At 43.3% G+C, this 72,089-nt stretch overlaps 1 protein-coding gene across 1 annotated transcript; it reads left to right on the plus strand.

Moving 5' to 3' along the window:
* The first annotated feature begins 1,579 nt into the window (after positions 1 to 1,579).
* On the plus strand, positions 1,580 to 56,049 carry LOC127573426 (probable G-protein coupled receptor 174). Its single transcript, XM_052021637.1, is given in 4 exon segments — positions 1,580 to 1,814; positions 46,012 to 46,246; positions 51,703 to 51,844; positions 51,847 to 56,049. Coding segments are annotated over 2 exon segments (960 nt in total). The 5' UTR covers positions 1,580 to 1,814; positions 46,012 to 46,246; positions 51,703 to 51,750; the 3' UTR covers positions 52,713 to 56,049.
* Positions 56,050 to 72,089: the final 16,040 nt, after the last annotated feature.

Consider the following 72,089-nt stretch of genomic DNA (forward strand, 5'->3'; position numbering starts at 1 on the left):
CACTTGAATCTCCATGGCATAATTTCCATTTCTATGGATATGTCCTTCCAATGCTTTCTGGACTTGGTTCTTACCTCTACTTAGGCTGATTCTACTATTTTTAGTTCAGATTTCAAATCTGCAGTTTTTTGTTAAAGTTTGATTCTTCATTTTGATTTTCTGACCCAATATCCTTTCTCACTGATGCTCTGTTCTCATCCTTTACTAACACTACCACCCATCCTTCTACTCCTTTATGCCTATCCTTCCTAAAAATCACATCTCCTTGGATATCAAGTTCCCAACCCAGGTCACCCCCGGCATATCCCTGCCGTGGAAACGCTGTCACGTCCATTTACATTAGGCACCACTAATACATCTGTCTCACTTCCACATTCAGATACAACCAATTCAGGTTTTGCCCTTTTCACCTTTGTACACATCCTAACACTGTTTGGTTCTCTGGCTCGATTTAATTTATTATCATTTTTCTTATCCATACCTAAAAATCAGTGCAATCAATTGTCTGTACATTCCAGCATTTCAGATGAAGAGTCTCTACCGAAACGTCGAGTGCTCGTTTCTCTCCACAGATGCTACCTGACCCGCTGGGTTCCTTCGCCAGTTTGTACTTTTCTCCAGATTCCAGCATCTGCAGTCTCTTGTGACAACGCTGAGAGATTTCCTTGACACTTTTTCGAAGAACAGTTAAATTCTTGACGATGTTTATCTCTTACGCAATGCCCCGAAACAGAGTATCTGCTTTTGAACACATGGCTGTTTGTGAAACCTTAGCTGACAATTTCCTTACAACAGTGACTGCATTTCAGAAAGTGATTCCTTGCCTGTAAATAAAAACCCTTGAGCGGTCAGGAGGTTAAGGCAGTCCTGTAAAGATTCTTTATTTTCTCTTGCAGACTTTCTCCTTGGGTCTTGCTGCTGCTGCTGCCAAAACCTAATTTTCATGACATTTATACCCTGTGCATGCATGCTTCTTACAATAAACTGGAACTAAACGTGTAACTGTGATAAAATGAATTAGTTTGCATTAGCAACATGTAAAAAATACAAAGTGAAATCTTTATATGGATAAAAGTAGAAAATGTTCAGCATGCCAGACAGCATCTGTGAAGAGTGAAAGAGTTACCTTTCGGGGTGGATTGCCTTTCATTAGAACTTAAAACCTTAATTCTGTTTTCCTCTCTCTCAATACCTCCATTCTTATGTCAGATCACCAGCATCGCTCTACGTTACTTTGAAAATAGTATAATGGTTTGCGCAATCACCAATCTTTATATTTTAGACACACAAAATAACAAGGAATTAGGTATCTTTCCCTATAAGTCTATTTTTAACGCGCTTTAAACTTCTTCATATTTGAGCAGAAGTTTGTTTTTGCTGAACGTGCAGCATTTACACCCCTCCCCAGGCCGCTGCCTTGAGATATTTGCACTGATCTCGGATGGTGCTGAATCCGAACTCTGCACCAATTCCTCCAGGCGCACAGAACAAGACGCAAGTAATTCAAAACAAAGTGCTCCCCACGTGTTGACACACGTCATTTCAGTTTGAATTTATGGCCTACTTGCACTGACAAACCGTGCCCTGTGGGTCAAACAGCTTCTCCGTTCAAAGACTTCGGTAAGTGGCAGTGATCACTGCGGGATTCAGACACCGGGACAACTGTAACGGAAACATTGTCCCGCTCCCTTCGTACATTTCTATCCATTGGAAGTCTGATGTTTTAACCTGCCACCGGCAAACGCCTGCATTCGGGAGGGTTTGCGGGAAGAAGCATAAATACCGATCAGTTTTGACATGCAACACTTTCAGCCGTGAGTACTCTGTTTTCATCAAGTTGCAATGCGTGTGCGCGAAACAGAGCGTGTCCATCTGCAATAGCGGCAATAATGTTTTAAAGTGCTTTGGGCAAAACATTTAATTGTTATGTCGGAATGTTAGCAGTTTCGTTTTAAACGCTGTTTTCGTATAAATGCAGAAGTTTCTATATAGCATGAGGTGTACGTTTGCGAATGGTTGCACATTAACTGGAGCCGAGGTAGAGTGTAGAGCGACCAGAGGTAGATGTGAAGTGGCTCCGGGGAAACTACGTGTCCTTACGCAGCTGAATAAATAGATTCATCAAAAGAAATCTTAAGAAATTTAAAGTTATATTTTCCAAAATGATATTCTAATGCATAATTTCCCCCAGTGAAAGTGGTTAGAAACTCATTGAGTATATTTAACAAACGAAAACACCGAAATATCTTTGAAGAACGGTTATAACATTGGAATAGACGTCAGTAACATGTCCATTTGTTTGCTGTTTCCAGTTTTTTTATTCACAATTTCACCACCTTTACTGACTTTACCTTCGACAGTCTCTGCGCAATTAAACATTATTGTTCATTTTATAGACACGTCCGCACATCTCTGTGACTGCGAGCAATGCAATTCTAGCAGAAGGGACTCACATCATGAGGTACCTTCCCAATTTTAATCACCAAAAGAACCCAGATTTGTCTATCCCCAGCAAAACCTTTGATATGTTCTGAAACAGACTCTTTGTGTGTACGAAAAAAAGCGTGTATGGATATCCTCAACATAACTTAAGGGCTCAAATTATTGTCACCACTCGGATGATTGGCGTTCTATTTTCTAGCATTTACTGTTTTCAGTTCGGATATCAGTCTATCAGTTTTGTTTTGCATAATTGCATTAACAGAGCTAGGAAGGGTTTGTCTCTTTGTCCTGGTCCCACTCAATGGGCCATTCTGCAAGATTCACCAAATAGTTGGTTGAAGGTAAATGATTGTTTTTGCAAAGAAAATGAGCCTATTAGCCCATCCTTCAAGATTTGTGCCCAGCTTGTATTGAAAAACCTTATCATTTCCATGCATAGAACAGTACTGAACAGGAACAGGCCCTTTGGCTCACAATGTTGTGGTGAACTAATTAAGCAAATGACAACTAATTAAACTAATCCCTTCTGCATATCTATATCCTTTCATTCTCTGCAAAGTCATGTGCCTAAGAACCTTTTAAACACCTCTATCATATCGGTCTCCACCACCACCCCTGGCAGCACATTCCAGGTACCCACCACTCTCTATGTAAAAAATTGCCCCACACATCTCCTTTGAACTTACCTCCTCCCACCTTAAGTGCATGTCCTCTAGTATTAGATACTTTGACTCTGGAAAAATGATACCAGCTGTCTACTCTTTCTGTGCTTCTCGTAATTTTACAAATTTCTATCAGGCCTCCCCTCAGCCTTTGCCGCTCCAGAGAAAACAACCCTAGTTTGTCATGATTCACATAAGTTGTCCAGGAAATAGAATCCAAGTATTGGTTAGACATTCCAGTTATATCACTATGCACAGATAATAATTACAAATAACCTGATCCTTACTTTCTTACTTCCAGACACACCTAAACTCCACAACTTGCTTTTCAAATGGAAGTCATTTTTTGCAAATTTGCTGAACAGAATTGGCGGGTGTATTATTTTATCTCTCATTTATGTGGAGTTAGATCATAGACCACAAGATATGGGAACAGAATTAGGCCATTCAGCCCATCGAGTCTGCTCTGCCATTTTTTTCAACCTCATTCTGCTGCCTTCTCGCTGTACCTCTGAACCCCTTTACCAATCAAGAACCATTCAGTTTTTGCCTTAAATATACCCAATCATTTGACCTCCAGTGCACTCTATGGCAAGGAATTCCACCGATTCACCACCCTCCAGCTGAAGAAATTCCTCCTCATGTCAGTTTTAAAAGGACATCCCTTTATTCTGAGGCTGTGCCCTCAGATCCTAGACCTTTCAGTGTTCAGTTTCAATGAGATCCTCCCTCATCCTTCTGAACCATCGAGTACAGGCCCAACCGCTCCTCATACATCAAGCCTTTCATCCCTGGAATCATTCTTGTGAACCACCTCAGGACCCTCTCCAGGACCAGCACATCCTTCCTTTGATACAGGGACCAAAACTGCTCACAATATTCCAAATGTAGTCTGACCAATGCCTTATAAAGCCTCAGCAGTACATCCTTGCTTTTATATTCTAGTCTTTTAAAAGTGAATGCTAACATGGCATTTGCTTCTTTACTACCAACTCAACCTGCAAGTTAACCTTAAGGGAATCCTAAACAAGGACTCCCAAATCCCTTTGCACATTTGATTTCTGAATTCTCTCCCCACTTAGAAAATAGTCTACACCTTTATTCTTCCTACCAAAATGCGTAACCTCACACTTCCCTATGCTGTATTCTATCTGCCACTCCTTTTCCCACTCTCCCAACCTGTCCAAATTATTCTGCAGACTCCCTGCCTCCGCAACACTACCTATCTTTGTATCATCTGCAAACTTGAGCACAGTGCCATCAATTCTTTCATTTAGGTCATTAACATGTAAAGTGAAAAGTTGCGGCCCCAACACTGACCCCTGCAAACTACACTGGTTGCTGGCAGCCTTCCTGAAAATGACCCCTTTATTCCCATTGTCTGACTTCTGTCAGTCAGCAATCTTCTGTCCATGCTTGTACCTTGCATCTAACACCATAAATTGTTATCTTGGTTTAGCAGCCTCGTGTATGGAATCTTGTCAAAAGCCTTATGAAAATCCAAATAAATAACATCCACCAACTCTCCTTTGTCCAACCTGCTTATTACCTCCTCAAAGAATTCTAACAGATGTGTCAGGCAAGATCTCCCCTTAATGAAACTGTGCTGACTTTGCCCTATTTTATCATGTACTTCCAAGTACTCCAAAATTTCATCCTTAATGATATACTCTCAAATCTTACCAGCAACTGAAGTAAGGCTAACTGGTCTATAATTTCCTGTCTTTTGCCTTGCTCCCATCTTAAACAGGGGTGTCACACTGGTGATTTTCCAGTCCTCTGGGACCCTCCCTGGCTCCAGTGATTCTAGAAAGATCACTACTAATGCCTCCACAATCTCTTCAGCTATCTCTTTCAGAACCCTGAGCTGTAGTTCATCTGGTCCACCTTCAGACTTTTCAGCTTCCCCAGCACTTCTCCTCAGTACTGGCCACTCCACTCATCTCTGCCCTTTGACTCTGTTCAGTTAAAACATTCCTGACACTACATCATAGTGTATTATTGTCTGCACTTCCACTCCTCAATATTTTAGCTGAAGTACTCATCTATTTGAAATAAACAAGTTGATTTCTTTGTGTAGCTACCAGTTTCACATAGTTCATATGTATTCATTGGCATTCATTGTTATTATATAAGAAACACGTAGTTCTTAACTGAGCACAGTTCACATCATATAGAATAACAAGTAAAACTTGCATGGCCTTTTGGTTTTCTGGATTGGATTTACTGGAGTTTTTATCTTCTCTTTGTTTCCCTTGGATTTTTCTCTTACTCTCCTGTCTCACAGTGGTGAGATAAAGTGGATGGAGTGGAGGGGTGAGGAAAGGTGAGAGTTGGGAGGAAAATTTTAGTTAATTGCTTTCTTCATAATGAAAGAATTGCAAGATTAATGGACCAAAGGGCCTTTTCTGGGCCATTATTTTTAAGCTTTATAACTACATTGAAAAATATTCAATTTGTAACTTTAATGAAATGATTACCTCAGTCATAATTTGCCTTTGCCCAATTTGGTACTTTCCCACAATGTCCAGACTTATCCTTATTCATAACACCACGGATATGATAGGGTCTTTTAAGAGACTTTTGGATAGGTACTTGGAGCTGAGAAAAATAGAGGGCTATAGGTCTCTAAGGTAGGGACATGTTCAGCACAGCTTTGTGGGCCGAAGGCCCTGAATTGTGCTGTAGGTTTTCTATGTTCTATAACTTGTGATCAATGTGCCCAAAATGCTCTCGTACTGAAAGGCCCGTTACCTGGCCTAAAACAGTTCCAGTATGGTCCCTCCTCTAATTGAACAATCCATGAACTGTTTCAAGAAACCGTCTTGAATGCACTGAAGAAATTCTGCCCCATTGAAGCCTCTTGCACAAAGGAAGTCCCAGTCAATATTGGGGAAGGTAATGTCACCACTATGACAACGCTGTTGCTTTTACATCTTTTCATAATCTGTCTACATGTCTGTTCCTCTATCTCCTGGTGACTATTAGGAGGCCTGTAGTATAACTCCAGCAGAGTGATTGCAACTTTCTTATTTTTGAGCTCTACCCCCATTGCTTCTGTGGATGAGCCCTCCAGAATTTCCTCTCTGAGTGGAGCTGTGACATTATCCCTGATTAATAATGCAACTCCTCCATCTCTTTTACCTCCCTCTCTATCTTGTCTAATACATCAAATCCCAGGAACTTTGAGCTGTCAGTCCTGTCCTCTCACAACCGAGTTTCCGTGATGGTTACAACATCATAGTTCCATGTACTGATCCAGGCTCTAAGTTCATCTGCTTTACCCATAATACTCCTTGTATTAAAATAATCTCATCAGCCCCATCAGGTTCAATTACCTGACCCTGCCTGTTCTTCCTTTCCGACTTACTTGTCATAACCTCTACCTTCCTCTCAAACCCTCCACTTGCTTCCCTGATGCTCTGGTCCCTACCCCACTGCCACAAAGGATTGATGGCTATCAATAATAATTCCCCTGCCTTCTTAAATGGACAAATATAAGGCCTGTTAGAAACTTTTTCTAGTTATTTCCCTATCATTGATGTGAGGTTTCCAGACTGCACTGATCTGGCTGATCCTTGTGACCCCTCTTAAATAATGGAGCAACAAAGGAATGACCTTTAACATTGTAGACAAAATGGCAGTCAGGGCAGTGGAATGCTCCTTCTGCAGATGTGGGAAGTTAGGGAACCTCACGGTCTCCTTGGGTGCACCCAGGAGTGCACCTAGCTGCTGCTCCTGACAGACTGGGTGAATGAACTGGATCTGGAGTTGGATGTACTCAGGATCATCCAGGGTTCTGAGGATATCAGAGATGAGAGTTTTAGTGAGGTGCAAGCTACAGATAGATGGGTGACCACCAGGAGAAGTAAGGGGCGTCGACAGATAGTGCGGGGAATGGCCACAGGGGAACTCTGCACTAACAGGTATACCTCTTTGAATACTGTTGGGGGGATGACCTTTCAGAGTCCAGTACCGGTAGCCAAATCAGTGGCACCATGCCTGGCTCGGAGGCAAAGAAAGGAAGGCTGAAGTCAGGCAGAGCAATAGTGATAGGGAACTCAATAGCAAGGGGTGCAGTCAAGTCTCCAGGATGGTGTGTTGCCTCCCTGGTGCCAGGGTCAAGGGATGTCTCGCAGCAGGTATGGGATATTCTGAGAGGAGAGGGTGAGCAGCCAGAGGTCATGGTCCATATAGGTACCAAGGACATAGACAGGAGTAGGGATGAGGTCCTGCATAATGATTTTAGGAGCTAGGTAGAAAGTTAAAAAGCAGATTTCCAGGGTGGTAATCTCAGATTACATTGGGCTCTCTCCCAAGGCAGGGGGGAGCTGTACAAACAAGATGGTTTGCATCTGAACTAGAGGGGAACCCAATATCCTTGCCAGGAGGTTTTCTAGTGCTACTCAGGAGGGTTTAAATTAGAGTGGAAAGGGGAATAGAGACCACAGCAGCAGGGCAAACGGTGGTAGGATTGAGGGCAAGAAAGATGGTATGACAAGTAAAATTGAAAAGGAAGGACAGCAAAGGACAAGCTAATAAACATGGTGGGTCTGATGGCCTAACATGTGTTTATTTCATCGCTAGGAGTATTATGGGTAAGGAGGATGAATTTAGAGCCTGAATCATTACATGAAATTATGATGCTGTTGCCATTATAGAGATCTGGATGCGTGAGGGATAAGGCTGGCTGCTCAACGTTCCTGGGTTTCATTGCTTTAGACATGATAGAGAGGGGGGTGAAAAAGGTGGAGGGGTTGCGCTACTGATAAGGGAGAATGTCACAGCAGTACTAAGAGCAGACACACAGGAGGGATCATCTACAGAGGCAATTTGAGTGGAGTTCAGAACTAGGATAGGTGCAATTATGCTGATGGGATTATACTTTAGACCTTCCAGTAGCCACCAAGAGGTGGGGGAACAGATATGTAGACAGATTATGGAAAGGTGCAGAAACAACAGGGTTGTCATAGTGAGGGACTTTAACTCCCAAGTATTGATCGGAAATTCCTTAATACAAGAAGCCTTAATGGGGCAGTATTTCTTCAGTGCATCCAAGAGGGGTTCATGACAGAGTATCTGGAGAATACTACTAGAGGAGAGAACATAGTTTTGGGAAATGAGCCAGGCCAAGTAACGGACCTGATAGTGGGTGAAAATTTTGGGAATATTGACCATAATTCATTGTGTTTTAAGATAGTTATGAGTAAGGATAAAATTGGATCTTGATGGAACGTACTAAATTGGGGGAGGGTATATTATGACAGGATAAGGCAGGAACTAAGGGACATTGATTGGAAGCAGCTGCTGTCGGAGAAGTCCACGTCTGACGTGGGAGTTGTTTAAAGATCATCTGATCAGAGTTCAGGATCAACATGTTCCGGTAAGGACAAGGATGATAAAATAGGGGAACCTTGGATGACCTGAGAGGTCCTAAACTTAGTCTGGAAGAAGAAGGGGCAGACATAAGGTTTAGGAAGCTAAGATCAGACTGGGTCCTTGTGGAATATAAAGATAGCAGGATAGTGCTCAAGCAGGCAATTAGGAAGGCCAAAAGAGGCCATGAAATGTCCTTGGTAAGCAGAGTCAAGGATAATCCAAGGCATTTCACACTTATATTAGGAAAAAGAGGATAACTAAGGAGAGGGTAGATCACTCAAGGATAAAGGAGGGAATTTGTGCTTTGAGTCAGAGCAAGTGGCTGAGGTACTAAATGAGTGCTTTCCGTCAGTATTTACCTAGGAGAAGAAATTGGAGGATTGTGAAAACAGAGTGGGGCATGGGAGACTTTGAGATTAAGGAGGAGGCAGTGCTGGGTCTTTTGGAAAGCATTAAGGTGGATGTCCCCTGGGCCTGATGGCATATATCCCAGAATATTGAAAGACACAAGTGAGGAGATTGCTGGGGCTTTGACAAGGATCTTTGCGTTCTCACTAGCAATAGGCGAGGTCCCGAATGATCGGAAAATAGCAAACGTTATGCCTTTGTTCAAAGGGAAATAGGGATAATCCAGGTTATTATAGGGCAGTGAGCCTCATATCAGTGGTAGGGAAGCTATTGAAGATGATACTAAGGGATAGGAATGCACATTTCAAAGGCATGGCCTGCTTAGGGAGAGTCAGCATGGCTTTGTGAGAGAGAGGTCATGTCTTACAAACTTGATTGAGTTTTTTGAGGGAGGTAACAAAGGTGCTTGATGAGGGTAACAAAGTGCATGTTATCTACATGGACTGTAGTAAGGCATTTGACAAGGTCCCTCATGGTAGGTTGATTCAGAAGATAAAGTTGCATCTGGGGTAAATTGCAAGATTGGATTTGAAAATGTCATGCTCAAAGAAGACAGAGAGTAGGGGTGGAAGTCTGTTATTCTGGCTAGAGTCCATGACCAGTGCTGTTTTGCAAGGATCGGTGGTGGGATCTCTTTTGTTTGTGATATGTATCAATGATTTGGATGAAAATGTAGATGGGTGGATTAGCAAGTTGCAGATGGCACCAAGATTGATGGAGTTGTGGACAGTGTAAAGGACTATCAAAGAATATCAAAGATAGATCAGTTACGGATATGGGCAGAGAGGTGGCAGATGGAGTTTAATCTGGACAAGTGTGAAGTGTTGCACTTTGGGAGGTCAAATGAAGGGTGAAAGTATACAGTTAATGGTAGGCCCCTTAATAATATTGAGGTGCAGAGGGATCTTGGGGTCCAGTCCATCATTCACTGGAAGTGGCTATGTAAGTGAATAAAATGGTAAAAGATGCAGATGGAATGCTTACCTTCATTGATAGGGTCATGCTACAGTTATATAAAACTTTAGTCAGACCACCCTTGGAGTATTGTGTGCAGTTCTGGTTGCCCCATGAAAGGAAGAATGTAAACATTGTGGAAAAGGTGCAGAAGAGGTTTACCAGGATGCTGCCTGAATTCAGGGTTATGAGCTATAAGGATGGGTTGGACAAACTTGGGTTGTTCTCCCTCAAGCATTGGAGGCTGAGGGAAACCTGATAGAGGTTTTTTTTAAATTAAGAGAGGCATAAGTAGGGTAGACAGTCAGAGTTTGTTCCCCAGGGTAGAAATATCAACCACCAAAGGACATGCTTTTAAGGTTAATGGGGGGAAATTTGAAGGTGACATAAGGAGCAATTTTTTTTCTGCAAAGAGTGGTAGGTACTTGGAATGCGTTAGCGGGGGTCATAGTGGAAGCAGGCAATTTGGTGGAGTTCAAGAGGTTTTTAGATATGACACATGAATGTGAATGAATGGAAGGATATGGATGAGAAACAGTAGGAGGACATTTAGTATAAATCAGCATCGTTCAGCAGAACATCGTGGACCAAATGGCCTATCCAGTGCTGTACTATTCTATGTTCTATTAGCCATACACCAGTCTCCTGGTACCTCATCTGTGGCTAATGAAGATGCAAAAATTTCCATCAGGGCTTAAGCTATCTGCTATCTTTCTATGGTCGACCACATCCTGCCCTGGGGATTTATCCACTCTTTTACATTCCAAGACATCTAACAATTCCACCTTCTTTACATTGACATACTCCAGACCTTCAACCTATTGTTCCCTGTGCTCAATATCATCCACCTCCTTCTCGGTGAATATGGAAGAGGTGGGAATGGAAGCATAGAAACAAAGAGAGTAGAAATAGTAGTACACCATTCAGTCTTTTGATCCTGCTTCAACATTCAATGTGATCATCGATCTCAATAAGTTATTCCCCTTTTCTACCCATTTGCAAAACATCCTCATTAATTAATCTGTCAGTTTTACCAGAGTTCTGGCTATCAAGCAGCATCCACGGAAATAATGCGTTATCCCCCATATTGTCTGCACTTGCAGGGTAAAATTGACAAATATGTCTTTTAAAATAATTACCTTCCTGTTTAAATGTTAATTGGACATGAAGCACATTTGAAAGGAGTTGTATCAATGCCCTAATATCTTGTTTGTCACATAAATGTGATAAATGGTATTTCTCAATGTCTGTCAACCACAGATTTAAAATGAATGTAAGACTTGAATTAAGCAGATCATCTTCAAGTTCTGGTTTTCAAAGTTTTTTATTCACACAGCAAATACTGACAACACCTCTCCACCAACTTACCCAGTCTTATAAGCTCATTGGACCTCGAGCTTTCTCTTCTGCTGCTTAAGGTCTCTCAATCCACCATGAAAACTAATGAATTAATACAAGTTGTTTATGTAAGCCTATGGGACCGAAGGGGCCAGATTATATGCCTGTGATTAATATCTGCTGTTGATAGTAACTGGTCCCTTTCTAAGAACTAACAAGAAAAAATGGAGACACAAGGGACTGCAGATGCTGGAACCTGGTAGATAATATCTACCACACTGCCCTCATCAATCCTCTTTGTCACCTTTTCAAAAAACTCAATCACTTCAGTCATGACTAATCTGTACCATCTGGACATTTGAATTCCATGGTTTCCTTATGATTAATTGTGTAGGAAACCCACTTGCATAGCAGTTACTTTCAGTAATGAATACTGAGAGTTAATAATCATAAGCTCAGAAGGAGGCCATTTAGGTTGTGCCATAACTAGACTTTTAAACAGTTGTCAATAATGAGTTTAGATATGTTACAGAGTAATAAATAATGCACAGCTTTAAACTGTAGAGCCATAGTGTCACACAATTGAACAGCACAGAAACAGACCCTTCAGATCACCACTTCCAGCCTGACCATTTTGCACATCTACATTAATCCCATTTGTTCACAATAGTTTTTCGCTGTGGACGAGCAGGCCCTAAAAATGGAAGAAAATGCCAGAATTGCCAAATGTATGCTAACTGCAGCTACAGTATGTCCAAATCGCTAATTATTCCTGATATATTTTACAATCCATTTTAATCCAAGTAATGAGAATAAATAGAATCCTAGCATGCATTGTTCTGCAGTGTCATCTGAATTATGCATTGACGTAAACCAAACCCAGGCGTAGGAGAGTAACTGCACAATGGTCAAGTTGGCACAAGTTTAAATAGTTGGAAGTTGAAACAGAGATGTGTATAAGACTGTGAGACCTTGCTTATAAAAAGGAGATTTCCCCTATGAATTCTATAGCATTAAATATTTCTGTGAGGAAAACCAGGAAATGATGAGCTAGCCAGAAGTCGTGGTTCATGTTGGTACCAATGACATAGGTGGGAAGAGGGATGAGGTCCTGAAAAGTGAGTTTAGTGAGCTAGGCAGAAGGCTGAAGAACAGGACTTCGAGGGTAGTGATCTCGGATTGCTGCCAGTGCCACGCGATAGTGAAGGGAGGAATAGGAGGAGATGGCAGATAAATGCATGGCTGAGAAGTTGGTGCAGGAGGGAGGGTTTTAGATTTTTGGATCATTGGGAATCTCTTCTGGGGAAGGTGGGACCTGTACAGAGAGGACGGGTTACACCCGAAGCTGATGGGGGCCAATATCCTTGTGGCCAGGTATGCTAGGGTGGTTCAGGAGGGTTTAAACTAGATTGCAAGGGGGAAGGGAACCGGAGGAGTAGGTCAGAGGAAGAAGGGGATGGGGAAAAGTCAGATTTGACCGGTAGAGAGGCTTTGAGGAAGGAGAAGCTGAGTACAGGCTATAAAAGTAGTAAGGTGGATGGGCTAAAGTGCATTTACTTAAATGCGAGAAGCATCAAGAATAAGGAAGATGAACTGAGAGCTTGGATTAGTATATGGGACTATGATATTGTGGCTATTACAGAGACATCAGGGCAGGAATGGATATTGAATAATCCTGGTTTTCAGTGTTTTAAAAGGGATAGGGAGTGGGGGAGAAGAGGAGGAGGAGTGGTGATACTGGTCAGGGACACTGTCACAGCTGCAGAAAGGGTAGATAATGTAGAAGGATCTTCTCTAGAGTCAATATGGGTGGAAGTTAGGAAGAAGAAAGGGGCAGTTACCCTCCTGGGAGTATTCTATAGGCCTCCTGGTAGGGATACTGAGGAGCAGATTGGGAGGCAGTTTTTGGAAAGATGTGAAAATAACAGGGTTATTATAATGGCAGACTTCAACTTTCCAAATATTGATTGGCACCTACTTAGTGCCAAAGGTTCAGACGGGGCGCAGTTTGTTAGGTGTGTCCAGGATGGATTCCTGACCCAGTATGTTGACAGGCCGACTAGAGGGAATGCCATATTAGATCTAGTTTTAGCTAATGAACCAGGACAGGTGACAGATCTATCGGTGGGTGAGCATTTTGGGGACAGTGACCATTGCTCCATAACCTTTAGAATTGTCATGGACAGGGATAGGAGCAAAGAGGACAGACAGATATTTAATTGGGGAAAGGCGAATTATGAGGCAAAAAGGCGAGAACTTGGGAGGGTAAATTGGGGTGACATTTTTGAAGGGAAATGTACTATGGAGATGTGGTCGATGTTCAGGGATTTTTTGCAGGATGGTAGGGATAAATTTGTCCTGGTGAGGCAGAGAAGGAATGGTAGGGTGAAGGAACCATGGGTGATGAGAGAGGTGGAACAACTAGTTAGGAAGAAGAGGGCAGCATACATAAGGTGTAAGCAGCAAGGATCGGACAGGTCTTGTGAGGAATATAGAGTAGCAAGGAAGGAACATAAGAAAGGGCTGAGGAAAGCGCGAAAGGGACATGAAAAGGCTTTGGCGAGTAGGGTTAAGGAGAATGCCGTGGCTTTTTTCTCGTACGTGAAGAGCAGAAGGATGGCTAGGGTAAAGGTAGGTCCAATTAAAGACAAAAGTGGGAGGATGTGCCTGGAAGCTGTGGAAGTGGGTGAGATTCTCAATGAGTACTTCTCTTCAGTATTCACCAAGGAGAGGGGTCTTGATGATGCTGAGGATAGCGCTGGTGAGGGTAATTTTCTAGAGTATGTAGATATTAAGAGAGAGGATGTGTTGGAGTTGTTAGAAAATATTAGGAAAGATAAGTCCTCAGGGCCTGACGGAATATTCCCAGGCTGCTTCGTGAGGTGAGGGAGGAGATTTCTGAACCGTTGGTTAGGATCTTTGAGTCCTCGTTGGCCATGGGGATGGTACCGGAGGATTGGAGGGTGGCGAATGTTGTCCCCTTATTCAAGAAAGGTAGTAGGGATAGTCCAGGGAATTACAGGTTGGTGAGCCTTACATCTGTGGTGGGTAAGCTGTTAGAAAGGATTCTAAGAGATAGGCTCTATGAGCATTTAGAGAATCATGGACTGATTAGGGACAGCCAGCATGGCTTTGTGAAGGGAAGATCTTGCCTCATAATCTGATAGGGTTCTTTGAGGAGGTGACCAGGAAGATTGATGAGGGTAGTGCAGTGGATGTGGTCTACATGGATTTTAGTAAGGCGTTTGACATGGTATAGGCTTCTTCAGAGGCCAAGGGATCCTGGGAGGCTTGGCCGTGTGGATTCAGAATTGGCTTACCTGTAGAAAGCAGAGGGTTGTGGTGGAGGGAGTGCATTCGGATTGGAGGGCTGTGACTAGTGGTGTCCCACAGGGATCGGTTCTGGGACCTCTACTTTTTGTGATATTTATTAACGACTTAGATGAGGGGGTGGAAGGCTGTGTTCACAAGTTTGCAGATGACACAAAGATTGGTGGTGTTGTGGATAGTGTGGAGGGCTGTTGAAGCTTGCAGAGGGATATTGATAGGATGCAGAGCTGGGCTGAGAAGTGGCAGATGGAGTTCAATCCAGAGAAGTGTGAGGTGGTACAGTTCGGAAGGACAAACTCCAAGGCGGAGTACAAGGTAAATGGCAGGATTCTGGGCAGTGTGGAGGAGCAGAGGAATCTGGGGTGTTCATATCCACAGATCACTGAAAGTCCCCTCACAGGTAGATAGGGTAGTTAAGATAGCCTATGGGATATTACCTTTCATAAGTCAGGGGATCGAGTTTAAGAGCCGCGAAGTAATAATGCAGCTTTACAAAACTCTAGTTAGGCCACACTTAGAGTACTGTATCCAATTCTGGTCGCCTCATTATAGGAAGGATGTGGAAGCATTGGAAAGGGTGCAGAGGAGACTCACCAGGATGCTGCCTGGACTAGAGAGTATGGATTATGAGGAAAGACTAAAGGAGCTAGGGCTGTTCTCATTGGAGAGAAGGAGGATGAGGGGAGACATGATAGAGGTATACAAGTTACTGAGAGGAATAGATAGAGTGGACAGCCAGCGCCTATTTCCCAGGGCACCAATGCTCAATACAAGAGGACATGGCTTTAAGCTAATAGGTGGGAAGTTCAAGGGAGATGTTAGAGGGAGGTTTTTCACCCAGAGAGTGGTTGGTGCATGGAATGTGCTGCCTGGGGTGGTGGTGGAGGCTGATACATTGGACAAGTTCAAGAGATTGTTAGATAAGCATATGGAGGAATTTAAGATGGAGGGATATGTAGGAGGAAGGGATTAGATAGTCTTAGGTGTGGTTTGAAGGGTGGCATAACATGGTGGGCCGAAGGGCCTGTATTGTGCTGTATTGTTCTATGGTTTTATGGCAAAGTGATGGTTCAGTGGCTTTTTTCAGGTCTTTGAGCTCTATTTTCACACACATCCCTGCAACTATATCCTTCAGCCATACCCAAGATGCAAGTTTCCTGTGGTTCATTAGTGCTACTCTGCATGAGCATGCTAACCCTAATCTTAATGCATATTGCTAATTTTTCATGGTTTACCTCTCTCGTTGAGAGTGGTGTTTGGATTATTTCAAGTGCTGGATTTATCCACTGTCACATCAGTTGACCAGAAGTAAAGTTTGGTTCCCATTTCTGCCTAATTATGAAAAATCAATTTTGCATGTAATACAATTGTATTGTCACAAGAGAGCTGATCACACACAATTAATTCATCATCTTATATTTTCCCTCAAAATAATTGTATTAAGAGTTTCCTGGAGGCATCTCATTCCCATTTATTGATACATGTCTCAGCCAAACTTGGGATATTCCAGTCATATTCCTGTCTCACAGAATCATAAATTCATAGAGTCATACAGCAGGGAAGCAGGGCCTTTGGCCCAATTCATCCATGCTGACTCTGTTGCCTAGCGAGCTAGTCCCATCTGCCTACATTTGGCCGATAGCCCTCTAAACCTCTCCTATCCATGTACTTATTTTGATGGCTTTCAAATGTTGCTAATGTGGCTGCCTCAGCCACTATTTCTGGGAGCCCTTTCCAAATATGCACCATCCTTTTCTAGTTCTAGTGGATCCTATTGGATCTCGTGGAACACAATATGAAAAGCCAGTTGAGAGTCTCTTATTTTTCTTATGTTGTTTCAAAGCACTGTAGGATGCATTATGCAGTCTGCCATTCTTAAACATATTAGGGAAATGACATCTGCAAATTTTGAAAGCACCCTTGCCATCATAAAGACATCTGTGGACAGGACACAAAATCTTCACCAACAACCTGGGCTATTGTAAATTGAAAAATTTGAATTTAGAATGCCAATGAATAATGTGGTTTTATGAAGGAAATAGTTACAAGTAATATTCATGTGATATCCAACTACAGAAATATTATGATCAATGACCATTAGTCCAAAGACCTAATGGTCCTAACCAGATCCTTGTATCTGGTTCACTGCCATTGACCACAGTTTAAATCCATATCTTTCCTCACACCATACAACGGTAGATGTTCAGAGCCCTGAATTTCTGTCCATGGATGGCGAGAAGCAAAGGGGCAGAAGTTGCAATTTCCTGCAGATGCAACGAGAAAGGAAGTGGGCATTGGTGGAGACAGAAGAGTGAATGGGGGGGGGGTCACAAAGGGAATGGTCCCTTCGGAATGCTGCAAAGGGAGGGGAAGGGAAGGTGTGTTTGGTGGTGGCATCTCATTGTAAGTGGAACAGGATAATCCAGAATCTGTTGCACTATGAAACATCTGGTGAAAGTGGATACTGGTGAGTGTAAGGTGATGATAAAGGAAACACAACCCTTAGGGCTGTTGTCACCATCCAGCATAGTTTCCAGTCATCTGTGGCACAATAGAAGTATTGACAGAAGACAAGTATTCTATCTCCAGTGCTCAAGAGGCAGGAAGATTGATGAGTTTAAGAGAAATATTTTCGTGACTGAGGAGCCCACGTGTGACGTCACTTCTTCACCACTTCCTCCGAGAAACAATTTGCCGAAATCCAACCACCCCCACATCCCCAACCCCCACCCCCATCTTCACAACCCGCACACTACCCATCCAACCTTATGCACAGATATCTGTACTTTCATTAGCCTTTTATGCAAAACAGGATCACAGTTTTGCAACTGGCAAATGGAAGATAAGTTTGTAAGTTGTTTTATACTACAACTACGGTTTATTTTTCGGAGTCAGCCTTGGCTGTTGTGTTTTGAGAAGAGGAGAACTGAGAGAGAGAGAAAAACAAGAAAAGACATTCTGGAACCTTGAGAAGCAGATCAGTGCCATTGCTGTGAATCTGGAAGAAATGGAATGTTGGGAAGTCTCAGCAAGTCAAGCAGAACCCTGGCCAGGAAATGAAAAGCAAAAGCTCTGCAGAGTTGGGAAACTGAAACAAAAGCAGAAATGTTGAAAGCACAGAGCATGCCAAGCACCATGTGTGGTGAGAGGCACAGAGCCTGTGGTGCAGGTCAGCACATCCCCACCTTGATCTCTGAAACTTCAACCATGCCCCATTCCCCTAAGATATCCTTAATCCATTATACTTCTGTACCAGAACAACCGGTTTTGACACAAACTGATATTGTTAACTTCAGTTTGAGTCTCAGGGACTGAAGCATTTCAAAGTGAAAGATGGGGATGTTTTTTCAGCTTATGTTAGCTTCATTGGAACAGTATTAGAGGCCAAAGTCAGAGAGGTTAGAGTGGAGAATTAATCTCGGATGGAAAATTGAGGTGAAGAGATGTACTGCAAGGTGGCCAACCAATCAGCACTTGGTTTTTACACAGTTGAGGAGTCCACATCATGGGTACTGAATGCGACATACTCTTTTAGTAGAGAGATGCACGAGAATTACTGCTTCACCAGGAAGTGCTTCTGTCCATGGATGGTGAGAAACAAAGGCGCAGAAGTTGCAATTTCCTGCAGATGCAATGAGAAAGGAAGTGGGCATTGGTGGAGACAGAAGAGTGAATGGGGGGGGAGGGTCACAAAGGGAATGGTCCCTTTGGAATGCTGCAAAGGGAGAGGAAGGGAAGGTGTGTTTGGTGGTGGCATCTCATTGTAAGTGGAACAAGATAATCCAGAATCTGTTGCACTATGAAACATCTGGTGAAAGTGGATACTGGTGAGTGTAAGGTGATGATAAAGGAAACATAACCCTTAGGCTGGGTCAACAGAGAGGTGTTAAGAGCAGGTCCAGAAAATAGAAAGGATCCTGTGATGTTTTACTCTCTGATCACTCATCATTTTGGGATATTGTTCTGAACAAACAGCTGCCACCTTTCCACCTATTACTACAGTATTTGACATGTCCATAGAACCATAGAACAATATGGCACAATACAGGCCCTTCGGCCCACCACGTTATGCCGCCCTTCAAACCACACCTAAGACTATCTAATCCCTTCCTCCCACATATCCCTCGAACTTAAATTCCTCCATATGCTTATCTAACAATCTCTTGAACTTGTCCAATGTATCAGCCTCCACCACCACCCCAGGCAGCGCATTCCACACACCAACCACTCTCTGGGTGAAAAACCTCCTTCTGACATCTCCCTTGAACTTCCCACCCATTAGCTTAAAGCCATGTCCACTTGTATTGAGCATTGGTGCCCTGGGAAAGAGGCGCTGGTTGTCCACTCTATCTATTCCTCTCAGTACCTTGTATACCTCTATCATGTCTCCCCTCATCCTCCTTCTCTCCAATGAGAGCAGCCCTAGCTCCTTAGTCTCTCCTCATAATCCATACTCTCTAGTCCAGGCAGCATCCTGCTGAGTCTCCTCTGCACCCTTTCCAACGCTTCCACATCCTTCCTATAATGAGGCGACCAGAATTGGACACAGTACTCTAAGTGTGGCCTAACTAGAGTTTTGTAAAGCTGCATCATCACTTCGCGGCTCTTAAACTCGATCCCCCGACTTATGAAAGGTAACATCCCATAGGCTTCCTTAACTACCCTATCGACTAGTGGTGTCCCACAGGGATCGGTTCTGGGACCTCTACTTGTTGTGATATTTATTAACGACTTAGATGAGGGGGTGGAAGGCTGGGTTCGCAAGTTTGCAGATGACACAAAGTTTGGTTGTGTTGTGGATAGTGTGGAGGGCTGTCGAAGCTTGCAGAGGGATATTGATAGGATGCAGAGCTGGGCTGAGAAGTGGCAGATGGAGTTCAATCCAGAGAAGTGTGAGGTGGTACACTTTGGAAGGACTAACTCCAAGGCGGAGTACAAGGTAAATGGCAGGATTCTGGGCAGTGTGGAGGAGCAGAGGGATCTGGGGGTTCATATCCACAGATCACTGAAAGTCGCTCAAGTCACAGCCCTCCAATCCGAATGCACTCCCTCCACCACAACCCTCTGCTTTCTACAGGCAAGCCAATTCTGAATCCACACGGCCAAGCCTCCCAGGATCCCTTGGCCTCTGACCTTCTGAAGAAGCCTATACCATGTCAAACGCCTTACTAAAATCCATGTAGACCACATCCACTGCACTACCCTCATCAATCTTCCTGGTCACCTCCTCAAAGAACCCGATCAGGCTTATGAGGCAAGATCTTCCCTTCACAAAACCATGCTGGCTGTCCCTAATCGGTCCATGATTCCCTAAATGCTCATAGATCCTATCTCTTAGAATCCTTTCTAACAGCTTACCCACCACAGACGTAAGGCTCACCGGCCTGTAATTCCCTGGACTATCCCTACTACCTTTCTTGAATAAGGGGACAACATTCACCATCCTCCAATCCTCCGGTACCATCCCCGTGGACAACAAGGACTCAAGGATCCTAACCAACGTTTCAGCAATCTCCTCCCTCACCTCACGAAGCAGCCTGGGGAATATTCCGTCAGGCCCTGAGGACTTATCTTTCTTAATATTTTCTAACAACTCCAACACATCCCCTCTCTTAATATCTACATACTCTAGAACCCTCACCTACACTGTTCTCAGCATCATCAAGACCCTTCTCCTTGGTGAATACTGAAGAGAAGTATTCATTGAGAACCTCACCCACATTCACAGCTTCCAGGCACATCCTCCCACCTTTGTCTTTAATCGGACCTACCTTTACCCTAGCCATCCTACTGCTAGCCATCCTACAAGAAAAAAGCCTTAGGATTCTCCTTAACACTACTTTCCAAAGCCTTTTCATGTCCCCTTCTCGCTTTCCTCAGCCGTTTCTTAAGTTCCTTCCTTGCTACTCTATATTCCTCACAAGCCCTGTCCGATCTTTGCTGCTTACACCTTATGTATGCTGCCGCCTTCTTCCTAACTAGTTGTTCCACCTCTCACGGTTCCTTCACCCTACCATTCCTTCTCTGCCTCACCGGGACAAATTTATCCCTAACATCCTGCAGAACATTCCTGAACATCGACCACATCTCCATAGTACATTTCCTTTCAAAAATGTCACCCCAATTTACACTCCCAAGTTCTTGCCTTATAGCCTCATAATTCGCCTTCCTCCAATTAAATATCTTCCAGTCCCCTTTGCTCCTATCCCTGTTCATGGCAATTCTAAAGGCTATGGAGCAACGGTCACTGTCCCCCAAACGCTCACCCACCGATAGATCTGTCACCTGACCCGGTTCATTACCTAAAACTAGATCTAATATGGCATTCCCTCTAGTCGGCCTGTCAACATATTGTGTCAGGAATCCATCCTGGACACACTTAACAAACAGCGCCCCATCTAAACCTTTGGCAATAAGTAGGTGCCAATCAATGTTTGGAAAGTTGAAGTCTCCCATTATAATAACCCTGATATTTTCACATCTTTCCAAAAACTGCCTCCCAATCTGCTCCTCAGTATCCCTACCAGGAGGCCTATAGAATACTCCCAGGAGGGTAACTGCCCTTTCTTCTTCCTAACTTCCACCCATATTGACTCTAGAGAGGATCCTTCTACATTATCTACCCTTTCTGCAGCTGTGACAGTGTCCCTGACCAGTATCGCCACCCCTCCTCCTCTTCTCCCCCACTCCCTATCCCTTTTAAAACACTGAAAACCAGGATTATTCAATATCCATTCCTGCCCTGATGTCAGCCATGTCTCTGTAATAGCCATAATGTCATAGTCCCATGTACTAATCCAAGCTCTCAGTTCATCTCCCTTATTCCTGATGCTTCTCGCATTTAAGTAAATGCACTTTAGCCCATCCACCTTACTACTTTTATAGCCTGTACTTTGCTTCTCCTTCCTCAAAACCTCTCTATCTGTCAGATCTGACTTTTCCCCATCCCCTTCTTCCTCTGACCTACTCCTCCGGTTCCCTTCCCCCTCGCAATCTAGTTTAAACCCTCCTGAACTACCCTAGCGTACCTGGCCGCAAGGATATTGGCCCCCATTAGGTTCAGGTGTAACCCGTCCTCTCTGTACAGGTCCCACCTTCCCCAGAAGAGATCCCAATGATCCAAAAATCTAAAATCCTCCCTCCTGCACCAACTTCTCAGCCACGCATTTATCTGCCATCTCCTCCTATTCCTACCTTCACTATCGCGCACTGGCAGCAATCCCGAGATCGCTACCCTCGAGGTCCTGTCCTTCAGCCTTCTGCCTAGCTTGCTAAACTCACTTTTCCGGACCTCATCCCCCCTTCCCACCTATGTCATTGGTACCAACATGAACCATGACTTCTGGCTGTTCTCCCTCACGCTCTAGAATCCTGTGGACCCGATCAGTGACATCCTGGACCCTGGCACCTGGGAGGCAACGAACCATCCGGGATTCATGCTCTCTTCCACAGAACCTCCTATCTGTTTCCCTGACTATCGAGTCCCCTATCACTACTGCCTTCCTCTTCTCCTCCCTTCCCTTCAGAGCAGCAGGACCAGTCCCTGTGCCACAGACCTGGCTACTGCTGTTAGGCCCTGGCAGGTCATCTCCCTCAACTGTTTCCAAAGCGGAAAATGTGTTACTGAGGGGAACAGCCTCCGGGGTCCTCTGCTCTATCTGCCTGTTTGTTTTCTTTTTCCTTTTCCCTCCCCTGACAGTCACCATTCTATCTACTTCCTGGACTCCAGAATTACCTGCTGTAAGGGGGGTGACTGTCTCCTTATGTACAGTATCTACAAAACTCTCCCCCTCCCTGATGCTGTGCAGTGTTTGAAGTTGTAACTCCAGCTCATCAATTTTGAGCTGAAGTTCCTCCAGCCTCAAGCACTTACTGCAGATGTGGCTATCGTGGACCGCAGGAAGGTCCACGAGTTCCCACATCAAGCAGCTGCAGCACACCACCATGTCCTCCATCTGAACTAATTCCATTTTTTTTCCCTCTAGTTTTTCCCACTTAAATATTTATCACAGATAACAGGTAAACCTTACCTTTACCTATCGATCAGCTACTCACCTGCCTTGCCCCTTTACGTCAAAGCCCCTTAAGCCAAAGCCCGACCACTCTGCTCCCTCTCACTCAGCTGCCCGCTCCGACGCTGCCTGCTGGATATGGCGGTTGATTTTTAAACTGCTCGCGCAGCGCCTGCGCAGTCCAGCCCCCACTCTTCCCGACTAAAACTTATGAAACACTTAAAGCACCTTAAAAATCTAACCCTAAGAATAACAATCCTATTAAAAACTAACCCTTATAATTAAAACCCTATTAAAAAATAGATAAAAAAGTAAGACTTAAAAACTTATCTGCTCTGAAGTCTTCCGAAGCGAAACCCACAAAGCCTCCAAAGTTTTTTTTCTCCCAGCTTTTTAAAATGTCAACAGTGTTTAATTTGCTGCAGAGATTTGTGGAGGTCCTGAGACTATGAGGAACATCAATGTCTTTCTTTTTCTCTTTTTATACCAAGGTGCAACTTTGAGAGCTTTTGTCTCCTCGGCAAATGTGCTGCATACCAAGCCTGGGAACCAATTCCCAGGCTATTATTCCCAGTTATTTAGTTGAGACAAAATAACAAGCAATGGGCCTTCTGGTGTAAAATTTGGACCAAGTCTTGTTTAACTGGGGTTTAACGTTTGGTATTAGTAGATGGCAGATTGGTGAAGCAGTTATAATTCTGTTACATTTAACTCCAAATTTGATGCCCTGCCCCTGACTGGGAACAAAGTATTCTCCTCAGAAAGAGCCTCTTGGCCTTTATCTGATTGGGGGAGTCTTGGGCTCTAACTGAGTGTATATTGCAATGACTGCTTCCATGATGCCAAGTCTGTGGTGGAATTATGGACACAGAAAGAATGGCTTTTGGAATCAGCATTAAGAGTAATGTAATACAATCACACTCCTTTTGGGTAGAACATAGAGCAGTACGGCACAGGAACTGGTCCTTTAGCCCACAATGTCTGTGCCAATCCCATGTTCCTGCACATGGTACATATCCCTCCATTCCCTGCCTGCTCATGTGTCTGTCTAAATGCGTTCTGAATGCCACTATCGTATCTGCTTCTACTGCTTCTCCTGGCAGTGCATTCCAGGCACCTACCACTCTGTGTAAAATACTTGCCTCGCACATCCCCTATACACTTTGCCCTTCTCATCTTTAAGCTATCTCTAACCTCCTACCTCTTACCCACTTAATTTGGAAACTATGCTCTCTTGTGTTAGACACCTCTACCATGGGAAAAAGATTCTGACTATCTACCCTGTCTATCCCCCTCATAATTTTTTATCCCTCTATCAGGTCACCATTCAGCCTCCTCCAGTCCAGGGAAAACAAACCCAGCCTATCCAATCTCTCCTTATTACTGAAATGCTGCAACATCCTGGTGAATCTGCTTTGCACAATCACATCCTTCTTGTAGTGTGGTGACCAGAACCGTACACTGTACTCCACGTGTGGCCCAACCAAAGTTTTATAAAGTTGGAATATGATGTCCCAGCTTCATCTGTTATAGTCCATGAAGACAAGCATTCCATCTGCCTTCTTCAACACCCTCTCCACTTATGCTGCCACCTTCAAGGATCTTTGAACTTATACCTCAAGGTTCCTCTGTCCATCAACACTCTCTAGGCCCCTACCGTTTATTGTGTTTGTCCTACCCTTGTTTGTCTTCCCAAATTAAATCTTGGAAGGGCAGACTCTTCCACAGAGAAGACAGGAAGTTCCTGCTGTGACAGCAGCTGGGCAGTGTTACACTCTTGTTGTTCATGCAGGACTTCAGATGCCTGGACTTGTGGTTCTCAGTGCCACCCTAAGTGCTCCTATTTCCACTTTGAGCAGTCATGGGCTAGGGATTTCCAGGAGTCAGTGGAGATGTTGTATTTTTCCAAGGAGGCTTTGAGCATGTTCTTGAATATTTTATTCTGTCTATCTGGTAATCCCTTCCTATGGGGTAGAATTTCTCCGTCTGAGTCTGGTATTTGGCATGTGATCAATCTGGACTGTCCAACTCAGTGTTATTACTGATACAGCACAGTCAGTTGAATAAATACTCTGAAGGGCATGACAACTGGTGATTGTTGAGGGTAGAGCAGTAGATGTTGTCTACATGAATTTTAGTAAGGCATTTGACAAGGTCCTTCTTGGTAGGCTGGTCCAGGAGATTAAGATGAATGGGATCTATGGTGACATGGTATGTTGGATTCAGAATTGGCTTGTCCATGGAAGATAGAGGATAGTGGTGGAAACATGTTTTCTGGCTGGAGGTCCATGATCAGTGGTGTTCCACAGGGATTGGTGCTGGGACCTCTGTTGTTTGTGATAAATGACTTGGATTAAAACATGGATGGGTGGGTTAGTAAGTTTGCAGATGACACAAAGATTGGTAGAGTTTTGGACAGTGTAGAGGGCTGTCGAAGGATACAGCAGAATATAAATTAGTTACAGATGTGGGCAGAGAAAAGGCAGATGGAGTTGAACTTTGGGAGGTCAAATGTAAGGGGAAAGGATACAGTTAATGGCAGGACCCTTAACAGCATTGATGTGCAGAGGGATCTTGGAGTCCAAGTCCATAACTCCCTGAAAGTGGCCATGCAAGTAGATTGGGTGGTAAAGAAGGTGTATGGCATGCTTGCCTTTATTGGTTGAGGCATTGAGTATATGAATAAGGTAGTCATGTTGCAGCTATATAAAACTTTGGTTAGGCTGTATTTTGGAATATTGTGTGCAATTCTGGTCACTCCATTGTAGGAAGGATGTGGAGGCTTTGGAAAGGGTGCAGAAGAGGTTTACTAGGATGCTGCCTGGATTAGAGTGTCTGAGCTATAAGGAGAGGTTGGACAAGTTTGGGTTGTTTTCTCTGGAGCATGGAAGCTGAAGGGAGAGGCACTTTTGAGAGGCATAGATAGAGCAGACAGTCAGAATCTTTTGCCCAGGGTAAAGATGTCAAATACTAGAGGGCATTTAATATAAGAAGGGGAAATTTTAAAGGAGATGTGTGGGGCAAACTTTTACACAGAGAGTGGTGGTGCCTGGATGGGCTGCTCGGGGTAGAGGCTGAAGCAGACAGGATAGAGGCGATTAAAGAGGCTGTTGGATAGATACATGAGTATGCAGGGAATGGAGGGATATGGATCATGTATAGGCCGAAGAGATTTAGTTTAATTTGGCACAGACATCGTGGGCCAAAGGGCCTGTTCCTATGCTGTATGGTTCTATGCTCTATGTTCTAGCTATTTATTACTGCCAGTCAAATCGCCATCTTAAAATTAACCAATAAATGTTTGTAGCTCGTGCCTTCAGGTTTTGTTGGTGGGGAGTATAAAGTGTAAAAAAAAGTAAAATTGAAAAAATTAACTTATCTGAATATACAACCCTCTAATTCCTTCCCTCTGTGAAAGATATGACATTGAACTCAATCCCTCCTACTTACACTTCCTACTCCACTCTTCTGTTACCAATTTCACAATCTTTCAGTCAGATTGATTAAAAAGATATACGGTTGGTTGTCTCTTCACTTAGGCCACAATGTCAGTAATTTGCCACACAAAGCATTATGATAAAATAGGAGCAGACATTTTCAACTAATGCATCACTGCCAGCTGCACTGCTGCATTTATTTTGGCCCAACACTTTCTAAGTTTGTATTACACACACTTGGACCCATGCTATTGCTGTCATGGTTTACACTGAAGTAGAACTTTCGATCTACCCCTTCTGTTCTGGAAAGCACCTTACATTGTTTTTGTTAGGCACTTTGTCAATTCTGTCTTTTATTGTTTAAAAACCAACTCCTCAAATCTGGTCTTTTAGTCAAGATATAAGTTTCCTAAATTAGAACTATACCATGAAAAGTTAAAGCTTGAAAAAAATTGAAAAAGGCGCTCAGCAGTCAGGGCATTGAGTATTAGAAGCTGGGATGTTATGTTGCAGTTGGATAAATCGTTGGTGAGGCCACACTTGGAGTACTGTGTACAGTTTTGTCACCCTGTTATAGGAAAGATGTGGTTAAACTGGAAAGAGTGCAGAAAAGATTTATGAGGATGTTGTCAGGTCTAGACGGCCTGATTTATAGGGATAGGTTGGCCAGGCTAGGTCTTTATTCCTTGGAATATAGGAGAATGGGGGGCAACCTTATAAAAGTGTTTAAAATTATGAGAGGCATAGATAAGGTGGACTGTACAACATGGTGTGCCAAAGGGCCTGTATTGTGCCGTATTGTTTTATGGTAACAGTCTTTGACCCAGGGTAGGGGAGGTCCACAACAAGGAGCCATAGATTTAGGGTGAGAGGGGAATGATTTAAAAGGGACCTGAGGGGCAACTTTTTCATGCAGGGGGTAGTCAGTATATGGCATGAGCTCCCAGAGGAAGTGGTTGAGGCAGGTACAGTAGTATGACTTGAGAAGCACTTGGGTGGTACATGGAGGAGAGGGGCCTGGAGGGATATGGGCTGAATGGAAATTGGGGACGCTAGGTGGACAACGTGGTCGGCATGGACTCATAGGGTTGAAAGGCCTGTATCCGTGCTGTATGACTATGACTCAATGATTCATGAGTCTATGAAAACAAAATCTGTTGAGAATTATAGGAAAAATAACAATAGGATCACAAATAATACAATGAGAAATATTAATATTAACAGAAAATGAACTAGAAATATTTAAAATGAAATGTACCCAGAATTATTGTGAGAAATAGCACCAGGATTGGACCAGAAGTTGCCATAAAAGATAGTTTTGAACTGAGGTGCATCTGTATATTGGTGCAGAGTGGTTTGTAACTTGACATCCTTTGCACAGTCCGATAAACAAAACATGTCAGTAAACACTCAGCAAGTTCAGCAATGTCTGTGGAAGGAGAACTGGAGTTCAAGTTTGAGGTTGAAGATCCATAGTCAGAACCTGAGTTTGCACAGCGGGTTGTGGAGGGTCGGATAGGAGAAATAAAGAGATGTCTTGGTGTGATTATACTTCTTCTTCCCCCATTTTCTATTTGAGCAGTTCCTCAGCCTCTGTGGGTTCTGAGATGACTGGTGAAGCCAATGTGGGACCTGTTTCTCTGTCATTGGCACTGGACAGGGTGGGCAGATGGGAAACTGTAGCAGTAGTATTCCCCTTCTACCATTGCTCCTGACCACCAGACTCACTCTCAGTACCATTCTGCAAGCTTCTTCTCCATTCCAGGTTGGCACAGGCCAAGGAGTCCCACAAATCAGTGAGAGTTGTTATATTTCAGGGAGAACTGTTTCTTTTGCTGACGTGTATTTTGCCGTGACATAGTTTGTTTTGGGAGGGTAGTACTCACTGCAGAGTCAAAGATTCAGTCAAAGATAGAGTCATACAGCACTGAAACAGGCCCTTCAGCCCACCTTGTTCATGACGGCTATCCAGTCCTATCTATACTAATCCTATCTACCCACACTTGGTCCGCAGCCTTCTGTGCCTGAGCAACTCAAATACTTGTCGAGATTGTGAGGGTACCTGCTCCACCACCCTCTCAGGCTGTGTGTTCTAGATTGCAACCACGCTCTGGGATCCTCTCTAAACCATTTTGTCCTCATTTGAAATCAATGCCCTCTGGTCTTGGACACCTCTATTATGAGGAATAGTTCATTAATGTATATGCCTATTATAATTTGTATCCCTCTATTAGGTTCATTATCAGTCTCCTTGACTCCAAGGAAAACAGACCCAGCCTCTCCAGTCTCTCCTCAGAACTGAGACACTCCATCCCAAGCAACACCCTGCAGAATCTTCTCTGAACCTTCTGCAGTGCAATCACATCAATGGCACATTTGTGTGGTGACCAGAACTGCACACAATATTCCAGCTGGCCTACTCAATGTTTATAAAGTTAGAATGTGGAACAATTCTGCACAGGAACAGGCCATTGGCCTGTAATGTCTGTGGAGACCATGTTGCCAATTTAAACTGCACATCTGTCTGCACATGGTCTGTATCCCTCAATTCCCTTCCTGTTCATGCATCTGTCTACATGTCTCTTACACATTGCTTTCGTATCTGCTTCCACTACCTCTCCTGGTAGCGTGTTCCAGGCACCTGCCACTCTTTGAGTAAAAAATTTGTCTTGTATATCTCTTGTAAACACTCCCGCATTGCACATTTCCACCCTGGGAAAAAGACTGTCTACCCTGTCTATACCTCACATAGTTTGACATACTTCTGTCGGGTTGCCCCTCAGTTTCTGATGCTCCAGAGAAAGCATTCTAAGTTTGTCCAACCTCTCCTTTTAGCTAATACTCTCTAATCCAGGCAAGATGCTGGGGAACCTCTTCTGCACCCCTTCCAAGCTTTCACATCCTTCCTGTAATGTGGTGACCAGAACTACACACAATACTCCAAATGTGGCCTAACCAAAGTTTTATACAGCTCTAATATGACTTCCCAACTTTTATACCCAGTACCCTGACTGATGAAGGCAAGTATTTCTCACATCTTCTTTACTATTCTATCTACTGTGTCATTATTTTCAAGGAGATATGGACTTGCACCTCAAGATCCCTCTACATCAAAGCTCCGAAGGGTCCTGCCACTTACTGTATATTTTCCACTTACATTTGACCTTCCAAAGTGCAACACCTCAAACTTGTCTGGATTAAACTCCATCAGTCATTTCTCTGCCCCCATTTCCAGCTGATCTATATCCTACTGAATCCTTTGATAACCTTCCTCACTGTCCACAGCTCTGCCAATTTTGTTGTACCAAGACCTCTCTGCACTCATCTCGTGTGCCCCGGTTTATGAAGGAAAGCATCCCATACGCTTTCTTCACCACCCTTTTCTACTTGTGCTGCCACCTTAGGGGATCTTTTGACTTGTTTTTAAGGACCCCTTTGTTGTCCCTTTGTACCTTAATACTCCTTAGGGCCCTACCATTCATGGAATGGTATATGTTCTACCTTTATCAGACCTCCATAATATTGCCGCACACTTATCAAGATTAAATTGCATTTACCCGCCTTGTCAACTGATCAATATCATTCTGTAGCCTTAGACTCTCTTTCTTGTTATCAACACCACCAATTTTTGTTTTATTTGTAAACTTATAAATTATAAACTTATAAACTACATTCACTTTTAAGTTATTAATGTATATAACAAACAGCAAAGATTCCAACACAGATCCCTGTGGTATACCACTGGTCACAGACTTTGAACCCTCTGTTTCGTATTACCAAGCCAATTTTGGATCCAATTTGCCAACTTGCCTTGAATTCCATGGGCTCAACCTTTTAGACCAGCCTTCCATGTCAAAGGCCTTATGAAATCCTTATGACTACATTAATTGCACTGCCCTGATTGATACATTTAGCTTCGTCTTACAAAAACTCAATTAAATTAGTCAGACCAAATCTGTCCTGACTATCCTGGATGAATCCCTGCCTTTCCAAATGTAGATTAATCCTGTCCCTCAGAACTTTTCTCAGTAACTTCCTTACCAATAATGTTAGACTTACTGGCACATAATAACTTTGCTTATACTTGCTGCTTATACTTGCTGCCTTTCTTGAATAAAGGAACCACATTTGCTGTCTTCGTTATTTGGCACTTTGCCTGTGACCAGAGAAGATTTAAATATCTCAATGAGCGCCCAGAAATCTCCTCCCTTGCTTCCCTTAGCAGCCTGGGATACACATCATCAGGCCCTGGGGATTTACCTACCTTTATCCCCACTAAAACATCTAACATCTCCACCTTTTTAATGTTAACGTGCTCTGGAATTGCATTTTCCCAAATGAAATATCCAGCCCCAGTGCTTTTCCCCTTAGTGAACACAGGTGAAAAGTATTTAATTAAAACCTCAGCCATGTCCCCTGGCTCCACACACAGATTATTGCCCCTTTTGTCCCTGATGAATCCCACTTTTTCCCTGGCTATCCTCTTGCTGTTGTATATACATTTAAAACACCTTGGGATTTTCCTAGTCTGATCTACCAATGATATTTCATGGTCCCTCTTTGCCCTCCTAATTTCTTTTTGAACTCCACCCTCCATACTCCATCCCCCCCCTTAACTTGAGTTAAGGAAGGGGTATGACTGCGGTTTCCTGTACTTGGTGTCAGATGTGGGAGTTCCCGGAGTCTCCCTGCCTCCGGGAGGGCTACATCTGCACCAGTTGTGTCGAGCTGCAGCTCCTGAGGGACCGTGTTAGGGAACTGGAGATGCAGCTCAATGACCTTCGTCTGGTCAGGGAGAATGAGGAGGTGTTAGAAAGGAGCTATAGGCAGGCGGTCACACTGGGACCATGGGAGTTAGACAAATGGGTCACAGTCAGGAGGGGGAAGGGGAAGAGTCGGGTACCAGAGAGTACCCCTGTGGCTGTACCCCTTGACGATAAGTACCCCTGCTTGCATACTGTTGGGGGAGACAGCCTACCTGGGGGAAGCAACAGTGGTAGTGACTCTGGCACAGAGTCCGGCCCTGTGGCTCAGAAGAGTAGGGAAGGAGAGAGGACGGCACTAGTGATAGGGGACTATATAGTTAGGTGGGCAGACAAGCGATTCTGTGGACACAGGAAAGAAACTCAGAAGGTAGTTTGCCTCCCAGGTGGCAGGGTCCGGGATGTTTCAGATCGCGTCCAAGATATCCTGAAGGGGGAGGGAGAACAGCCAGAGGTCGTGGTACATATTGGTACCAACGACATAGGTAGGGAAAGGAATGAGGTCCTGAAAAAAGACTATAGAGAATTAGGAAGGAAGTTGAGAAGCAGGACCTCAAAGGTAGTAATATCCGGATTACTGCCTGTGTTAAGTGACAGTGGCTATAGGAACAGAATGAGGAGGAGGTTAAATGTGTGGCTGAGGGATTGGAGTAAGGAGCAGGGATTCAGATTTCTGGATCATTGGGTCCTCTTTTGGGGCAGGTATGACGTGTTCAAAGAGGACGGGTTGCACTTGAATCCCGGGGGACCAATATCCTGGCGGGGAGGTTTGCTAAGGCTACTGGGGAGAGTTTAAACTAGAATTGTTGGGGGTTGGGATCCGAATTGGAGAGACTGGGGAAGAGGTGTTTGGCTCTCAAATAGAGAAAGCTAGTAGTAGTTATGATAGGCAGATGATAGAGAAGGGATGTGCTCAGACAGGTTTGAGATGTGTCTATTTTAACGCAAGGAGTATTGTGAACAAGGCGAATGAGCTTAGAGCTTGGATCAATACTTGGAGCTATGACATGGTGGCCATTACGGAGACTTGGATGGCTCAGGGACTGGGATGGTTGCTTCAAGTGCCGGGTTTTAGATGTTTCAGAAAGGACAGGGAGGGAGGCAAAAGAGGTGGGGGAGTAGCACTGTTGATCAGAGATAGTGTCATGGCTGCGGAAAAGGTGGACGTCGTGGGGGGACTGCCTACGGAGTCTCTGTGGGTGGAGGTTAGGAACAGGAAGGGGTCAATAACTTTACTGGGTGTTTTTTATAGGCCGCTCAATAATAACAGGGATATTGAGGAGCAGATAGGGAAGCAGATCCTAGAAAGGTGTGATAATAACAGAGTAGTTGTGATGGGGGATTTTAATTTCCCAAACATCGATTGGCATCTCCAGACAGTGAGGAGTTTAGATGGGGTGGAGTTGTGTGTTCAGGAAGGATTCTTGACACAATATGTAGATAGGCTTACAAGAGGAGAGGCTGTGCTTGATTTGGTATTGGAAAATGAACCTGGTCAGGTGTCAGATCTCTCAGTGGGTGAACATTTTGGTGATAGTGATCATAATTCTATCTCCTTTACGTTAGCAATGGAGAAAGATATGAACAGACAGACTAGAAAGGCGTTTACTTGGAGCAAAGGGAATTATGATTAAAGGGAAAGATTAAATTGGGAACAGATGTTCGCAGGGAAAAGTACAGAAGAAATGTGACAAATATTCAGGGGATATTTGTGTGGAGTTCTGCATAGGCATGTTCCAATGAGGCAGGGGAGTCACGAGAGGATACAGGAACTGTGGTGTACAAAGGCTATAATAAATCTAGTCAAAAGGAAAAGAAAAGCTTACAAAAGGTACAGAGAGCTAGGTAATGTTAGAGATCTGGAAGAGTATAAGGCTAATAGGAAGGAGCTTAAGAAGGAGATTAGGAGAGCCAGAAGGGGGCATGAGAAGGCCTTGGCGGGCAGAATTAAGGAAAACCCCAAGGCATTCTACAGGTATGTGAAGAGGAAGAGGATAAGATGCGAAAGAATAGGGCCTATCAAGTGCAGCAGTGGGAAAGTGTGTATGGATCCCGAAGAAATGGTGGAGGTACTTAATGAATACTTTACATCAGTATTCACTACAGAAAAAGATCTGGGGGATTGTAGTGGGGACTTGCAGCGGGCTGAAAAGCTTGAGCATGTAGATATTAGGAAAGAGGAGGTGCTGAAACTTCTGGAAAGCATCAAGTTGGATAAGTCGCCAGGACCGGATGAGATGTACCCCAGGCTGCTGTGGGAGGCGAGGGAAGAGATTGCGGAGCCTCTGACGATGATCTTTGTATCGCCGATGGAGACAGGAGAGGTTCCGGGAGATTGGAGGGTTGCGGATGTTATTCCCTTATTCAAGAAAGGGAGTAGGGATAGCGCAGGGAATTATAGACCAGTGAGTCTTACCTCAGTGGTTGGTAAGCTAATGGAGAAGATCCTGAGAGGCAGGATTTATGAACATTTGGAGGGGTATAATATGATTAGGAATAGTCAGCATGGCTTTGTCAAGGGAAGGTCCTGCCTTACGGGCCTGATTGAATTTTTTGAGGATGTGACTAAACACGTCGATGAAGGGAGAGCAGTAGATGTAGTGTATATGGATTTCAGCAAGGTATTTGATAAGGTACCCTATGCAAGGCTTATTGAGAAAGTAAGGGTGCATGGGATCCAAGGGGACATTGCAGTGTGGATGCAGAACTGGCTGGCCCACAGAAGGCATAGAGTGGTTGTTGAAGGGTCGTATTCTGCGTGGAGGTCGGTGACCAGTGGTGTACCTCAGGGATCTGTACTGGGACCCTTGCTCTTTGTGAATTTTATAAACGACCTGGATGAGGAAGTGGAGTAAGTTTGCGGATGACGCAAAGGTTGGGGGTGTTGTGGATAGTTTTGGAGGGCTGTCAGAGGTTACAGAGGGACATAGATAGGATGCAAAGTTGGGCTGAGAAGTGGCAGATGCAGTTCAACCCAGATAAGTGTGAAGTGGTTCATTTTGGTAGGTTAAATATGATGGCAGAATATATTATTAATGGTAGGACTCTTGGCAGTATAGAAGATCAGAGGGATCTTGGGGTCCAAGTCCATAGGATGCTCAAAGCGGCTGTGCAGGTTGACTCTGTGGTTAAGAAGGCATAAGGTGTATTGTCCTTCACCAATCGTGGAATTGAATTTAGGAGCCGAGAGGTATTGTTGCAGCTATATAGGTCCCTGGTCAGACCCCACTTGGAGTACTGTGCTCAGTTCTGGTCACCTCACTACAGGAAGGATGTGGAAGCCATAGAAAGGTTGCAGAGGAGATTTACAAGGATGCTGCCTGGAATGCGGAACATTCCTTATGAAAGCAGTTTGAGGGAACTTGGCCTTTTCTCCTTGGAGTGACAGAAGATGAGGGGGGACCTGACACTTGTCTGGGGGGACCACATGCTTGTATATAATGCTTGTCCCCCGCTTGAGGGGGGACCACATGCTTGTATATAAGATGATGAGAGGTATTGATCGGGTAGATAGTCAGAGGCTTTTCCCCAGGGCTGAAATGGTGGCCACAAGAGGACATAGGTTTAAGGTGCTGGGGAGTAGGTATAGAGGAGATGTCAGGGGTAAGTTTTTTACTCAGAGAGTGGTGAGCGCGTGGATTGGGCTGCCGGCAACGGTGGTGGAGGCGGATACGATAGGGTCTTTTAAGAGACTGTTGGATAGGTACATGGAGCTGAGAAAAATAGAGGGCTATGGGTAAGCCTAGCAATTTCTAGGGTAGGGACATGTTTGGCACAGCTTTGTGGGCTGAAGGGCCTGAATTGTGCTGTAGTTTTTCTATGTTTCCACACACGCACGCGCGCACACACACACACACACACACACACACACACACACACACACACACACACACACTGTTTTTCTCTCTCTCTCTATACTCCTGAAGGTCTCCCCTTTTTTCAATGCTCTGTACCTACCATTTGCTTCCTTTTTCTTTATCATATCCTTGATATCCCTTCACATCCAGGATATCCTGGACTTGCTGTTCTTACCCTTCACCCTTATAGGAACATATTGGCCCTTAACTCTCACGATTTCAGTTTTAAAAGACTCCCAACTCCCGACCATAGATTTACCTGCCATTAACTGTTCCCAGTCTACCTTTGCCATTCCTGTCAAATGATACTGAAATCGGTCTTCCCCTAATTCAGACCCTTAATTTCAAAACTCTCCTTATCCCTTTCCATAACTAACTTGAAACTTACCAAGTTCTAGTCATTATCCCCAAAGTACTCTCCCAGGGACACTTCAGCCACTGCCAAACTTTGTTCACTCAGATTAAGTCTAGCACTGTCCCATCGTAGTATGACTCTCCATGCACTGGCACAAAGATCTCTCCTTTGTGGACTTTAAAAATTCTACCCCATCTCATCCTTTCACTCTAAGGTAATCCCAATTAGTATAAGGGACGTTGAAATTCTCCACGAATATAACCCCATTGCTCTTGTACATTGTTGATACCTGCTCCTCTAATAGAGTCCATAGAGTCATTCAGCATGGACACAGGCCCTTCAGTCCAACTGGTTCATGCTGACCAAGATGCCCATCCAAGCTAGTCCCATTTGCAAATTACAAATCCCTATCTCCCACTGACTGTTGGCTGACCTGAAGTATAATTCCAGCAAAGTAATAACCCTTTTGTATTTCCAAGCTCTACCTATATGGCCTCATTTGAAGAGCCTTCCAAGACATGCCCCTTCATTACTGCAGTGATGTTCTGCTTGATCAATATTGGACTGCCTCCTGTTCTTTTACGTCCCCCCATCATGCCTAAAACTTCTGTACTGCAGGACTTTTAGTTGCCATTCCTGCTCTTCTTTCATTCAGGTCTCAGTGATTGCAACAATACCGTATTTCCATGTGCTAATCAACACTCTGAGTTTATCTGCCTTACCTGTCAGGCCCCTTGCATCAGCATAGATACAGTTTAGCCTTCCAATCCTCCCATGTGCTTGTCATGCCCATCTCTGCTCTGCCTACTAAACTGCCCTAGTTTTTCTTTTGTATTTGACTGAACTTCCTGCCCAGCTGTACAACCATTCTATGCCCTATTGCCATGCCAAATTAGTTTAAAACCTCTCCAACAGTACAAACTTCCCACTAAGGATAATGGACTGTTCCAGTTCAGGTCCTATCTATTCCAGAAACATTCCCAAGATCAACACCTTCCCTTTAGCCACACAAACTACGTGAGATATCTTCCTATTTCCTGTCCAGAGATTACAACCTTAGAGGTCCTTCTCTTTAAAGGAAGGGTGAGAAACATCCCCCAGTGAGCTGGACTTGTGAAGGATCCAGTAGCAGATGATTGGAGTTTCACTGTGAAGCATTGGTCTCAGCTGGAATTTTGTATTTTAGTTCGGTCACCTCATGTGAATGCAACAGAACAGACCAGAAAAGATTAATTGGAGAGGTTCATGAGATAAGCAGCTACAGTCACAAGGATAGACTAGAGCGGGTGGGACTATTTTCTTTACGGAAGGCCGATTTGGCCTTCTCGAGCAGGAAAGATGTCTTCGAGAGAAGGAAAGCTTTGTTAAAAGTCTACAAAACTAATGAGAATCCTGATGAATGGAGTTGCTGATTCCATTGGTGCAGAGGTTGAGATCTAGAGGTCAGAAGTATGAAATAATGGGGAAGAGAAGTAAGAGTAATGTGAGGAAAATCATATCCATGTGTGTGGTTGAAACTGGACAGCACTGCCTCCAGATATGGTGGAGGCAGGTCCCTTTGTATCATTGAAGAGGGAATTGGGTAAATATTTAGTAAGAGAGAATAGACAAGGTTACAGAGAAAGGCCCATGATGTGGAACTAAAGTGTTGCTCCAGCAGAGAGCCAGCATGAACATACTAGGCTGAATGGCCTCCTTCTTTGCTTGCCTGGATTCTTTGATTCTGCTTCTGTTGCAAGGGGCTCCCAAGATATGGAACGCAGTCCACATCATCCCAAGGTCTCATCAGGGACCTTTATTGTCAGGGGGTCATATTATGCAGTAGGGATAAGTTAGTAGAGGACCATTGCTTTGAATGTGTAAAGTGTAAGCTGCAGTGAACAGGTTAACAATGACTGAAGCTCCACTTCCTACTGTGATAAATGCAAACTTGTGTGACTTTTCTACAGGCTGCTAACTAGTAGGAAGGATGTTGAGGAACAAGTTTGTAGAGAAACAACAGGAATGTGGAGAAGCCACACAATAATGATAATGGAGTACTTCAGTGATCCAATTATAGACTGGGATAACCGTAATGTTAAAGGGCAAAGCATGGGAGAAGTTTCTGGACTGGTTTCAGGAGATAATTCTTCATCAGTACATTTCTGGCCTTCTGAGAAAAGTGGTATTGCTGGACTTGGTTCTGAGAAATGATCCAGGCCAGGTGGAGCAAGTATCAGTCTTGTGACATCCAGGAAACAGCAATGATAATATCAGATGGTTTAGAATAGCTACAGCACAAGATCTGGAGCACTACAATGTAAAATAGTCAATTAGAGAAGATCTGATTCAAGGTGACAAGAATAGACCTGGTGAAGTTGGGAGGAAAATCTGTCATTAAATCATGGGAATCCTTTAAGGTGCACATGATTCAGTAACAGCTTGGGTTCATTGTCCTGAGGGAGAGAGAAATTAAAATTTAGAACTCCCTTGTTGACCAAAAATAGAACAAAACTAAAGGGTACATGACAGATGCCAAATTGTTAACATAAGTGAGAACTATGCTGTTTGCAAAAAGTTCAGCAGGGGAAGGAAAATTGGAAATAAAGGGGACAAAGGAAGAGCATCAGAAAAGACTAGTGGCAAAGATAACAATGAATCTGAAAACATTCCACAGGCATGTAAGCAGGAAAAAGATTGCAATAGAAGAGGTGAGGCAATCAGGTACCAAGAATGAGATCTGCTCATCGAGGCAAAGCTGGTGCAAAATCCTTTACACCAGCCTTCACCAAGGAAGAAGTTACTGCTGGAGTCTCAGCAAAGCAAGATGTAGTTGAGATTCTGGATGGGCTAAACGTTGATATAGAAGAAACACTGAAAAGGCTGGCAGGATGTAAGGTGGATAAATCACCTTGCTTAGACCCATTCTAGGTCACTGAGGGAGGGAAGGAAGGAAGGAAACTGCAGAGGCTGCAGCCATAATCTTCCAGTGAATTCAGAGATGGAAAGTTAGACTTGGTTCTGAGAAATGATCCGGGCCAGGTGGAACAACCATCAGTCTTGTGACATCCAGGAAACAGCAATGATAATATCAGATGGTTTAGAATAGCTACAACACAAGATCTGGAGCACTACAATGTAAAATAGTCAATTAGAGAAGACCTGATTCAAGGTGGCAGGTATTTTTTCTGCTGAGAATTTCAAAGTGCTATATTTTGGTCGGAAGAATGAACTAGAAGACTGGGGCATAAGTGCACAGTTCACTGACAAGAGGTACAGTTCATTGTACCCTGCAGGTACAGTAACATTTAAAAAACAGTTGGACAGGTACATGGTTTAGAGGCATGTGGGTCAAACACAGACAAATGGGACTAGCTTAGATGGGTTTTTGGTCAGCATGAATAGTTGGGCAGAAGGGCCTGTTTCTGTGCTGTATGACTCTGTGACTCTATTGAAAATGGCAGATGAATTGTGAAAGTGGTGAAAAAATTTCATGAAATTCCAATGAAACAGCCTCCCACAATCCACTCTGCCCAGATCCCTCATTGTTTTATATACTTCATCAGATCTCCCCTCAGCCTCAGATCTTTCCTTGTGGTTCCTCTTCCAAGGAACCATTCTCCTAAAACTCCTCTGGACCCTCTCCAATGCCTGTAATTCCTTCCTATAATGTGGTGACCAGAAATGAATATGATACTCTGGCTGTAGCTGAACTGGTGTTTTATGAAGTTTCAGCAGGGTTTGCTGCTGTAAGAATATATGCCTCCTTTGATGAAGCCCAGAACTGTGTATGCCTCAACCTATCCTGCTACTTTCATTGATTTGTGCATGCATACCCTTGTCCCTCTACTAAATGGCATGCAGGAGTACCTTTCCTCATTCTTCCTACCAAAATCACCTCACATTTCTCTGCATTAGTCTTTATCTGCCATGTGTCCGCCACAGTATACCAACCTGTTTTAATACTTCTGCCAGGTGTCGTGCTCATTATAATTCAGAATACTGCCTCATTTTGTGTCATCTGTAAATTTAGAAATTGTGGTTTATATTCACAAATCAAGATCATTGATAAAGATTAAAAAAGCAATGTCACCAATACCAATCTCTGGAAAATGCCACTATTCACCTTCCCCTTGTCGAGAAACAACCAGTCATTTTGACCCTCTGTTTTCTGTTCCTTGGCCAACTATCCATCCTATCAGTGTCCCTTTTATGCCACGTATTTCCACTTTGCTGATAAGCCTGTTGTGTATTACCTTATCAGAAGCCATCTAGAAGTACATGTTGACCACATTGAGTATTATCTTCATCAGCTACCTCATCAAAAAATGCCATCAAATTTCTCAAATATGATTTTCCCTCAACAAATGCTGAATGTATTTTCTTCTAGGTTACTATTAATCCTGTCCCAGATCAATGTAAAAGCTTTCCTACCACAAGATTAAACTGATGTGCCTGTAACTGGGGCACTCTTCCCCAGATACAAAAAGCATTGGAAGATTTTAGTCAATACCCATGTGATTTCCTCCAGTACTTCCGCCAAAATCCAAGGATGCATCCCATCCTGTTCTGGTGATTTACCTATTTTACTTTGCCAACTTTTCTAATCTCGATGCTATCACTTTTTATCACGTCTCGTATCTCAGCTATCTTGTCCTTTGTTATTACTGTGGAAGCACCCTATTCCCTGGTGATGACAGATGCAAAATATGAGAGCAGATGCCAAGTACTTATTTTGCACGTTATCACTCCCCTTAGCACCAATGCACAAGTTTGCATTTTTGCTGTGAATCGGTCCTATTCCTACATGAACTATCCTCTTATCATATAGAACATCTGAATTTCCATTTATGTTGTTCCTTACTCTACCAACTGTTTCCGCCTTGACCTCCCATGCAATTTTTCATATACATTTGGAAAATCAATTAAAATACAATATAGAAGCTTACTGCACAGAGAAGTGGCATTTATCCTGTCAAGCCTAGACTGGTTCGTTAAATGAGCTCTTCAAATTAGATGCATTATCATGTTTGACAATTTTTTTCCCTTTAAGTATGTATCCATTTCCCTTTTGTAAGTTGCTATTGAACCACCTGACACAACACATTCAGGTGGTGCTTTCCAGATCAAAACAATCTGGTATGGAGTCCCCCCTCTTTTTTTTAAACCAACTATGGTTATAAAGTTCCTATGAATGGATCATGTTTCCTGTATTATCTGTCTATATCAGATCTTTATCATTTTGTATACCATTTACAGTTCTAATTAATACACAAAAAGTGCTGGAGGAACTCAGCAGGTCAGGCAGCATCTATGGAGGGAAATAAATGGTCGATGTTTCGGACTGAGACCCTTCATCAGGACACGGCCCAAAACATCGACTGCTTATTTCCCTCCAGAGATGCTCCCTGACCGTATGAGTTCCTCCACCACTTTTTGTGTATTGCTCCAGCTTCCAGCATCTGCAGAATTTCTTGTTGTCACAGGTCCAGTTAAACTCTTCAATTTGAACATGCTTTGAAAACAGTCATGATCAAATGAGAACAACAAAATATATACACATTTATACTTTTTAATAAGGAGGTTTGCTTTGAATTTTTAGAAGCTGGTTATTGTGAAAAACATCAAGCTTTGAAGAAGCTATTGCATCAATCTCCCCACTGACCTCATCTCACACCACGCACAGTGTTTCATGGTTGATATCAAATGCATACACATTACCCACAACTAACCACCACATCATGCAACAACTCTCGATGCTTATCAGAGCATTAAACAAAAACTGCTGTTATTTTTCTAGCTTCCAAGCAATCCAGTAAAACCTACACTTTTATGCAACCTGCACAAGATGAATCATTTTAAATAAATCTATATGGAGGAAGAAATCTGCAAAAATTAGGCACTATATATGTTAGCAGGTTCTTGAAGATCTCCTCAGATGACATTAACTACAGGGTACTGCTTCAACAGTGACTTTATGTAAACACTGGAAACTACCTGGGGCTCTGCACAGATTGGGGCACTCCAAATATTGGCATTACTCCATAAGTTTGTGTCAGCGATATTTTAGTTGACAGGACTCATCTTCCAAAGAAGTAGACTCTAGTCAGTGAGGGGTTGTGGGTACAACTCTCATTCCAGAGAGTACGCATGAAAATCCAGGGTGACAAACCACTCTGACTGATGTTAAACAAATAAAAGATTCCAAGCCACAATGTTGGAAAAGGGGAAGGTTATGCATTGTTCTGGATAGTTGCATCCATAAAAATAATCTGGCCATTATCACCTGACTGCCCAGAGAGTAAACTATGTGCAAGCGGGCTACTTTCTCAAACTTGCAAGAGCAACTAAACTTAATTGGCTCTAAGGTACTTTTGGATGACCTTATGTCATGAGTTGAGATATATAATGCAAGCTTTTCATTACATCCCAGGATCCCCTTATAAATATTGCCATAGCCACAAGTACCCCTGTCAAAGGGATGTACTACAAACACTGAACTACTATCAGGATTCATGGGTGAGTGTGACTGGGTGTGGGTTAAGATAAGAATAATGAGCCACAGAAAGGAGCTATGATCACATGTAGAAATCTTGTACCATGATGTTCCTGGAATCCCTACAGCATTTGATGCACAACTTGTTTGAATGGCTTTTGCAAATGTGGGCTTTTTAAACCTTTTTAAACTTCATCCTGCTTTTTGTTTAAAAGACTCACTGCTGGAACTGAGACCATTGTTTATGATCATTTTACCAGTACTTAGTAAGTAATACTTAACTCCACTGCAGTTCTATTGCGTCATAATAATAATAATATAATAATAATAAATACAATTAAACAAGCACACATGCAATTCCATGAGGATCTAGTGGGGGAAGGACAGGAAGAAGCTGCCTTGAATTGAGCTGGGCATAGGCAAATTCATTGTTTGTTGCAGATCTGCACTCATGGTTGAAATTTTCCAGTTCTCACTGGAGAAAATTTTCAACGTAGAGAACCTGGAGGGTAGATTTAAGAAACTCAACTGATCAACAGGGAGGCTGATTTGGCTGCAAAACAACTGTTGTAGAAACAATAACAAACAAAATCCAGGCTGAGTTTCTTTCCGTCATTTTGCAGAGATGCTCACTAACCAACTATAGCTGCACAAGTAGCAGAAATAAGTTGCTAGATGAGATCGCAGCAGATTGAATGTTTGTGATGCAGAGAGCTGGGTGGGCAAACCACAGTACAGAATGCCTGCTTAAATAACAGAGTAAACATGAGCAAAATTGTAGCCTGCGCAACTTGATGGCTTGATTAAACATCTTTTGATGTTGAATCAAGCCATCAAGTACAAGCAGCTTGAAATGTGCTCATTCACGTCATTTTGTTGGTGTGACAGAATCATCAAATGAAGAATCTGTAGTCAAGGCCAGAACCAACATGTGTGTCTGCAGAGCATTTGTGGTTTTATTTCTGTGATGTTTCTCACTCCTGACCAAACTGCAGTAATAAATCCCTTCCATCCTGTGTGGAATTATTTGTACAGTAAAACTCGCAATATCTGCTGGTGCTCCACTGACAGATTTTCTGGACTGAAATTAGATGTTACCCAAACACACTTCCTGTTCACTTTTTTTTCTACGTGTTAAACAATAGTGTGATACATTTTCCAGTGAACCCAGTGAGTTTAAAGTGAGCAGGAAATAGAACGTGGTGAATTTCAGCTTGTCACAGCACTCCAGACTCCAGCTTCGACCAAAAACTTTCTCACATTCCTGACCACCAGCATCCTCAGCACCACTGGTGTTCCTCATGACCTCTCTCGTGAGGACGCCGGTGGCCATAGAAGGCCGTGAGAGTGGTCAGTGGGTAGGATCTTAATTTCTGCTTTCTATGCCATGTGAAATAGCCACAGCAGCAATGTTGGAAACCAAAGAGCTGAATGAGGTGAGTGCAGCTGTGGAACTGATGCAGGAAGTGACTACAAAGCATGGGTTGCCTTGAGCATGGTCTGGCCCATTGTGGACTAAGAAATTGGACAATGAAGTAGAGTTGGAGTTTGGAGAAGGGGAGGGACATCAGGGTGGTGACAAGGGTCCAGATGGAAATTAGGGGTTCAGGAGTAGAAATATGAATTCAGAGGTGATGGGGAAATGGAGAAAGACATAGAAGGTCAACAAGAAAGAAGGGGGATTCAGAGGGAGAAATAGGAGATCTGGGAAAGAACATAGAATAGTACAGCACAGGAACAGAGCTTTGACCCATGCTGATCATGATGCCAATCTGAACAAATCCCTTTTGCCTGCACGTGGTCCATATTCCTCCATTCTCTGCCTGTTCATGTGTCTAACTGAATGCCTCTTAAACGTTGCTATCATATCTACTTCCACCACCACCACCCCTAGCAGTATATTCCAGGTACTTACCACTCTCCATGAAAAAACTTGCTTCTAACATCTCCTTTAAACTTCACCCCACTCCTCCATCTTAAAGCTACGCCTTCTAGTATTTGATATTTCCACTCTGGGGAAGAAAGACTCTGACTATGTACCCTATCTATGCCTTTCATACTTTTATATACTTCTGTCAGGTCTCCCCTCAGCCTCCGATACTCTGGAATAAACAATCCAAGTTTGTCCAATCTCTCCTTATAGCTAATACAACTCAATCCAGGTAGCATCCTGGTGAACCTCTTCTGTACCCTCTCCAAAGCCTCCGCATCCAAAATGGGCAACCAGCACTGCACACAATATTCCAAATGTGACCTAATTAACGTTTTATACAGCTGCAACATGACTTCCTGACTCTTATACTCAACATCCCAACCGATGAAAGCAAGTATGCTGTAACACTTTCTTTACCACCTTATCCTGTTGCGTTGCCACTTTCAGAGTGGTTGATATCTGAAATGCACTGCCAGAGGAGGTGGTGGAATCAGATACCATTACTAAAGAGGTATTTAGACAGACAATTAAATAGACAAGGCGCAGAAGGATATGGTCCTAATGAGGAAAAATGGAAAAAGTTTATAAGGGGAGAAAGGTCAACATGGTAGGCTAAAGGGCCTGTTTCTGTAAATCAGACATTCAGTAGTAAAGATTCAATAGCCTGGTAGATTTGGCCAGTAATATAAGCTGTGTCTACTTTTCACAAGGATCTGGTGTATGACACAGAATCTCAGCCAGGTTACCCATAGATATGGAACAAGTTGCAAGAATTGGTATTGGGACACAGGGTCATTTGTTTGGGTCTTGGTGAACATATGGTTAGTCTCTGGGAGACTGCTGATATTCATTCACTGGAACACTGTTAGCACAGGAGGCACTCAGAACTGATTCCACGAAAATAATGAACTCCTGTTTCACCTGAAATATTTAGCGTGATAAAGTCAGTGAAGTACTCTTGTATGGAATCTGTATCATTTTGTAATGGTGCAAAGTTGGATTCTAACCTTTGTGCATCAACAGCACAGACTCAAGAGGCTTTAATATGAATTTCTGTAGTTTATATTCCAAGGACTCTTGTGTTTTTCTTTTGTTTCTTTCTTTTTTCTTTTTCATATTTCTTTATCTTACTGTTGCACTGATTCTCTGATCCTGCAGTCTGCTTTGCTAGTCTTCCTTATTGCATAATGTATTGGTCTCTTCTCTGTCCTGAATCATTACTGGTGGGTGCCCAATGTTAGAGATATCCAATTCTCTCCAAACCCCATCAGCTAGCTGAGAGAGTGATATTTAGAATTAGTACTAAACCTATTGCTCTGGACAGTGTCAAGGTGGGTTAAAATTTTAAAACAAGGCTGTTTCTGATTCACATTCCATGGGCCCATTGTGCAAGTTGAAAGTTGATTTAAATCTGATCATGTGGTGTCACAGGGCTTGGGAAAATTAGCACCAGGACCAATGTTTCTCTTTATATATTCATTATTCTGACTTGGGAGCAGAGCACAATTTCCAAAGCTGCAGGTACTACAAACTTTAGGAGTAAGTAAACTGTGTGTTATAGGAGATAAAGATGGAGGTGAAAGTTGAGACTACAGATGGAGGTGAAAGTTAATGCTGAGAAATATAAAGTGATACATTTTGGTCAGAAGAATGAGAAGAGACAATATAAATTAGAGGCACAGTTCTGTAAGAACAGAGAACTAAGGGCAAATGGTTAATTGAAAGTGGCAGAGCAGGTTGAGAAAATGCTTTAAAAAACTTAAATGATTAAAAAAAGTTTGGGCTGTTCTCCTTGGAACAGAGGAGATTACAAGGAGGATAGGGGTATTTAAAATCTCAACAAATATAGACAAACGAGATGGAGAAAACCTATGCCCAGTTGCCACTCAAGGACTATGGGACATGGAATGAAGGAGACTGGCAACAGTATCAGAAGAGTAACAAGGGGATGTTTTCAAACACAGTAAGTGGTTGGGGCTGAGAATGTATTGTTGGGGGAGGAGTGGAGGCAGATTCAGTTTCAGTGTTCAAATGAGAGCTGGATAAGTATCTGAATGGAAAGATTTTGCAGAACTGCAGGCAGAGGAAATGAGAAGACCAGTTGGATTGCTCTTAAACACAACTGCTGTGGCTCCACAGGCTGAAGGCTGTCATAATTTTGTGGCTTCATGAAGTAAATCCTTTTCACAGGACTCCTTGAGGGTCAGGACAAACAGAATACCATGTCCCACCCCCTCACATTCCGTGCTTGATGACAGTCATCCTCTCCTGGTCTGCCGTGCTACACCGTGCCCCACTCTCTCACCTTGTCATCTCCTTTTTCAGCCTCCTGACTTGCCCATTCACCAGCCTGTCAAACTGGCCAGTTGCCAGATGGGAAACTGATTCAGTTGGACCTCTGTGCTCCTGCCCTCAACATGATTTTCTTGCCCACCTAATACCCCTACTGCTCTTTATAAACAGGGTTAAAACACTTAGCTGGATTACACTGAGATGAATAATGCATATTACCCTTTTATTTATAAATGTTCTGAAGTGAGGGGAAGAGCAGTGGTGTTTTAATGTATTTATGATGTGAGGCTGCTTGTTCAAATTTTGCTGGAGTTCCAGTTTCTATCTATAAGGTTTGTCACGTTGGTTCAGTTTGTGGCTTGTCTCCCCAGCAGTTCTGCTTCATTTAACCAGCCGGGCTGTAGTTCTGGAATTACTTCATAAACACACCATCCTGTTGATGAAAAACCTGCAGATTCTGGATATCCAAAATAAAAGCAGAAAATGACTGAACAGGTCAGGCAGCATCTGGGAAGAACCAAAGTTAACATTCCAGCTTGGTGACCTTTCACTAGAGCTGGGAAAATGTGGAAATCAAGCAAGTTTTAACCTGCAAAAGAGGAAGAAGAGGTGAGAAACAAAGCCATGATGTGTGATTTGATCAGGGTGCTTCTGGAGTATAGCTCTTTGCTCCATTGAGCAAGGCTGCGATGAGGTCTGAGGCAGTGGTTCTGGTGAAAGTTGACATCAACGAGCAGTTTATCAGTAAGTCCAGGTTGACAGCACTGTCTACAACACTGTCCAAACCTTTGCTCATGATTGAAAGTAGACTGATTGGACAGATTTGGCCTGCTTTTGCTGCCAGTATATACCTGAACAATTGTCAAGTTGTAAGAGCATGAACATTTCACTGGGTGGCTGTGACTGGAAATGAGGTGCAGTTTCAGAAGCATTGTGATCTGATTAAACCAGTTTGGTTTGACAGTTCTATTTGTTCTTTGCTGTCTGCATTGTGTGAACACAGTTCATCATTCAAGGTTCTCTTTTAGCATCAACATTACCCAAATTAGGGCTGCATATTAAGTATGCTCCTAGTTTATCTTTCCATTTATAAAGCTTTGCAATCATCTGCATCAAACATCTTATGCCTACATCTGCAAATATTGCATATCTGTAGTTCCCCAGACCCAAATACTTCCCCTTTTTAATATTGTCACCAGTTTATGCCATGGTCCCAGATAAAAGAGATTTATCTGAATAGGTGGCTCTGAAAGCACATCCCTTAGAGACTCCATTCACTTTATCTGGTTGAAAGTAATTAGTGGATGCTGATCCACTAATTCGCTCTAATATTAGAAGTTCTCTCTAATCCACATACCTGTTTATTTAGAAACAGTTCCTGAAATACTTTGTATGGTATGCATACACAACACAGCACAGTATTGGCTAGCTTCTGCTCAGCACAACAAACTGCTTTTTATTGAGTAATGATTAAAAACATGCTGTTAATCCCAACAATATATTAATCTTGTAATCATAAAATTTAGTTGAGCGATGGGCAGGACTGGCACCTCAATCAATGGTACAGCTGTCCCCTCCACTCCTAGCTCCACCTCTGGTACCTCGCAACATTAAGGAGATCACCATGGCAGCACTTAGAGAGGATATCATGAGGAAATGTCCAGCAAAGCCATGCCAGTAGAACTTAGCAATAAAAAAAACGATAGGCCCCTAATAATCAGCAGAAATAAGAGGAGAAAATATCTAGGGAAATCAAGAATAAATGTTGGAATAATAGGGTCATAACGGTGACTGGGGTGTTGACGGGGACTGCCTTAGTGATAAGGAATTAGATGGGACAGAATTTTTTAGTTTAATATTGTCACCAGTTTATGCTATGGTCCCAGACATGAGGTTTATCTGAATAGGTGGCTCTGAAAGCACATCCCTGAAAGACTCCATTCACTTTATCTGGTTGTATCTATTAGTTTCAAAATAGTTACGGAAAAATTGGTCCACAAGCTAAAGTGGTAAATTGGGCATGGCTATGAGATACCTCTGGCATGTAAGATAAAGGAGAATCCTAAATAATTCAAAGTATATTAAGGGTAAAAGGGTAGCTAGGGAGAGAAAGCAGCATGTGGCCATGGGAGATAGGCAATGTCTTAAATGAATACTTCTCGTATTTACCATGGAGAAGGACATGGAAGCCAGTAAGTTCAAGGCAGGGAACAACGATATCCTGGAATACATCAACATGAAGGAGATGGTGCAGGAGGTCATGAAATGCATTAAGGTGGATAAATCATCAGCACCTGACCAGCTGTATCCTAGGATGTTATGGGAAGCAAGGGAGGAGATTTCTGGGGCCCTGGCACAGATTTTCGTATCTTTGTAAGTCATGGGTGAGGTACCAGAAGACTGGAGGAGAGCTGATGTTATACCTTTATTTAAGAAGGACAGCAGGGATAAGCAGGACCACTAAGCTAACGATAGTGGTAGGGAAGTTATTGGGGGGGGATTCTGAGGGACAGGATTTATTTGCATTTGGAAAGGCAAGGGATAGTCAGAATGACTTTGTGTGTGGGAAATAAGTGTCTCACGAATTTGATTTTTTTGAAGAGCTGACCAAGAGGATTGATATTGTCTACATGGACTTTAGCAAGGCCTTTGACAAGGTCCCTTGCGGTAGTCTAGTCCGGAAGGTTACATCATATGGGATCCATGGTGAACCGGCTAATTGGATACAGAATTGGCTTAGTGGTAGAAGGCAGAGGGTAGTAGTGGATGGTTGTCAGACTGGAGGCCTGTGACCAGTGGTGTGCCACAGGGATCGGTGCTGGGTCCACTGCTGTTTCTCATATATATTAACAATTTGGATGAGAATGTAGTTGGCATGATTAGTAAGTTTGCAGATGACACCAATATTGATAGTGGTGTGGTCAGTGAAGAAGATTGTCTGAGATTACTGGGGAAGTGGGCAAAGGAATGGCAGATAGAATTTAACTCAGACAAATGTGAAGTGATGTATTTTAGGAAGTTAAATCAAGGCAGGATATAAACAGTGAATAGTAGGGCCCTGAGGACTGTTGCTGAACAGAGAGACCTAGGGGTTCCCTGAAAGTTGAGTCACAGTGGACAAGGTGGTGAAGAAGGCATTTGGTAGGCTTGCCTTCCTCAGCCAAGACATTGAGCACAGGAGTTAGGACATCATGCTACAGTTGTACGAAATATTGGTTTGGCTACACTTGGAGTATTGTGTGCAGTTATGGTCACCAAACTAGTCAAAAGATGTGATTAAGTTAGAGAGAGTGCAGAAAAGATTCACAAGGATGTTGCCTGGATTGAAGGGCTTCAGTTCTAAGAAGAGAATGAATAGGCTGAGTCCATTTTTTCTGGAGCAAAAATGGCTGAGAGGTGGCATGATAAAGGTATATAAAATTATGAAAGGCATAAATGGGGTAGATAGCTAGTGTCTGCTTCTCATGATAGGGGTATCTAAGAATAGAGGACATAGGGTTAAGATGAGATGGAGGAGATTTAAAGATCTGAGGGGTAACATTTTCACACAAATAGTTGTTGGTATCTGGAATGAGCTGCCAGAGGAGGTGGTGGAGACAGGAGCAGTAACAACATTTAAGGGGCATCTGCACAGGTACTTGAATGAGCATGGCATAGATGGGTATCTAATTAATGCAGGCAATTGGGATTAGTAGAGAAAGGCATTAAGTCAGCATAGACACAGTGGGCCAAAGGGCCTATTTCTCTGATGTACAATTTATGACTGTACAATTCCAATAATCTGCGATGCAATTCTTCAGAAATCCTGATGGTTTGACAGCAGGCATTGATCCCCATGCTCCCTTTGAAAGGATGAGAGCCCTGTACTACCTGGAAACTCACTGCGACTCCACTTCCTGCACTCCCCGGAAGCTTACCAGGGTCCCATTTCCCATGCTCACATTATACCTAGCAGGCTCACTAGGACATTTATTCTACCACTGTATAACATCTAAAATAAAGCAAATTGAAACGGTGTCAGAGTGTTAATTAGAATATCATTCAGTAGTCCATACTCCAGATACTAGCCCCACACTGTGACTTGGAGGTGAATTTCACCATGTACCCTGAAGCATGCATTCTTCCAGTGCCACACCACATGAATCCCTTCTAACATCCCAACATAGGAAAGCCTGCACATATGTTCATGTCCTTCCCCGGGTGCTCACTCAGGCTGAATCTACCAATTACAGTTATAAACCCTCAATTGGTCCACTTACATCCACGTCTCGAACATGCCTCTGGCCCTCCATGGCTCCATGCCACAACATCTTTCTCCTATGCTCATCTTTACACTTTGGTGACCAATGTATTCTTCATTTCAACCTCACATAGTTTCTGACCTATGCCAAGATCCATGGCCCACTCCTGTGCTGTGATGCCCATGACAGTGAGAGATGAGACACAAGCTTAAACCTTCATTCCTTGAACCTCTCCAGCATTTTGTCTCTTAAATCATCTCTGTGACTAATCGCTGTCCTAATAGACCTGTGTGCAGCCTGGGGTTTGGGTGCCTGCTGCATTAGTATTGATACACTGCCTTCCCTGCTGTTCATGCTATTGCCCTGGACACCTGGTTTTTGGCATCAGCAATCCTTTACTGTTCGCTCCCTCTCTCCCACCCATAACTTCAAAAGCCTTTCCCACCCTATTTTGTCTCTCTGAGCAAGCTTCTCTCCTGCTTCCACTACTCCCTTCAAAATAGGACTGCCTTGGACATTCCTTGAGTTATGGAGTTGCAGAGTTATACAGCATGGAAACAGGCCCTTCGGCCCAACTGGTCCATGCCGACCAAACTGGCCCATCCAATCTAATCCCATTTGCCAGTGTTTGGCCAATAACTTCCTAACCCTTTCCAATCCATGTACCTATCCAACTGTCTTTTAAAAGTTGTTATTGTACCTGCCTCAACCACTTCCTCTGGCATTCCACATAGATACCATCCTTTGTGTAAAAAAAAAATTGCCCCTCAAGCTCCTATTAAATCTCTCCCCCCTCACCTTAAACCTATGCCCTCTAGTTCTTGATTCCCCAACCCTGGAAAAAAGACTGAGTGCACTTACCCTATCTATATCCGTCATGATTTTATACACCTCTGTAAGTTCACCTCTCAATCTCGTACGCTCCAAGAAATAAAGTCCTTGCCTGTCCAACCTCTCCCTAGAAAGCTAAGTCCCTCAGTTCCTGCCAACATCCTTGTAAATCTTTTCTGAACCCTTTTTAGTTTAATAACATCTTTCCTATAGCAGGGCGACCAAATCTGAACACAATACTCCAAAGTGCAGCCTAACCAGCATCCTGTACAACCACACCATGACCTCCCAACTTTTATACTCAATGCCCTGACTTATGAAGGATAGCACTTCAAAAGCCTTTTTCACCACCCTGTCTTCCTGTGACTCCACTTTCAGGCAACCATGTATTTGTACATTAAGATCCCTCTGCTCTACAACTCTCCTCAGGGCCCCATCATTCACTGTGAATTTGACTTTCCGAAAGGCAACACCTTGCACTTATCTGAATTTGCCATTTGCCGTTCCTCAGCCCACTTGCTCAGCTGATCAAGATCCCCTGTCATTTTTATTCCCTTCTTCCCTGTCCACTATACCACCTATTTCAGTGTCATCTGCAAACTTACCAACCATGCCCTGTACATTCTTATCCAAATCCTTGATATAGGTGACAAACAATGGGCCCAGCACCGACTACTGAGGCAAACCACTAGTCACGGGCCTCCAGTCTGAGAAACAACCTTCCACTATCACCCACTGCTTCCTACCATCAAGCTAATTGTGTATCTAATTAGCTAGCACTCCATTAGCCATGCAAATGAGATGCTTAGGACACATTCAAAGAACGGAAATACCTTGGAACAGGAAGCTGAGGAAGACTAAGGAGTTATCAGATAGAAAACATTTGAGGGAGCTAGTTGTAGAAGGCATCAGGTGAGTAGGGAATTTAGGGAATGTGTAGATGATGTTTATAAGAGAACAAAACTGATTACATTTTCACCTTTTTTCCAGCAGCTGAAAAGATATTTTTGTTGAAGACAGCGGAGTTGACAAAGATTGAAGATGTCATTGAACATAACCTCCCTCTGTAAAAATGAAGAATGGGATAGTGAGCTGTTTCTTTACGCAGTTGCATACGGAATAATTGTCATTCCTGGGATCTTGGTAACAGTGTGGCCTTGTGGGTCTTAACTGGGAACATCAGAAAGGAGAAGAAGGCAGTGATATTCATGATAAACCTAGCCATTGCTGATCTGGCACACATGTTGACCTTGCCCTTGAGGATCTTCTACTACATAACTCACACCTGGCCTTTTGGAAAATTCATGTGCTTATTTTGTTTCTATCTAAAGTTTGTTAACATGTATGCCAGCATTTTATTTTTAGTTTGCATCAGTGTCCAACGCTGCGTTTTCTTAATCAGTCCATTCAAGTATAGCACCTGGAGACGAAGGTATGATGTGGGCTTCAGTGTTATTGGATGGGTGATTGTTATTCTGATGTGCCTGCCATTCCCCATCATGCGGAACACAGGATCGTTCAACAGCTCACTCTGTTTTGCAGATCTTCCCATGAAGCAAGTCAACCTGACATCTTCCATATTTATGCTAACAGCAGCAGAATTACTGGGGTTTTTAGGGCCCATGATCATCATCATTGTCTGCACTTGGAAAACTGCAGAGTCTTTAAGGGTGGAGTCAACACTGCCCAATGACCGAGGTGGAAAGAAAGCTCTAAACTTGCTGCTGATGTGTGCAGTGGTTTTCCTGATTTGTTTCGTTCCCTATCATGTACTCTTCCTGCTCAACCAGCTCAGACAGTTGAACTTCATCACAGATTGCTCTGTGAGGAAGAATATCGTGATTCTGCATTCATTGTCATTATGTGTGGCAAGCATGAATGCCTGCTTGGACCCGATCATCTATTACTTTGTTACGAGTGAATTCAGAGAGCAGCTGTCACGAACAGGAAGCTTCCTCGTGCGGAGTCGCCACTTGAGCAGGGAAAGTACCACCAGTCGGTAATCTCTGATGGGCTCAGACACTTCCATTGTAAGATCAGGGTTTATCTCTCTCTGTGCCCCATCTCAGCGCAAAATGCCAGTGAGCTTTTTAGAGGCAAAAGCCAATGTAATGGGCTGCATAGTGGACTGAACAATCAATGCATCATAATTTCCATCCCATGCAAGAAAGATTGCAGCAACCAGCTTTACTTGCCAGCAGTGCTTTAATAGCCAGGTAGAAAAAAGTTTCTCATTTTCCTTAAATATTTTTATTTTCTCTCAGTGCTAAGCAAAGATCCAGAATGATTTTTCTGTATTATTTACTTTAAGGTCAAAAATGTAATTGCAGCTTTCATTCAAACATTTGGACAGTGACAGCCACATCAATACAGTACTGAAAACTCACAACCCAAGCAGAATCAAGGAGCTACTCATTCTGATAGGAAACTTATTGACATAACAGGCAACAATAATCATTTCTAAAAGTTGCACTGGTGATTTTTTCAGGGTATTACCATACACCTACAGGTTTTCTGCTACTTTTCATAGAGTAGCCTACGGTTAGTGTCAGTAGCTGGTTACATTCAGAGGTGGTCATTGTGACATATTTCAAACAGGGCATTTACGATTAGATTTGAACTTTTGTTTTGCTTCATACTATGTGTGCAGGGTTAAATATGTTGATAATTTGAGAGCTGAATGTTTCTTGCCAATGGTTTGGTGATTTGCTCTTGCTATTTTGCACTTGATAAATGAATCACGACACATCTGATCAATGAAGTAGATACCTGTATTTCTAACATGATGCAAAAAGATTGCAGCTGAGTTTGAACTACAAGAAAGTCACCATACAACAAAAAGTTAGAATCCTATTTTCATCATCTGCATCATAAAATAGTTCATATGGTATGTCCCACTTTAGACCCACACTGTCACACAAACTGAAGGAACACGGGGATGAAAGAAGTCATTCTGCTAGTCTTAATAGTTACCTTGCTGAAACAGTGATGTGGGTATTTTTCCAGCTAACACCTGATAAAATGAAATGCTATGAAACCAGGTGATTGCCAAAACTATGTTTTTATATATTAAATGACAAAAAGTAGAGTTGGGAATAATAGGACATTAGGCCTCGGGCACCCAGACCGTATGTTTGTCATTTTGTTGCCCTGCTGAATTCATAGTGAAGTTTGATGGTTATTAGGCTGGTCTGTGTGCAGCAGCCTATCTGGGCACTGGCAATGGATTCTATTCCAACAGGTGATTTCTGGGCTTCTAACCAGATTTGGAACTGTTTCATTTAATGGTATATCAATGTAGAACTGTATAGAATGTGTAGCACAGAAACAGGCCATTTGATACAACTGACCCAGGCCTGTGTCTCCTCCTCCCACCTACTCCTTGTCACCTCCCAACATTCCATCTGCGTATCTTCCACCACTTACTTTCACGAGTCAAGATGGAGCATCTCCCAAGAGTTAGATGTTCCACTGGGGGGAAAAAAGGTTTGCAAGACAAGATATGGGGAGGGGCAGGGAATCAGAGGGCAAAATTCCCATCAGGTTACAGGCACATCTGCTAGTCTCTCTATAGCCAGATTAACAAGGGATGTAGTGGTAGGAGCGAGGAAGAAATGTTCAGTTATTCATGTTTGCAGTATCCCGTGGGGTTCAAAACTTTATTATTCTAGTATTAAAAGGATCAATATATAAATTTTAAGCACTTTGTGACAACATGCCAGTGAAACAGGAAATAGAGAGAGCATTTTTTTAAGAACATGTGGTTTCCTTATTAATGTGTTTTCACAGGTCTGTAAACAATCAGTTTGAAAGAAGAAACTGTCAACCATAGGTGGACAAGTAGAATGTGGATACAATCCCACAGAGATCCATCTACCAGGAGTAGTGTGTAGTGTTCAGTCTGACAGAACTTGCAACAAATCTCAGGTTTGGGGTATGCACCATAATTCAGTGCATGAGAATATTGGGCAGATGGTGACTCCATATATTTCAAAGAAGTGCCTGGGATTTCCCTGTGGTCTCCTGACTAACATTAACCACCCAACCAATGATACTTGGAAAGATCATTGGATTATAATCTCAACATTTATTGCATCAGAGTTTTCATATCGTATATAAATTGCATGCTGTATTTCCAACATTACAAGTATTCAAAACATAATGTAATTAGCTGTAAGATGCTTTGGGAAATATAGCATTAGTTGTTGAAAAATTGCAAGTCTTCATTTTGTTATAAATTATAGTGGAGAGCGAGGCTGCTCTGCACTGTTGTGCCAGCTTTTTAAAAGATAAGACTGATTAGTTCCCTTCCCTGCCCACCTCTGCCATTTCTTTCCCTTTTTGAAGTACTATATGCAATTCTCTTTTGAAAATCACAACTTCATCTGATTCTGTGATGATCCCTTTCATAAGATTACTCTGTAATTTGCTCCAGTGATTTGTGGTTTCCAAGCAAGTCACAGTAAATTTTCAAAGTGTGGGATTTTGAGATTCTTGATGGTGTTGCCAGCTCATATTCCTTGGTTCTGTTTATTCTCTGAGTTAAAGAGTCTTAGAGCATGAGTTATAAATGTAAGTAGAGCAACTAAAGTTTTATACAGCACCCTAGGACATCCCCAAAAGCCAAACACAGCCTTTCCTGAAGGAACTGCAACACCAAGTTGTACAGAGAAATATCCCACAAATAGCAATCTTTTTGTGACCACGGCACGGTAGCGTAGCAGTTAGCGCAACGCTATTACAGCGCCAGTGACCTGGGTTCAATTCCTGTCACTGTAAGGAGTTTGTACGTTCTCCCGTGTCTGCGTGGGTTTCCTCCAGGTGCTCCGGTTTCCTCCCACATTCTAAAGATGTACGGGTAGGTTAATATGGGTTTAAAAATGGGCAGCGTGGACTTGTTGGGCCAGAAGGGCCTGTTACCACGCTGTAATAAAATTTAAAACAAAAGCATTTTATTGCTGTTAATTGGATGAATATTGCTCAGAAACTCCTCCTCTCCTTCAAGTCCACAACATTGTTTTCATCCACTAAAACAGAGAAAGCAGGGTTTTGCCATAAATTTTATCTATAAGATGATGTTACTAACTTTATATTCATTTGTACCAACATTTCAGCCAAGATTCTGTACTCCAGATCGGAATCTTCTAACTTAGACAAGTGAGTCCTACCATCAGTGAAAGTGTACAGTGTTATAGATACTCGGCCATGACAAGGATTTATTCACAGTGCCGAGGTTGCTCAGTTAACTGCAGAAATTTTGAATAAGCTAATTATTGGATTAATAAAAAAGCATCTGATGGGAATCTGTTCAATGGGAAAGTTTGTATCATGAAAGCTGTCTGCTTTAATAAATGCTGATCCTATATCACAGAAATGCTTGGTTCATTCTTTTATTGGTGTTAAGCTGCCGAAACAAACTCAAATAAGCCATGATATTGTCCAAATACGTAACACATTGATATCAAATTCCCATTTAATTTTAACAGAGACCATGGCTTTCTTCTTTAAATGTCTCCATTATAATTGTACAAGAGGTTATTTGATGCAAAGATGTCAATATTTATGCAAAATAATCTTTTGCTCATCTTTAGTCATTTTACACATTTGCTCCAAAGTGTCACATTTTTGAAGACAGAGTGAACCAACAATGTTATTTCAGTTCAAAAAAAAAGGAAGTACAAGTTTTGATAGTTCTCTTTTCCATTTCATTTCTCCCAGCAAATGCATCATTTGCACCCATCATTAAGTTGACTCCCTCATCATTAAGTTGTTGTGAGCTGATGAGCTCTGCAGACACAGACTCTGAACAAATGAAGCCACTGTGCATGAGCCTGTTTTTAATTAGAACATAGTACATAGAACACAACAGCACAGTACAGGCCCTTCGGCCTATGATGTTCTGCCGACATTTTATCCTGCTCTAATATCTATCTAACTGTTCCCTCCCACATAGCCCTCCATTCTTCTATCATTCATGTGGTTATATAAGAGTCTCTTAAATGTCCCCAGTGCATCTGCCCCAACAATGTCTGCCGGCAGTGTTCCACGTACCCACCACTCTGTGTAAAAAAAACTTACCTCTGGCATCCCCCATACACCTTCCTCCAATCACCTTAAAATTATGCCCCCTCGTCTTAACCGTTTATGCCCTGGGAAAAAGTATCTGAATGTCCACTTGATCTATGCCTCTTATCATCTTGTATGCCTCTATCAAGTCACCTCTCATCCTCCTCTCCAAAGAGAAAAGCCCGGGCTCACTCAACCAATCCTCATAAGACATGCTCTCCAATCCAGGCAGCATCCTGGTACAGTAAATCTCTGCACCCTCTCAAACTTTCACATCCTTCCAAAAATAAGGCGACCAGAACTGAACGCATTACTACAAATGTGGTCTAACCAGAGTTCTATATAGCTGCAACATTACCTCGTGGCTCTTGAACGCAATACCCGGACTAATGAAGGCCAACACACCATATGCCTTCCTAACAACCCTTCTGTTCCTCCACACTGCTAAGAGTCCTGCCATTAACCTTGTATTCTGCCTTCAAATTTGGTCTTCCAAATTATGTCACTTCACACTTTTCCAGGTTGAACTCCATCTGCCACTTCTCAGCCCAGGTCTGCATCCTGTCAATGCCCTGTTTTAATCTACAGCAACCTTCTGCACTGTCCACAACACCACCAACCTTCATGTCATCTGCATACTTACTAACCCACCCTCCCACATCCTCATCCAAGTCATTTATAAAAATCATGAAGATCAGGGGTCCCAGAACAGATCCCTGCAGAACACCACTGGTCACCGACCTCCAGGCAGAATACACTCCATCTACCACCACCAAGCCAATTCTGAATTCACACAGCCAAGTTTCCCAGGATCACATGCCTCCTGACTTTCTGAATAAACCTCCCATGAGGAACCTTATCAAATGCCTTACTAAAATCCATCTAAACCACATCCACTGCTCTACCTTCATCAATGTGCTTTGTCACATCCTCAAAGAATTCAATCAGGCTTGTGAGGCATGACCTGCCTTTCACAAAGCCATGCTGACTGTCCATAGTCAGCCTATTCTTCTCCAAATGCCCATAAATCCTGTCGCTAAGAATTTTCTCCAGTAGTTTGCCCACCATTGAAGTAAGACTCACTGGCCTGTAATTCCCAGGGTTATCCCTACTCCCTTTCTTGAAGAAAGGAACATTTGCCTCCCTCCAATTATTTGGCACTACTCCGGTGGCCAGTGAGGATGCAAGGATCATCACCAAAGGTGCAACAATCTCTTCCCTTGCTTTCCATTATAACCTTAGATATATCCCATCCATCCCCAGTGATTATCCTAATGTTTTTCAAAAGTTCCAGCACATCCTCTTTCCTCATGATGACATGCTCCAGTGTATCAGCCTGTTGTACGCCATCCTCACAAACGTCAGGGTCTCTCTCATTGGTGAATACCAAAGCAAAGTATTCATTAAGGATCTCACCTACCTCTTCCGACTCCAGGCACGTTTCCTCTTTTCTCCCTGATTGGTCCTACCCTCACTCGAGTCATCCTCCTATTCTTCACATACATGTAGAACACCTTGGAGTTTTCCTTAATCCTACTCACCAAGGCCTTCTCATGCCCCCTTCTAGCTCTCCTGAGTCCATTCTTAAGCTCCCTCTTGGCTACCTTGTAAATCTCCAGAACCCTGTCTGATCCATGCTTTCTAAAACTCAGGCAAGCTTCTCTTCTCTTGACGAGATATTCTACATCTCGTGTCAACCATGGTTCCTTCACCTGACCATCCTTACCCTGCCTCAATGGGACAAACCTATCCAGAACCCCATGCAAGTACTCCCTAAACAACCTCCACATTTCTGCTGTGCACTTCCCCAAGAACATCTGTTCCCGATTTATGCTCCCAAGTTCCTGCCTAATAGCATCATAATTCCCCCTCCCCCAATAAATACTTTCCCATATCATCTGCTCCTATCTCTCTCCAAGGCTATGGTAAAGGTCAAGGAATTACGGTCACTATATCCAAAATGCTCTCCCACTGAGAGATGTGAAACCTGATCAGGTTTGTTACCTAGTACCAGGTCCAGAATAGCTTCTCCTCTAGTCAACCTGTCCAGATACTGTGTCAGGAATCCTTCCTGGACACACCTAACAAACTCTGCCCTATCTATTCTCTTTACACTAAGGAGGTGCCAATCAATTTTAGGGAAGTTGAAATCATCCATGACAACAACCCTGTTATTTTTGCATCTCTCCAAAATCTGCCTCCCGATTTGCTCCTTGGTGTCTCTGCTGCTATTGTGGGGTCTGTAGAATACTCTCAATAGAGTGATCACTCCATTCCTGTTTCTAACTTCCACCCATACTGACACAGTAGACGATCCCTTTCTACAGCTGTGACACTGTCCCTGATCAGCAAAGCCTCTCTCCCACCTCTTTACCTCCGTCCTTGTCCCTTTTAAAACATCTAAACCCCGGAATATCCAGCCACCATTCCTGCCCTTGTGACAGCCAAGTCTCTGTATTTACCTATGCTCTAAGTTCATCAGCCTTGTTCCTGATACTTCTTGCATCAAAGTAGACACACTTCAGCCCATCCAACTGACTGCAATTTTGCCTTTCAGATGCCTATCTTTCCTCACAGTCTTTCTACACTCTGCATTTACTTGTACACTAAATGCACCAACTTCTGACCTATCACTCGGATTCCCATCTGCCAAACTAGTTTAAACCCTGCCCAACAGTTCTAGCAAACCTGCCCGCAAGAATATTGGTCCCCTCCAGTTCAGGTGTAACACGTCCCTTTTGTACCAGTCGTACCTTCCCCGGAAGAGATCCCAATGATCAACAAATCTGAAACCCTGCTCCCTGGACCAACTCCTGAGCCATGCATTCATCTGCCAATTCCACCTGTTCTTACCCTCAATGGCACGTGGCACAGGCAGCAATCCAGGGATTACCACCCTTGAGGTCCTGCTTTTCAGCTTCCTACCTCGCTCCCTATATTCCCTCTTCAGGACCTCATCTCTTTTCCTACTTTTGTCATTGGTACCAATATGTACCATGACCTCTGGCTGTTCGCCCTCCCCTTTCAGAATGCTGTGGACCCAATCTGAGACGTCCCTGACCCTGGCACACGGAAGGCAACATATCATCTGGGTGTCTCTTTCACGTCCATAGAATCTCCCATCTGTCCCCCTTACTATTGAATCCCTTATCTCTACCGCTCTCCTCTTCTCTCCCCTTCCCTTCTGCACCACACAACCAGGCTCAGTGCCAGAGACCTGGTCACTGCGGCTTTCCCCTGTTGGTCGTCACCCCAACAGTATCCAATGCGATATACCTGTTATTGAGTGGAACGGCCACAGGGGTATTCTCCTGCCTATTCTCTGTCCTTCTCCTGACAGTCACCCAGCTCCTGCTTCCTGCAGCTTAGGAGTGAATGCCTCCCTGTAGCTCTTATTTATGAACTCCCTAACACGGTCTGTAAGGAGCTTCATCTGGATGCACCTCATGCAGATGTAGTTATCAGGGAGACTGGATGTCTCCCAGAACTCCCACATCTCACAAGATGAACACACTACTGAGTCTAGAACCATTCCAACTACTCTGGCCTGGCACTAAAGGAAACACAAAAGCAAGAAAGAGAGAAACTTACCTTCACCTCTTCTCGCCGAAGCCTCTCGAGCCAAAGCCTCAGTCTCCCACTGGCCCACTGTCACAATGGTTGCTCCCTAAATGTCCGGTCTGCTTATACCTACCTTCCTTTTATTTGCTGCTGTTAATCAGCCAATCAACTGATAACAATTTGCAAATATGCCTCATTTAGACTCTTTCAAGGTGAAACTCACAAGCACGCGCACAGACTCACCTCTTTTCAAAGGTTCCACTCCAAATCTCACTCTAACTCCCGACTCTGCAAGGTGAAAGTCAAAGTCTATAAACTCATAATTCTCTGCAAACTCTATAAACAGAGAACTATGAACTCATCCTATTCCCAGCTCTTTTTTTTTTAACAGTCCTGCATTTTTCCTTCTTAAGTATATCTCTAATTTTGTTTTGAAAGTTATTGTTGAATTTGCTTCTAGCAAATACTTTAAAAATGTCTTCAGAACCATTTGGCCAATATAAAAAGATTCTATCTCCTTTAACACAGAACATTAAACAGAACAGTGCGGGAACAGGCCGTTCAGCCCATGATGTTTATGCCGACCATGATGTCAAATTAAACTGATCCCATCTGTCTGCACCTGGTCTATATCCCTCCATTCCCTGCCTATTCATGTGACTGTGTAAATGCCTCTTAAACGTATCTGTCATATCTACCACTCTCTGTGTCAAAACCTTGCCCTGCATATCTCCTTTAAACTTACTGCCTCTCATCTTAAAACTATGCCCTCTGGGAAAAGGACCCATCAGCCCTATCTATGCCTCTCATAATTTTATATACTTCTTTTATCAGATCACCCACCCTATACACTTGTGTTGCCACTTTCAGTGAACTATGGATTTGGACCCCAAGTTTGCTTTGCATATCAATGCTGTTAAGAATCCTGCCATTTATTGTATATTTTTCCTCTGACATTTGACCTCCCAAAGTGCACACCTCACACTTGTCTGGATTAAGCTCCATCTGCCATTTTGCTTATATATTTCCAACTGGCCTATATCCTGTTGAATCCTTTGACAACCTTCCTTGTGATCCACAACTTCACCAATTTGTGTGTTGTTTGCAAATTTACTAATCAGCCCAGCAATATTTTCATCCAAATATCTATATCACAAACAGCAGGGGTCCCAGCACTGATCCTTGTGGATCACCTCTAGTCACAGACCTCTATTCAAAATAACACCTCTCAACCACTACTATGGTCTTCTATGGCCAAACCAATTTTGAATCAATTCTAACAAGTCTCCATGGATCCCATGTGCTTTAATCTTCTGGATCTGCTTACCATCAAGCACCTTATCGAAAACTTTACTAAAGCCAATGTGTACAACATACCCTGCCTTACCCTTTTCAACCATCTTTATCATCTCCTCAATAAACTCAATCATTTGTAAGACATGACCTCTCTGCACAAAGCCATGCTGACTATCCAAAATAAGGCAAGATGTGAGTAGATCCTATCCCTGAGAATCCTCTCCAGTAGTTTCCCTACCACTGATTTGAGGTTCACTGGCCTATAGTTTCCTGGCTTGCTCCTATTGCCCTTTTTAGAGGAACAATAATGTCTATTCTCCAGTCCTCTGGTACCTCACCTGTGGCTAAGGAGGATACAAATATCTGTGTCAAGGGCCCAGCAATCTCATCTCTTGTCTCTTTCAATAACCTTGGATATATCCACCTTAACGTTTTGCAAGAGTCCCAATCGCTTCTTCTTGATACCAACACACTGAAGAATATCAACATAGCCCTCCCTGATCTTACTATCCTTCATATTCTTCTCCTTGGTGAATACAAAATTCTTGTTTAGTACCTCACTCACAATCTGGCTCCAGGCATAAATACCTGCTTTGTTATAGGGTCATAGAGTTATACAGCTCGGAAACAGGCCCTTTGGCCCAACTCATCTCTGCCGACCAAGTTACTAACCTGAGCTGGTCCCATTTTGCCCATATCCCCTTAAACCTTTCCTATCCATGTACCTGTCCAAATGTCTCTTTAGCATTGTAATTGTACCCACTTGTGACCATGAACCTTATCTATGCCCTCATGATTTATAAACCACCATAAGATCAACCTTCAGTCTCCTAAGCTCCAAGGAAAACAGTCCAAGTCCAGTCTCGCCTTATAGCTCAAGCCCTCCAGTCCTGGTAACATCCTTGTGATTTTTTTCTGCACTCTTCCCAGCTTAATAACATCCTTTCTATAGCTGGTTGATCAGAACTGTCCAAATACTCCAAGAATGGGCTCACCAATATCTTGTACAACTGGAACATGATGTCCAAACTCGTGTACTTACTTACCTGACTGATGAAGGCAAGCGTAACAAAACCATGCTTCACCACCCTGTCCACCTGTGTCACCAATTTCAGGGATGTATGTACCCGTACCTCTGTTCTACAACACTATCCAGAGCCCTGTCTTTCACCGTGTAAGTCCTGCCCTGGTTTAATTTAGCAAACTAAAACACTTAGTTATGGAGTCAAAGAGCAATACAGCACAGATACAGCATCTACGGCCCAACGAGTCCATGTCAACCACGCTGTCTAAGGAATAAAGACCTTGCCTGGCCTCTCCTTGTAACTCAAGCCCGCCAGTTCTGGCAACATCCTTGTAAATCTTTTCTGTACTCTTTCCAGTTTAACCACATGTTTTCTATAACAGGGTGACCAAATCTGAACAAATACTCCAAATATGACCTCACCAATGACTTATACAACGGCAACATAATCTCCCAACCTCTATACTCAACTCCCAGACTGATGAAGGCCAGTGTACTAAATGCATTTTTCACCACCCTGTCTACCTGTTATGACCCTTACAATGAATTATGCACTTGTACTCCTAGGTCCCTCAGTTCCTTAACACTCCCTAGTGCCCTACCATTCACAGAATAAGTCCTACTCTGGTTTGACTTCCCAAAATGCATCACCTCACACTTATCCGTACTGAAATTCATTTGCCACTCCTTGGCCCATTACCCTAACTGACCAAGATCCCCCTGTAATCTACGATAACCTTCATCACTATCAACACCTCCAAATTTCATGTCATCTGCAAACTTACTGATCAAGTTCTGTGCATTCTTATACAAGTCATTGATATAAATAACAAATAACAAGGGTCCCAAAACTGACCCCTGCAGCACACCACTAATCAATGGTCTACATTCCAAAAAACAACCTTCAAACACCACTCTCTGCTTCCTACCTCCGAGCCAATTGTGAATCCACCTAATTAGCTCTCCCTGGATTCCTTCCAGACCAGCCTGTCATGTGGGACCTTGTCGAAGGCCTTGCTGAAGGCCAAATAGACACATCCACTGCCCTACCCTCATCTTCCCTTTTGATTATCTCTTCAAAGAACTTGAAAAGATTAATCAAACATGACTTCCCACACAAAGCCATGTTGACTCCTCTTAATGCTGGTGGATCCTGTCCCTCAGAATTCCCTCCAGTAACTTCCCCACCACTGATGTCAGACTGACCAGCCTGTAGTTCCCTGACATGTCTTTGCTACCCTTCTTGAACAAACCTTCCAGTTTTCAGGAACTTCACCAGTGGTTAACGATGAAGCCAGTATCTCCACCAGGGCCTTCACAATTTCCTCTCTAGCCTCACAGAAAATCCAAGGATGTACTCTCAGGACCTGGGGATTTATCCACAATGTACTGTAAGGTTGCAAATACCTCCTCCCTGATAATATGAATATTCCCCAAAACATCTCCACTTATTTCTTTTATCTCTTGAGCAACAGTGATTTTCTCTTCAGTCAACACCAAGGTGAAATATTCATTGAAAATCCCACCCATCTTCTACAGCTCAAGGCATTGGTGGCCCTGCTGATCTCTCAGGGGACCTACTCTCTCACTAATCATCCTTTTGCTGTTAATATATTTATGGAAACTCTTGGGATTTTCATTAACCTTACCTGCCAGATCAGACTCACACCCTCTCTGTGCCCTCCTGATTTCCCTCAAGTGCATTCTGAATCTTATTATAGACATCAAAGGATTTACATCCCCAGCATCCTAAACCCAATGTATGCTTCCTTCATGTTCTTGACTTGAGCCTCAACATCTCTCGTCTTATCCCAATAGTCTTAAACCACTGTGATAAGACTATTGAACAGTTCCCTTTCCAATGAAATGGACTCTGACCTCACAATCTACCTTGTGACCTTGCACCTTATTGTCTACTTGCACTGCACTTTCTCTGTAGCTGTGACACTTTACTCTGTACTGTTATTGTTTTTACCTGTACTGCCTCAATGCACTCTGTACTACCTCAATGCACTCTGTACTAACTCAATGTAACTGCACTGTGTAATAAATTACCCTGTACGATCAGTGTGAAAGGTTTTTCACTGTGCCTCAGTACAAGTGACAATAATAAACCAATACCAATACCACTATAAGGCTGCAAATACCTCCTTCCTGGTAGTAAGAATGTTCTCAAAAACATCTCCACTTACTTCCCTTACCTCTTGAGCAATCTTGATTTTCTCCTCAGTAAACACCGAAGAGAAATATTTGTTAAAAATCCCACCCATTTGCTGCGGCTCGAGATAGGTGGCCCTGCTGATCTCTAAGGGGACCTACTCTCTCCCTCGCCATCCTTTTACTCTTAATATAGCTATAGAAACTCTTGGGATTTTCCTTAAACTTACCTGCAAGATCCATCTCATACCCCCTCTTTGCCCTCCTGATTTCCCTCTTAAGAGTATTCTTAATCTTTTTATATTCAGCAACGTCTTCACTCATCCCCGACTTCCAAAACCCAATGTATGCTCCCTTCTTTTTCTTGACCTGAGCCTCAATATGGCTCATTAGCCAAGGTTCCCTAAACTTGCTAGGTTTACCCCTCACCCTAACAGGAACATGCTGTCCCTGGACTCTTGATATCTCACTCTTAAAAGCCTCCCACTTGCCATTTATTGCTTTCCCTTCAAACAGGCTCTCCCAATGGACCTCTGCTAGATCCTGCCTAATTCCCCAAATTAGCCCTGCTCCAGTTTAGGACCTTAACCTGTGGACGAGTCCTATCCTTTTCCATCACTGTCTTAAATCTAACAGAATTATGGTCACTAGAGCCAAAGTGCTCTTTGACTTCCACCTCTTTTACTTGCCCTGCCACGTTCCACAAGAGGAGGTCCAGTATTGAACCCTCCCGAGTAGGACCCTCTACATACTAACTCAGGAGACTTTCCTGGACAGATTTAATTAATTCCACCCCATCCAGGCCCTTAACACTTTGGGTGGCCTAGTCAATACTGGGGAAATTAATGTCTCCACCCCTACGATTCTGTTATTCTTACAACTATGAGCAATTTCTCCACACACCTACTTCTCAAATTCTTGCTGACTATTTGGGGGTGGGGTTCTGTAAAACAGACCACTAGGGTGATGCTCCCCTTCTTGTTCCTAAGTTCAACCCATAATGCCACACAGGACGATCCTCCAAGGATGTCATCTTAAACACTCTGTTACACCTTCCCTTATAAAAAAGGCAACATCCACCTTACCTGTTAATCCTCATGCATTGAAATAAATGAACTTTAACTGGGTATTCTTTTCTCTGCCTTTACTGTGCCCCTGGCTGTCCTGATTACTCAACCTTTTCTCACAGTCTCTGTGGATAAGTCCCCAGGGCCTGATGGCATATATCCCGGAATATTGAAAGAAGCAAGCAAAGAAATTTGCTGGGGCTTTGACAAAGATCTTTGTGTTCTCACAAGCAACAGGCAAGGTCCCAGAGGACTAGAAAGTAGCAAACATTGTGCCTTTGTTCAAAAAGGAAAGTAGGGATAACCCAGGTAATTATAGGGCAGTGAGCCTCACATCAATGGTAGGGAAGTTATTGGAAAGGAAACTGAGGGATAGGATTTATGCGCATTTGGAAAGGCATGGCCTGCTTAGGGACAGTCAGCATGGATTTGTGCAGGGCAGGTCATGTCTTACAAACGTGATTGAAATTGTTAAGGAGGAGACAAAGATGCTTGATGAGGATGAGGCCATGGATGTTATCTACATGGACCATATTAGACCTAGTATTAGGTAATGAACTGGGTCAGGTGACAGATCTCTCAGTGGGTGAGCATTTGGGAGACAGTGACCACCGCTCCATAACCTTTAGCATTGTCATGGACAAGGATAGGAGCAAAGAGGACAGGAAGATATTTAATTGGGGAAGGGCAAATTATGAGGCTATAAGGCTAGAAATTGAGAGTGTAAATTGGGATGACATTTTTGAAGGAAATGTACTATGGTGATGTGGTTGTTGTTCAGGGATATCTCTGCAGGATGTTAGGGATAAATTTATTCCAATGAGGCAGATAAAGAATGGCAGGGTGAAGGAACCATGGGTGACAAGAGAGGTGGAACAACTAGTTAGGAGGAAGAAGGCAGCATACATAAGCTGTAGGCAGCAAGGATCAGATAGTGCTCATGAGAAATATAGGGTAGCAAGGAAGGAACTTAAAAAGGGACTGAGGAGAGCAAGAAAGGGATGTATGTGAAGAGCAGAAGGATGACAAGAGTTAAGGTAGGGCCGATTAGAGACAAAGGTGGGAAGATGTGCCTGGAAGCTGTGGAAATGGGTGAGGTTCTCAATGAATACTTCTCTTCAGTATTCACCAAAAAGAGAGGCCTTGATGACGCTGAGTCAGTATTGGTAAGGTTAATGTTCTAGAGCATGTAGATATCAAGAGAGCGGATGTGTTGGAGCTGTTAGAAAATATTAGGACAGATAAGTCCCCAGGGCCTGACGGAATATTCCTCAGACTGCTCCGTGAGGCAAGGGAGGAGATTGCTGAACCATTGGCTAGGAACTTTGAGTCCTCGTTGTCCATGGGAATGGTACCAGAGGATTGGAGGGTGGGAAATGTTGTCCCCTTATTCAAAAAAGGTAGTAGGGATAGTCCAGGGAATTACAGACCAGTGAGCCTTATGTCTGTGGTGGGTAAGCTGTTGGAAAGGATTCTAAGAGATAGGATCTATGAGCATAATCATGGACTGATTAGGGACAGCCAGCATGGCTTTGTGAAGGGCAGATCATGTCTCACAAGCCTGATAGGATTCTTTGAGGAGGTGACTAGGAAGATTGATGAGGATAGTACAGTAGATGTGGTCTACATGGATTTTAGTAAGGTGTTTGACAAGGTTTCACATGGTAGATTTCTTCAGAAGGTCAGAGGGCATGGGATCCAGGGAGGCTTGACTGTGTGGATTCAGAATTGGCTTGCCTGTAGAAAGCAGAGGGTTGTGGTGGAGGGAGTACATTCAGAATGGAGGACTGTGATGAGTGGTGTCCCACAAGGATTGGTTCTGGGACTTCTGCTTTTCATGATATTTATTAATGACTTGGATGTGGGGGTAGAAGGGTGGCTAGCAAGTTTGCAGATGACACAAAGGTTGGTGGTGTTGTGGATAGTGTGGAGGACTGTCGAAGCTTGCAGGGGGATATTGATGGGATGCAGAGCTGGTCTGAGAAGTGGCAGATAGAGTTCAATCCAGACAAGTGTGAGGTGGTACACTTTGGAAGGAGAAACTCCAAGGCAGAGGGATCTGGGGCTTCATATCCACAGATCATTGAAAGCTGCCTCACAGGTGGATAGTGTAGTTAAGAAAGCTTATGGGATGTTAGCTTTTATAAGTTGGGGGATCGAGTTTAAGAGCCGCGAGGTAATGTTGCAGCTCTACAAAACTCTGTTTAGACCACACTTGGAGTACTGTGTCCAGTTCTGGTCGCCTCATTATAGGAAGGATGTGGAAGCGTTGGAAAGGGTGCAGAGGAGATTTACCAGGATGCTTCCTGGTTTGGAGAGTATGGATTATGAGGAGAGACTAAAGGAGCTAGGGCTTTACTCTTTGGAGAGAAAAAGGATGAGGCGAGACATGATAGAGGTATACAAAATATTAAGAGGAATAGATCGAGTCGACAGCCAGCACCTCTTTCCCAGGGCACTAATGCTCAATACAAGAGAGCATGGCTTTATAGTAATGTGTGGGAAGTTCAAGGGAGATATCAGAGGGAGGTTTTTCACCCAGAGAGTATTTGGTGCATGGAATGCGCTGCCTGGGGTAGTGGTGGAGGCGGGTATGTTGGTCGAGTTCAAGAGATTGTTAGATAAACATATGGAGGAATTTAAAATAGGGGGATATGTGGGAGGAAGGGGTTAGATAGTCTTAGGCATGGTTTAAAGGTCAACACATCATGGTGGGCCAAAGGGCCTGTATTGTGCTGTATTGTTCTATGGTTCTTTGGTTTTTGGACTTCAGCAAAGGCATTTCAAAAGGTCCCTCATGGTAGGTTGATTCAGAAGATAATGATACATGGGATTCAGGGTGAATTACAAGTTAAGATTCAGAACTGGCTTGCCCTGGCTGGAGGTCCGTGACCAGTGGTGTTCTGCAAGGATCGGTGCTGGGACCTCTGTTGTTTGTGATATATATCAAGAATTTGGATGAAAATGTAGATGGGTGGGTTAACAAGTTTGGGGATGACACCAGAATTGGTGGAGCTGTGGACAGTGTAAAGGACTATGAAAGAATACAACAGGATATAGACCAGTTGCAGATATGGGCAGAGAAGTGTCAGGTGGAGTCTAATCCAGGCAAGTGTGCTGTGTTTCACTTTGGGAGGTCAAATGAAAGGAGAACATATACAGTTAATGCAGACCCCCTAATAGCATTGAGGTAAAGAGGGATCATATGTTCCAGGTCCATAGTTCACTGAAAGTGGCTACACAAGTGAATAAAGTGGTAAGGAAGGCTTATGGCAAGCTTACCTGCATTGGTAGAGGTGTTGAATATAGAGTAAGGAAGTCATGCTGCAGCTATATAAAGCTTTAGTCAGACCACACTTGGAGTATTGTGTACAGTTCTGGTCACCCCATTATAGGTAGGATCTGGAGACTGTGGAGACAGTGCAGAAGAGGTTCACCAGATGCTGCCTGGATTAGAGGGCATGAGCTGTAAGGAGAGTCTGGACAAACTTGGGTTGTTCTCCCTAGAGCGTCGGAGGCTGAGGAGACCTGATAGAGGTCTTTAAAATTATGAGAGGCATAGATAGGGTAGACAGGCAGAATCTTTTCCCCAGGGTAGAAATGTCAAACACCAGAGGCCATGCTGTAGTGTGAAAGGTCATGATCGTCATGTGACACCACCAAGTTCTGGTCGAAAGTGACACCACTGTCAATCACGGTCTGGCTCCACCCACTCATTAGTACACACTCTTGACCATTGGTTCCTGTACACACCTTTTGTACCTGGCCATGACCTATTGGAGCTGTTAAGTTACCTAAGCTGGCTCCACCGAGCTCTCCAGCACTATAAAGAATGCCACATCTGCGTGGCTCTTTCTCTTTTGATTACTGCAGGAGTCGAAACCACGCCGAGGGACCATTGGTAAGAGTGTGCACTTCTACAGGGGTCTAGAAATATTTCTGAGCTCACTTGCACGTGGAGCCCTTGAGGTTCTGCTTCTTAACTTCTTACCTCATTCTCTATACTTATTCTTCAGGACCTCATCTCTTGTTCTATCTATGTCGTTAGTACCAACGTGTACTTCACACTTGTCCAAGTTAAATTCTATCTGCCATACCTTCACCCACTTTCCCAGTTGATCTTGATACTGTTGTAATCTTGGACAACCTTCTTTACTGTCCACTACACCACCAATTTTGGTGTCATCCACAAACTTCCTAACCATGCCAACTACAGTCTCGTCCTATTCATTGAAAAAGATGAAGAACATCAGTGGACCCAGCACCAATCCCTGCAGCACACCACTGATCACCGGCCTCCAGTCTGAAAAACAACCCTCCGCTACCACCCTCTGCCTTTTACCACCAAGCCAATATTGTTTCCATTTGGCTAGCTCTTCCTGGATCCCATGTGATCTAAAATTCCAGACCAATGTACCATGCAGGGCTTTGTCAAAGGCCTTGCTAAAGTCCATGTAGATAAAGTCTACTACCATGTCCTCATCAATGGTCATCTCTTCCAAAAAACTCAATCAAATTCATGAGACACTATTTCCTATGCATAAATCTATGCTGACTCTCCCTCATCAGTCTTTGCTTTCCAAATGGTGGTTGATCCTGTCCCACAGAATCCCCTCCAGTAACTTTCCCGCCAGTGATGTTAGGCTCACAAGCATATAGTTCCCTGGCTTGTCCTTGCAGCCCTTCTTAAATAAAAGCACAACATTAGCCACACTCCAGTCTTCCAGTGCTGCAGCTGACAATGATACAGATATCTCTGCTAGGGCACCAGCAATTTGTTCCCTACCTTCTTACCTTGTCCTTGGGTACATTTGGTCAGGCCCTGGAGACTTATTCACCCGTATGTTCTTTGAGAATGCCAGCACCTCCTCTTTTGTAATGTGGATATGTTCTCTTCCCTGAATTCCCTTGCTTCCATGATCTCCACAGTAAATATATAGAACATAGAACAGTACAACACGGGAACAGGCCCTTTGGCCTGTGATATCTGTGCTGAACAAAATAACAACATTTGACTATCAACACAGGCGGACCTCAAGGATGCATGCATAGCCTTCTGCTCTGCTCTCTTTACCCTATCTCACATTTTAAAGCCTCCCATCTGCCAGTCATCCCTTTATCTGGAAACAGCCTCTCCCAATCAACCTCTGCAAGTTCCTGTCTAACGCCATTCCCTATCCCTCTGTAGAAGACAATGGGAAGGGAGCTCTGGTGAACAAAGGGTTATTCTCTCTCATTCTCTCTCTCTCTCATTCTCTCTCTCTCTCTCTCTCTCTCTCTCTCTCTCCTGGTAAGCAGCTTGAACCTCGTGAAGCTTAGTTACTCCTTATCAGCTAAGCTGAGCTTCAAGGCCTCAAGAACAGGGTTGTTTGTGACTGTCTGTGAAAGATGTGTTAACCTGTCTGGGACCAGTGGTAACATGAGCTGGTCAAGCATACCCAAATATGGGTATACCAGTGCAGTAGGTGGACACCCACCGGAGAACAATGTATTTAAGTTTGTTAGCACTCTGTATTCCTTGAGTTGGGCCACGTGCAGGGAAGAGCAGCAGTGACTGCTTGCTCCTCCATGTACCCCCACTCCCGCTAGCGTTAAAGTAATAAAGTATTAATTGTAAGTTCTTTGGTTCTGCTGTTGTCTGATTTATTACAGAGCACGGGTCGACTTTCACATTTGGAGTAGTCGGCAGGATTTTGCAAGGATACCTGGACACTTCTGGACTGAGTAAGTGGTTGACAGCGTTCAGAAGGTCAACGGGACCTTGTGTCTGACTACTATATTGACCTCTGGGAACACTGTGGTCCCTCATCTGAGGTACATCTGGTTCTCTGCTGAAATCCAAAAAGAACCAGCAGAGAACAAAAAGATTCACAGGTGTTATTTTTAAGAAATAGTCATATGGTAAAAAAAAATCAGTGGTTCGTATGGATGAATAATTAAGAGTTCGTTTGGAAGATAATCAGAGTTTGTATGGTATAAATTCATTTGGAATTAGAGTTCGTATGGAATAAATAAGTTTGTTTGGTATACATAAGGTCGTATGGAATACGTAACTCTGTTTGGCAAAAATAAGTTCGTTTGGGATAAGTTCATTTGGAAAACTAAAGTAGTACTACAGAGTTCGTTTGGAGAGAGTGTTCGTTTGGAAACATAGTCTGGGATAAGTTGTAATTCGATCTGAGGCACTGAGGCCAGGATAAATTGTGATT

This window comes from Pristis pectinata, chromosome 8 (assembly GCF_009764475.1).
Source record: "Pristis pectinata isolate sPriPec2 chromosome 8, sPriPec2.1.pri, whole genome shotgun sequence".
Taxonomy (NCBI): domain Eukaryota; kingdom Metazoa; phylum Chordata; class Chondrichthyes; order Rhinopristiformes; family Pristidae; genus Pristis; species Pristis pectinata.